We start from the raw sequence: 72,089 nt of genomic DNA, 5'->3' as shown, positions 1-72,089 counted from the left end.
TTAGTAGTGTTCTCCCACATTGATTTGGAGCTAAGCCACACAATTCATGAAGAAAGCATTTAGTCTATACCACAATGTATGGTAAGGTGATATGAGAGCAGATTGCTGTCAGCTCTTGGGTCCTGCTCCTGATAGACAACCAGAGGAAGGCACTGCTGATGTATAAAGATATACCAGTGGGCCCACTAGAAAGCTGACCAGTTGGAAAGCCCCTCATGGACTCCTTAGAGCCACTTAAATGAAAATTCCCAGAAGCTTGCTCTAGGACTATGCCCAGGGAAGCACCTTTAAGAACAAAGATCCACTGAGTATGGAACTGCCATATGATCTGGCAATCCCATTACTAGGTATATACTCAGAAGAACTGAAAGCAGGGGTATGAATACACATTTGCACACTGATATTTACAGTGGCACTATTCATGATTGCCAATAGATGGAAACAGCTCAAGTGTCCATCAACTGATGAGTGGATAAACAAACTGGTTTGTGCATACGATGGAATATTATGCAGTTGTAAGAAGGAATGAAGTCCTTATGCATGCAACAACATGGATGAACCTTCAGGACCTTATGTTGAATGAAATAAGCCAGACGCAAGAGTACAAATATTGTATGGTATCATTAATAGTAACTACTTATGATTGACAAATTCAGAGTTAGAATCTAGAGTAGGAGATAGAGAGTAGAGAATGGGCAGATGATGCTTCAGTGTACAGAATGCTTAATAAATTTGACAGGAAATGTTCAGAAATGGGCAGCACAATACTGTAAGTGTAATTAACAATGCTGAGTATGATTATCACTGAACAGGAAAGTCTAGGGTCATGTATGTCACTAGAAGGAAAGCTAGAGAATAAAACATGGAACTATACAACATAGCAAAACCTATTGTGGACAATGACTGTGGTTAATCTACAAATATAAGAAAGTTCTTACATGAACTAGACAAATGTACATCACTATAAGATACAATTAATGCAACTAAGACAATGGTTAAAAGTAACATTGTAATATTCTTTCATTAATTGAACAAAGGTATTATACCAAAGCTAAGTGTCTATAATAGGGGGGTATTAGGGGTATGGCATATTTTTTTGGAGCAATGAGAATGTTCTCAATTGATTGTGGTGGTGTGTGCATAACTATGTGCTTATACTAAGAGCCAACACATTGGCTCTTAGTACACTTTGGATGGATTGTATGTTGTGTGAATAAAACTGTTAAAAAAAGAACAAATCTCCATTAAATCACTATTTTTAAAAAATATTTTTCCGTTGTACTTCTTTATAAACACACAATGGGAGGGATAGCTTATTATCCATATTTAAACCCCCAACATAGAGCTTAATTCTTTCACTCAACAAATATTTATTGAGGGGCTACTGTGTGCCAGGTAGTATTCTAGGCACTGTGGTTACAGTAGGAAAACAGACAGATGAAAAATAAGCTCACTTTCTGAACTATAAAAACTGAGTAAAATACAGAATATATTAGAAGGTGACATGACTTTGTGAGAAAAAAAATCAAGGAAAGGGAATCCGAAGCATTGGCGGAAGGCTTTCAACTTTAATTAGAATTGTCAGGGAATGCCTCAGTGAGATGACCTTTGATTAAAGTCAAGAAGGAATTGAGAGAACCAGCTCTTCCGTTATTGGGGGGAAGAGGATTCTAGACAGAGGAAACAACCAGTGCAAAAGTCCTGGGGTAGAATATACCTGGTATGTGTCAGAGATGCAGCCAGTGAGGCTGGAACAGAGTAAGTAATTGGGAGAGAAGTAGGATATCAGGTCAGAGAGGTAATGGGTATGCAGATCATATAAGGGCTTTATGAGACTGTTACAATTACCTGGGTTTTACTTAAGGTGATATGGGGAGCATGGAAGGGAGGGTTTTGAAGGGAAGAATGACATGATCTGATTTATGAATTAAAAGGATCACTGACATCTGAATTGTGAATGTATGGAAAGATAGCAATGGTGGAAAAAGGGAGACCAGTTATGAGACTATTACAAGAATCAATGTAAGTGATTCAATGTGTGAACTAGGGAGATAGCTATAGACTTGGAGAGAAGATTAGGCTTTCTTCTCCTTGTCACCACCAAATTTTGTATCATTTCTGAAAGGCCCTGCTGAAGAAACAATGTAAACAGTTTTACAATAACCTTTATCTTCCAATACAAAAAGTTGTATCATCTCTTAAATGTTTGATCTCTTTATTCTCCATATTACAAAATTTATTAATCCTCCCTCAGATATCAGTTTCCTAATTGAAAAATACATCAATGGCCCACTTTCTAAACATTAATAGCAATTTTTTTAGCCAAAAGTAATTCAGGAAGGCCAAAAATTCAAAATATTTTGTGAAACTGCTATAGATAATGATGCATATTGTCAGCTCTCCTAGGGCTGTCTCTGAGTTAAGGTAAGGCTAAATGAAAGGAAGAGTAATTACTTTGCTGGCTCCCATTAAAATCCAGCACACTTGGATCTCTGTTATCTCATAAGTGAATTATGGGCCTTTGATTTTCATCACTCCAGGAACCTAAATGTAGGGCAATTTGCCAAATATTAGTTGTTCCGCTTTGCCAATGCTGCCAGAATGCAAAACACCAGAAATGGGTTGGCTTTTATAAAGGGGGTTTTTTGGTTACAAAGTTACAGTCTTAAGGCCATAAAGTGTTCAAGGTTACCTTCACTGAAAGATGGCCATTGGCATCCGGAAAACTTCTGTTAGCTCAGAAGGCACATGGCTGGTGTCTGGTTGCTCCCAGGTTGTGTTTCAAAATGGCATTCTCCAAAATGTTGCTTTTGGAGTGTTTTGTCCTCTCTTAGCTGCAGCTCCTCTTCAAAATGTCACTCTCAGTTGCTCTCCAAAATGTCACTCACAGCTGCTCTGTGTCTGGGTCTGTGTGGCTCTTTTTAAAGTACTCCAGTGATCCAATAAAGACCCACCCTGAATGGGTGGGGCAACACCTCCATGGAAAGTATCCAATCAAAGGTCTCGTGCACAGTTGATTGAGTCACATCTCCATGGAAACACTCAATCAAAAGGTTCCAGCCTAATCAACACTAATATATCTCCCCCACAAGATTGCATTAAAGAATATGGCTTTTTCTGGGGGACATAATATACACAAACAGGTACATTCCACCCCCTGAATCCCAGAAAACATGTTTTTTCCATATACAAAATACAAACATCCCATTACAATATCACAGAAACTTAAATCTTTTCAGTAACAATAAGAAAGTACAAGATCTCATCAAAATCAGTTACAGGCATGGTCTGTCCTAAGGCATAATTCCCCTTCTAGGTGTGGACCTGTGAAACTTAGAACAAGTTATCTGCTTCCAATATACAACAGAGGGACAGCCATAGGACAAACATTCCCATTGCCATAGGGAGAAACTGGAAGGAAAACAGGGTTCACGGGACCAAAACAATTCCTAAAACCTGCAGGGCATACCTCATTAGATTTCAAAGACTGAGAGTCATTTATAGAATGACTTTTTAGCCTCCTTGATTGAGAAAGCGGCAGCCCCACCCTTTCCAAAGGCTTATGCGGTGGCCTTTTTCTCTCCAAACACTAGGGTTAGTGCTCCAACACATCCACACACTGGAGAGACCATCTTCTTCTCACCCCCCCTCCTCAAACACTGGGGTGCCACCCAGACTCTGCCTCTCTGGGGCAAAGGCTCTCCCCTCTCCAAACAGTCAGGTGGTGACCAGGCTCTCCCCAATCCCCAGAGAAAGTGCTCCATCCTCTCTGGGGCCTGGGGTGGCAGCACTCTTCCTGAGCATTGAGGCGGAAGGCCCGTGTTCTGCCTCCAGGGCAAACTCACCTTTTCCACGTACATGGGCTGCTCCAGTCTCCCAGTCTGAGGCGTCTTGACTCAAGACCTTAATCTCCATGGCTCTGTCTTTGAAGAAATTTTTCCTGCATTAAAGAATATGGCTTTTTCTGGGGAACGTAATATATACAAAATGGTACATTAGTCTAATCCTAGATTGCACTTCAAGTCAATAAAATTCGGGAATCATTCAGGTGGTCTCTTAAAGAAACACTTTACTACAAGTTGCCCTGCTGGGCTATGTGGAGAGAAAAAAGAATACGGAAATGTTTCTTCTTAGATATTAGCTAGGTGATCCATGTTTGGGATAGCTAGAACAGAAGGCAGTCTATGATTCCATACTAGTGCGAAAAATACTTTAAAAGGTTAAAAAAAAGGCAACCGATGCCCACATGTGGCCTGAAAGCATAATGTATTTTCCCAAATAGTAATTTAAGAATCAAGAGCTTTCATATAAAAACTATGATCATTAGCTTTTCTGGAAATACTGGAAGAGCAAATTTCACAAGCAGTATTTCCACTTAAAAAATGGATAGAGACACCTGATGGGTCTCTGGAACAATGGATATCTCTGTGACACCTGAAAATCAGAGCTAGAGCTTGGCAGATATGAATGTCAGTATTAGCACATAGAGCAACTGTTAAAAAAAAAAAAAAAAGCTGGAGAAGAGCCCAGACTTCAATTAGTGATATGAATGAAGCAGATCTGGATAAGACTAGGGCAAACCAGGCCAAAGGGTAAAGGTTGAAACCAACTGTGTTTTAAAACTTCAACTTTCATGTGAGACCAAGGGAAGAGATGTCTATCTGGTGCAGGATCTATATTTTCTAAGCAGTATAACTCTACAGTCGGTTTGTTCCAACACCGCAATTACATGGAACTTTGAATAGGAAGTGAGATATGGCAGGTTAGTATAGGTTAGAGTGAAATAAGTGACACATCCCAAAGTAATTTGGGTGGAGAATAAAAATATATATTTGGGGTCCCCCTGAGGAGCTGGGGGAGGATGCAGAGATTTTGGACTTCCTCACCTGGACTGATGCTGATGTTGTCACAAACATTAGGACTGGTGGTTTGATGTGCTGAGCCCTCTATCATGGGACTTGCCCTTATGAAGCTCGTTACTGCAAAGGAGAGGCTAAACTTGCATGTAATTGTGCCTAAGAGTGTGCCCCTGAGTACCTCTTTGTTGTGCAGATGTGGCCCTCTCTCTCTAACTAAGCCTCCTTGGCAGGTGAACTCACTGCCCTCCCCCCATGTGGGTGTAAATCTCCCTGGCAATGCAGGATATGACTCCCGGGGATGAATCTGGACCCAGCATCGTGGGATTGAGAATGTCTTCTTGACCAAAAGGGGGATGCAAAATGAAACAAAATAAAGTTTCAGTGGCTGAGAGATTTCAAATGGAGTCGAGAGGTCACTCTGGTGGACATTCTTATGCACTATATAGATAACACCTCTTAGGTTTTAATGTATTAGGATAGCTGTAAGTAAATACCTGAAACTATCAAACTCCAACCCAGTAGTCTGCACTCCTGAAGATGATTGGGTAACAATGTAGCTTATAAGGGGTGACAGTGTGATTGTGAAAACCTTGTGGATCACACTCCCTTTATCCAGTGTATGGATTGATGAGAAGAAAAATGGGGACAAAAACTAAATGAAAAATAGAGTGGGATGGGGGGGATGATGTGGTGTTCTTTTTTACTTTTATTTTTATTCTTATTCTGATTTTTTCTGATGTAAGGAAAATGTTCAGAAATAGATTGGGGTGATGAATGCATGACTATATGATGGTACTGTGAACAGTTGATCGTACACCATGGATGATTGTATGGTATGTGAATATATCTCAATAAAACTGAATTTAATTTTAAAAAAATAAGCATTAGAAATAAAAAATAAAAATAAAAATAAATGGATAGAGACAAGTAATGGGTGCTTCAATTAAGCAGGGCACATTCTTTCTGGTTAGTCGGTCTCCATCATTGAGGCTAGATAGACAAAAAAGCACTCCTGTCTCAACTTCAGATTAGAGGCCAGTAGATCTTTGTGATTTTCCTGGCTTCTCTATTAAATATCATGACCTTGGGCAAGCCAGGTAAATGCTCTGAACTTCAGTTTCCCTGCTGAAAAAGAAGGAGCATGGACTCAAATCTCTCTCTTACCACTCTACCTTCCCAGAAAGTGCTGAAGAGTGCACTTCAATGGAGGAAAAGGATTACTCAACGAATGGTGACAGAGGACAGCTGTTTAGAAAACAAAAAGCCAACAAAGATCCACACTTCATAACATATGCCAATATAACTGTACATGGATAAGTGGGTAAAATGTAAAAAGTCACAACTAAAAACCAGAAGAGAATGTATACTTAAATGGTCTTATCTCCAAATCATAAAGAATTTTGCAGATTTAAAGACAATGGAAGAAATTGCAAAGGAAAACATCGGTAAACTTTCTACACAAGAAAGAAAAACCACTGCACTAAGAAATGTTAATGTCAAACTTAAAAAGCAATCACAAATGGAGAAAAACACAACAAACAGAACAAATGGTTTATGTCCTACCCCCAACTTCACCGCAGCTCCCTCTCACAGACATTGATAAAAGGGAAGGCAGGCTGTAAACTCTAAACTGCTCCACAACCAAATTGCAGGGTTCTTCCTGAAAGTCTGAGAGATTGCCAAATAACAGCCACCCTACCCTGTAAATTAAACAACTAGGAGGGCTAGGGAATGCAAGAGTCATTACCATAATTTTGAAGATGAGAAAACTGAGTTGCAGAGAAACTGATTTTGCAAAGCCATAACAGGTGGTAAGTGCTAAAACCAATCCTAGAACCCAACTGAGGCTCCGCCTTCATTTTATTCACCTGTGAAATGAGACCATCAGATTAGATTCCTGGTTCCAAAGAGCTCAAACCAGCAGCACCAGCATCCCAGGAGAAGTTGTTGGAAATGCAAATTCTCAGACCCCACCCCAGAACCATGGAATCCTGACCTCTGGGGGTGGTGCCCAGGAATCTGTGTTCTAAGAAGCCCGCCATGCACTCTCAAGTTTGGAGAACTGCTGGATTCCATGATTTCTAAGGTCCCTCCCAGACCTAAAGCAACATCATTAATATGGGACCATTAATCCCCAGGGCTGTTGGCACAAAACCGTGATATATTCTTGACCCAGGACCAATGTCTGAAAAAAATGGTATGAGCTTAGGTTAGTGGGAAGAAATGCCCGCCTTCCTCTCAATGGACTTTATACCTATTGTGTTTGCAAAAGCTACCTGTCTTAAGTCTATTCATGAAGTATACCAGTCACCAAAACCTAGGCTTTCTTCCTGGGGTCTGCACGAAGAAAGAGGATTGAAGCTCCCTCTCCCAAAGGCAAACTGGAGGCAGGTGGGAGGAAGGAGGGGCGATGCAGCAAGGACTTCTCAGTCACTTCTTCTAAGCAAAGAGCTTACAACTTGAGGCTGCCTGGTCCAGCTGGAGAAATTTGTTGGAGGTCATGACAGGGGCACTTGTTGACATTTCCAGCACCCAGATTTAAATGCAGGCTCAAGGCTGACGTGGACGTACCTGGTCCAGTGTTGTGCCCTGTGGTGGATGCAGCTGCTGGGACTTTCAGTCACAGAGAAGGTCTGAACTTCAGACACCATCACCTAACCCAGGTCACCAGGCAGTAGCTGCCCTCACCTCAGACGTTATCCATCGCCCTCAGCCCAGCAGCAGCTGTTCCTGCCACCTTTGTTTTTTGCTCTCACCTGTGCTGCCACTTCCCAGCCATAACTACTGAGGAGGTATTGGGGTTCTTCCAACCTGTCTGATGAAAGCTACCTAAAACCTGCTGCACTTGACCAACAAGCCCAACAAGAAGCAGTCAGTGTGAAGGATGGAGGGGCAGGAGGGGAAACTGGCTATGTGGAGGGGTGTGTTGAAGGGGGTGACTCTGTTGGAGGCATTAACATGATGCTAAGGAGACAGGGGATGCACACCAAGAGCATGGAGCTGGTGGGGAGGTGGCAGGAGATGGTGGCAGCAAGACAGACCACGGTGCTGAGAGACTGAACATCATCTTTCATGATTGGCACCCATGCTCTGCCCAGCTTCCTGTCTTAATTGTGGGGTCAAAGACACTTGAGCAACTTGTCCTCACATATAAAGGCATAGATGCTGGGAAAGCACAAAAACTTCCAGCCAGAACCCAGGAGGCTGAGGTTCAGGCAGCAGAAGCTGCAACAGAGGACACAGAGGAAGAAGCAACTATTAAGGGGAGGCATATTCCTTAAGCTGCTGGAGATTCCCCAGAAAGACGTGGTGATTCTGTTGGAGCATCTGCTGACTTCTTTCAGAACTTGCCTAATGCTGTTAAGCAGTGACTTAATGCCCTCAGGAAACTTCAGGTTGAATTGGTAAAAATAGAATCAGAATACCATAAGGCAATTCATGATACTAAAAGGAAATATGCTTGTCTATCAACCTCTGTTTGGTAAGAGACGCAAAATCATCAATGCAATTCGTGAGCCCACAGAAGATAAAAATAAATGCTACCCCAGTACTGAGGTGACAGTTGCTGAGGAAGTGAAAGAGAAGACAAAGCTTGAGGAGAAAAGTATAAAGTAAAGACTACCCTAAAGGAATCCCTCAATTTTTGGGTGAAAGTTTTTAAAAAATGCAGAGTTGCTCAGAAATGTGGTTCAGAAGCATGATGAACCAATTTTAGAGCAACTGAAAGATATCTGACTCAAGTTCTCAGATGCTGGTGAGCCTGAGTTTCACAGTAGAATTTTTATTTGAACCCAATGAATACTTCTCAAATGAGATATTGACTAAAACACACGTGATGACATCTGATCCAGATGACTCTGATCCCTTCTTCTTTCACAGGCCACAGGTGATAGGCTGTATTGGGTGCCAAATTAGGAAGAATGGCACTTGGAAATGCATTAAGCAACAGGAGAGAAAAAAAATGAAAGTTCTGGAACAGTGTACAGAACAACTTCCAATGAGTTACTCTTCAATTGCTTTAGTACTCCTGAAATGCCCAAGTTTGGAATGTTAAGTAGGGATGTTCAAGCAAAAGTTCTTGAAGATCTTTGATTAGGGTTCTTCTGTGAGCATTTAGTCCCAAGATCAGTATTATACTTGGCAGGACAAGGCAAATGGGAGGAAGATGACTTTGACAAAGGGAAGAACCAGGTGAGAAGAAGAGGAAGAAATACAATATTGAGCAAAATTGCTTTGCAGAGTGCCAACTGCTGTGAGCTGGGATATATGTATCATTGATTAATAGCATAAACAACAGAGTTGCTTAAAGCCTCATGGTTTTGGATTTTCTTGGTTATCTAAACAAGATGTTTAGATAACCATCTTAGATAAGTTCATGGTTTTGGATTTTCTTGTTATCTAAACAAGATGTTGCTTTTTCTGAGCTGTTCCACTTAGAATTTTTTTAAAGTTAATTTTATTGAGATTGTTCACATACCATACAATTATCCAAAGATACAAAGTGCACAATCAGTTGCCCATGGTACCATCATACAGCTGTGCATCCATCACCACAATTATTTTTTTTCAATTTTTAGAACATTTTCATTACTCCAGAAAAGAAATAAAGACAAAAAAAGAAATAAAGACAAAAAAGAAAACTCAAATCCTCCCATATCCCTAACCACTCCCCCTCCATTATTGACTCATAGTATTCATATAATACATTTGTTACTATTGATGAAAGAATGTTAAAATACTACTAACTGTAGTACATAGTTTACAATAGGTATATTTTTCCCTATATACCCTATTATTAACTTCTAGTTATAGTGTCATATGTTTGTTCTAGTTCATGAGAGATTTCTAATATTTGTACAGTTAATCATGGACATTGTCCACCACAACATTCACTGTTTTATACATTCCCATCTTTTAACGTCCAACTTTCTTCCTGGTGACATATGTGACTTTAAGCTTCCCCTTTCCACCACATCCACATACCATTCAGCAGTATTAGTTATTCTCACATTCTGCTCATAATAAGCAACCGCTCCCCATTCTTTAGCTTTGTTCTATATCCTGGTAACTTATATATTTCATGTCTATGAGTTTACATGTTATAATTAGTTCATATCAGTGAGACCATGCAATATTTGTCTTTATGTTTCTGACTTATTTCACTCAATGTGGTGCCCTCAAGGTTTCTTCGTCAGTCTGTTTTTTTCTAAGATGGCTTTGTTCACCCACCATACTTTCCATCTTAAGTAAATAATCGATGGTTACCTGTATAGCCATATATTTATGTCTTCACCACCATAACCACTATCTATATAAGGACATCTCCATTTCTTCCACAAAGAAGGAGGAAAAATCAAAGGTAGAGAGGCAAAAGAAAAAAAAAAAAAAACATGACAGCTAAAAAGCAACAAAAGGACAGATAGAGTTAACCTAAAGTAGAATAAAAGAGTCAGACAACATCACCAATGCCAAGAGTCCCACACCCCTCACTTATGACCCCCTGTTAAAGGCATTTAGCTTCGGTATATTGCCTTTTTTACATTAAAGGAAGCATAATACAATGTTTCTGTTAACTATAGTCTCTAGTTTGCATTGATTGTATTTTTCCCCCAAACCACCCCATTTTTAACATCTTGCAACATTGACATTCATTTGTTCTCCCTCATGTAAAAATATATTTGTACATTTTATCACAATTTTTGGGCACTCTAGGTTTCACTGAGTTATACAGTCCCAGTCTTTATCTTTCCTCTTTCTTTCTGGTGTCCCACATACTCCTAACCGTCCTCTTTCAACCATACTCACATTCACCTTTGTTCAGTGCACTTAACATTGCTGTGCTACCATCACCCAAAATTGTGTTCCAAACCTCTCAATCCTGTCTTTTCCTATTTGTCTGTAGTTCTCCCTTTAGTATTTCCTGTAGTACAGGTATCTTGTTCACAAACTCTCTGTTTGTCAGAGAATATTTTAAACTCTCCCTCATACCTGAAGGACAGTTTTACCAGATATAGGATTCTTGGTTGGTGGTTTTTCTCTTTCAGTATCTTAAATATATCATACTACTTCCTTCTTGCCTCCATGGTTTCTATTGAGAAATCTGCACATAGTCTTATCAAGCTTCCTTTGTATGTGATGGATTGCTTTTCTCTTCCTGCTTTCAGGATTCTCTCTTTGTCTTTCATGTTTGATAATCTGATAGTTAAGTGTCTTGGTGTAGGTCTATTCAGATTTATTCTGTTTGGGGTATGTTGCACCTCTTGGATCTGTAATTTTATGTCCTTCATAAAAGATGGGAAATTTTCATTGCTTATTTCTTCTATTATTGCTTCTGCCCCTTTTCCCTTCTCTTCTCCTTTGGGACACCCATGACACATACATTCATGTGCTTCATTTTGTCACTCAATTCCCTGAGATGTTTGTTCTAGTTTGCTAATGCTGCCAGAATGCAAAACACCAGAGACAGATTGGCTTTTATAAAAGGGGATTTGTTTGGTTACACAGTTACAGTCTTAAGGCCATAAAGTGTCCAAGGTAACACATCAGCAATCGGGTGCCTTCACTAGGAGGCTGGCCAATGGTGTCCGGAAAACCTCGGTTAGTTGGGAAGGCACATGGCTGATGTCTGCTCCAAAGTTCTGGTTTCAAAATGGCTTTCTCCCAGGACATTCCTCTCTAGACTGCAGTTCCTCAAAAATGTCACTCTTGGTTGCTCTTGGAGTGTTTTTCCTCTCCTAGCTTCTCTGGAGCAAAAGTCTGCTTTCAACAGCCATCCTCAAACTGTCTCTCATCTGCAGCTCCTATGCATTCTTCAAAGAGTCCCTCTTGGCTGTGGCAAGCTCACTCCTTCTATCTGAGCTTATATACTGCTCCAGTAATCAAGACCCACCCTGAATGGGTGGGGCCATGCCTCCATGGAAATTATCTCATCAGAGTTATCACCTACAGTTGGGTGGGTCACATCTCCATGGAAATACTCAAAGGATTCCAATCTAATCTGCACTAAAACATCTGCCCCACAAGATTGTATCAAAGTACATGGCTTTTTCTGGGGAACATAATACCTCCAAACTGGCACAATGTTGTTCATATTTTTCATTCTTTTCCATATCTGTTCTTTTGTTTGTAGGATTTCAGGTGTCCTGTTCTCCAGTTCCAGAGTGTTTTGTTCTGCCTCTTGAGATTTGCTGTTGTATGTCTCCATTGTGTTTTTCATCACTCTTGCTGTGCCTTTCATTTCCATAGATTCTGCCAGTTGTTTTTTCAAACTTTCGATTTCTACCTTATACTCACCAAGTGTTTACTTTATAGCCTTCATCTCTTTTGTTATATCTTCCCTGAACTCATTGATTTGGTTTTTGATTATATTTAGCATATTTCTTTGAAAAACTTTATAGATTGTTTCATTAAAGTGAAACAGTATCTCAGCTGTATCTTGATGGAAGTGTAAGTTTGTTCCTTTGACTGGGCCATATCTTTGTTTTCACTAGTATAGATTGTAGTTTTCTGTTGTCTAGGTATCTGGTTTCCTTGGTTACCCCAGTCAGATTTTCCCAGAGCAGAATGGGTTTGAGTCTCAGAATGGGTTTATATTCAGGGTGTATCTTAGAAGAATGACAGACTCTTCTGTGAGGTCTCCAGTCCTTGTGATTTTCCTAACCTGCCCAGCAGGTGGCGCCTGTCAACCTGTCACTCCCGACTGGTGTAAGGAGATGGTGGCCCATTCAGTGTCTGTTTTGGCTGTTTTCCCCCAGGCTCTGGGGTCTGGTTCTGAAGGGGAAGCTGGGCCCCACCTCCTTGCTCTTAGGGAAGATACACCCCCTAGGGATTTATCATCTGCATTTGAATAGTCTCACCGTGTTATTTCCACCCCTGTCTGTGTGAGAGTACAGCAAACTGAAAATGGCTGCAGCTCTCTCCTCTAAGCCCCTCAGGTTGAGAGAGAGAAAAAGGGACAGAAAGCCCCCTTTTAGAGCCAGTACATGGCTGCCCAGTTTCACTTGACAGCCAGAGGTAATAGCTGGTCTTCTGGGCTCCCCCTCTCAGGACAGATGCATCTTCTGGTTCTTTAAGATCATTTGTCACTAAAAGCCTCTGTATGCTTGTTGGGGGTTTGTAACTTGTATTCAGCAGTCCACATTTGTTAATTAAAACCTTAGTTGAAGTTAGGTTGAGCTATATTCACTTGATCAGAGAGTGCTGTTCTCTACCACAGTGAGGTTTTGCAGCTAAGCCTGCCATGGGGGAAGGGGGCTCCCGAGACAGTTCTGCAGTTTTTACTTACAGATTTTATGCTGAGATCTCAGGCATTCTTTCCAATCCAGGTTGGTGTATGATGTGTGGACAGTCACAGTTGTCTCCCAGCTGTTATTCCAAATTATTTACTAGTTGTTCCTGGTTCATTGGTTATTCCAAGGGAATAACTAAATTCCACTCCTCTCTATGCCACCATCTTGCCCCCTCTTCCTCCACTCAGAATTTAAAGGTGCAGTTGAATGTTCAAACCTGAATTTCTGTTTAATTGAGCAAAGTAGCTCTGAGGCAGATGCAATAATAGCCATATTAGGTAGTCATTTTAGAGTCCCATAGAAAAATGACGTAGGCTTACTCTCCTGGCAGCCAAAGAGAGCTCTCTCTTAGTGTCTGGTGAGTTTGGGGGATAAAATAAAGAATATGGACATGGAGCTGAAGATTTAACTAATGTCAGTGAACTTCAATGAAAATCTAGGGGAATGAACCAACTTTTTGATAAACATGCATATGTCTTCACTATTCTGCTTGTGAGTTCTTAATGGACGTGGTACTACCAAAAAAAAAAAAAAAAAAAAAAAAAAAAAAAAAAAAAAAAAAACACTGCATGGCAGGATAAGAAGGGAGAAGGCAAAAACTATAAGACCACATGTTCCACTACTCACAGCTGCCATCACTCTTGTCCTCACTTCCTCCCCCACTCTCATTGTTTTTCCTTCCTTCTACCCTATGGCAGTTTCACTGGGAAGGTGGGGGCTCTAAGAAAAAGGACAGGGAGAAGCTGATTTAATCACTCAAGTTAGCAGAAAGTCAATTGTTCTATGGCTTTGGTATTAGTCTTGCTTTGTGCTAAAATCTGATGAAGCAGAGGTTGCTAAGGGAAGGGACTAGAAGCCAGGCTTTATGGAGGAGTTCTCCATCTTAAGGCTGGAACCAGAGGGGGATGGGAGCTCTTCAATAGCACCAAACTTCCTTCATGGTGATGACTTAGCCATCTACCTGAGATTGAAAGTACAGGTTTGCCATTGGTAGAAGGTTGAATTTACACAGGGTCTTAAGTGCTTAAACAACAGGATATGTATGCTGGACGGTACATTTCTGGGCAACTGGAGAGAGTCTCAGTGGTGGGGGTAGGGGGCCAAACACTGATGGACTAACCATCTAGAAGAGAATGATAATCCCCAAGAAATGTTCTGCCTCATAGGGAGTCACTCATTGCTGCCCAACCTGGGGCAGGTTGGCATGGGGCATGGGCAAAGCAAGATCTCTGCCTAGTGTTCTGTGTGTCACTGTCGCTCAAGTTGCAGGCATTTGCTGAATGAAAGCTTTAACCACAGATAAACTGAGACCAGACATGAGAGAATCTGGGAGCAATCAGCATGGGGGAGACAAGACAGGACTAGTGAAAACAGAGAAAATGGACTTTTGGAGTTGGGGGTGTTCAGAATATGGGAGAAGGGCTGGGCTCCAACAGAAAGGGGCACATATGCAAATCAGGGAAGCTGGGGACCTGCACTGAAAAGCCAGTTTTTCTTGTTTCTTTCTTCCTCTTCTCTTGCTCTCCTACTCTTTATCTTTTGAATTTCAATAGCCCATCAGAGCTCCTATCTCAACCCAGCCTGCCTGCAAGGGCAGAATCAAAGTTGTCTCAGACTAACTTTTCAGTAGAAAAAGACAATAGCATAAAGAGCTTATCTTTAAATACTCTATAATGGTACAGACAAAATTGTTTTAGGGACTGAGGAAAAGCCTTTCTTTCTCTTTTTGAAATAATAATTCTAAGTACTCAGTTACAGAAAGCCTCAAGGATTTGTAATTGGCCACTGGACCCAGGCAAGAGCAGAGCTAAGATAACTCTGAGAGACAAAGCAATAAGTCTAGTGGGGGAGACAATTCCCTAAAGGGTATAATTTCCCCAAGAAAACTGTAGGGCAGCACCCAGCTCAGGTGGCCAGCCCTCCTTCAGAGAACTGAGGGCCCAGTGGCAGGAAAACCAAAACCAGCTTGAGTCAGCCATGCCCCTGACAGGGACAAGATCTGCAGAGAATTAAAGACACCCATGACACCTCTTTACACTGGTGGAGAGCTGCAGGTTGAAACCTGCTGGACAGCATAGGAAAGGCACAGATTCTAGAGGCTTCACAGGAAGGTCTGACAACCTGCAGATTCTTATTCTCTGGGAAACTCCATAGGCTCCTGTTCCAGTTTGCTAATGCTGCCATTTTTCAAAATACCAAACATGGATTGGCTTTTATAAGGGGGTTTATCTGGTTACAACATTACAGTCTTAAGGCCAGACATCAAAAATAGAGTACCTTCACTGAAGAAAGGCTGTTGGCATCCAGAAAACCTCTTGCTCCAGTTTGCTAATGCTGCCAGAATGCAAAACACCAGAAATGGATTGGCTTTCATAAAAGGGAGTTTATTTGGTTACACAGTTACAGTCTTTAAGGCCAAGGTAAGGCATTGACAATCGGGTACCTTCACTGGAGGATGGCCAATGGCGTCCAGAAAACCTCTGTTAGCTGGGAAGGCATGTGGCTGATGTCTGCTTGCTCCCAGATTGTGTTTCAAAATGGCAGTCTCCAAAATGTCTGCATCAGCTTCCAATGGCCATCTTCAAAAATGTCTGTCTCAGCAACAGCTCCTGTGCATTCCTCACAGTGTCCTTCTTGGCTGTAGCAAGCTTGCTCCTTCTGTCTGAGCCTATATAGTGCTCTAGTAAACTAATCAAGGCCCACGCTGGATGGGTGGGGACCACACCTCCATGGAAATTATCCAGAGTTATCACCCACAGTTGCCTGGGGTGCATTCCATGGAAACAACCTAATCCAAATGTTCCAACTTAATCAACACTAATATGTCTGCCCCTACAAGATTGCATCAAAGAACATGGCTTTTTCTGGTGGACATAATATATACAAACTGGTACACCTCTGTTAACTGGAAAGGCATGTGGCTGGCATCTGCTGCTCCCAGGTTGCATTTCAAAATGGTGTTCTCCAAAGCATCAGCTTTCAATGGCCGTCTTTGAAATGTCTGCCTTAGCTGCAGCTGCAAGCTCCTTCTGTCTGAGCTCTTTTATATGCCTCCAGTGACTTAATTCAGACCAACCATGAATGGGTGGGGTAACACCTCCATGGAAATTATCCAATCAAAGGTCTTATCCAAAGTTAATTGAGTCACATATCTATGGAAACACTCAACCAAAGGATTCCAACTGAGTCAACACTAATACATCTGCCACCACAAGATTGTATCAAATAACATGGCATTTTGGGGGACATAATACATCCAAACTGGCACATTCCACCCCCTGGACCCCAAAATGACATTATCTTTCCATATACAAAATACATTCATCCCATCACAATATCATTAAAACTTAAATCATTACAGTAACAATAGGTAAGTACAAGATCCCATAAAAATCAATCACAGGCATGGTCTTGGCCTAAAGCAAAATTCCCCTCTAGCTGTGGACAAGTGAAACATAGAACAAGTTATCTTCTGCCAACATACAAAAGAGGGACAGTCATAAGATAAAGGCTCCCATTGCCATAAGGAGAAACAATAAGGAAAACAGGGTTTAAGGGACCAAAACAGTTCCTAAAACCTGCAGGGCAAACTCCATTAGGTTTCAAATTCTGAGAGTCATTTATAGAATGACATTGTATTCTTGGGGATTGAGAGAGCAGGAGTCCATCCCTTTCCAAAGGCTTATGTGGCAGCACTTTTCTCTCTAAATGCTGGGGTGAGTACTCCAAAATATCCACATATCGGGGAGACCACCTTTTTCTTGGCCCCACACTCCTCAAGCATTGGGATGCCACCCAGAATCTACCTCTCCAGGGAAAAGGCTCTCCCCTCTCCAAACAGTGGGTTGGTGACCAGGCTCTCCCCAATGCCCAGAGAATGTGCTCCACCCTCTCTGAGGCCTGGGGTGGCAGTACTCTTCCTGGGCAGTGAGGTGGAAGGCCTGCACTCTGCCTCCAGGGCAAACTCACCCTTTCCACATGCATGGGCCACTCCGCTCTCCCAGTCTGAAATTTCTTAACTCCAGACCTCAACCTCCATGGCTCTGTCTTGGAATAAATTTTTCCTTTACTTTGTCCCTTTACCATTTCCTCAGGTCCAGGAAAGCAGTGGCTCTGTCTGTACAGATGTCACAAAAATTCTGTAGGCTTAGCATGCAGTTTGCGGGGTCAGAACCATCAGACAATAGGACTTTCCACAAATCCTTTCTGGATAACTCTGTCTCCAATCCTGGCTTGTACTGAAATGACTGGCTGGTTCCAGGTTTTGTTAAATCCTCATGTGGGGCTGTAGCTTCTGGGATCTCATTTTTTGGAAGCCCTGAATTTTCCAAACTTTCAGTTTCTGGTTTCTTCATACCCAAGAGGTCATTTCTCAGCTTCTCGCTGTCCTGTCACATTTTACTATAAGCTGTAAGGAGGAGCCAAGCTACATCTTCTACATGTAGTCTAGAGATTTCCTCAGCTAAGTAAGTATCCCAGCTCATCACTTTCAAATTCTGCCATCAATCTGACACTAGGACTCAATTTTGCCAAATTCTCTGCCACTTTAAAACAAGGATCGCCTTCCCTCCAGCTTTCGATGACACATTCAACATTTCTGTCCAAGGCCTCATCAGAAGTATATTTTTTAAATTAAGATTTATTCACATACCATACAATCATCCAAAGTGTATAATCCATTGATCACATTACGATCATACAGTTGTTCATTCATCACCCTGATCTATCTTTTTAACTTTTTCCTTCTACCAGAAAAAGTAAAAGCAAGAATAAAAAAAAAAAGAGTAACAACAGAATACTCAGATTGTCCCCCCCATTCTTCCTTTAGTTTTTTTGTTTGTGTTTTTTTGTTTTGTTTTGTTTTGTTTGTGCCCCCATTTTCCTACTCATCAATCTATACACTGGACAAAGAGGGGTATGATTGACATGGCTTTCCCAATCACATTGTCACCCCTCATACGCTACATTGTTATAAATCATCTTCAAGATTCAAGGGTTCTGGGTTGTAGTTTGATAGTTTCAGGTATTTACTGCTAGCTATTCCAATTCATTAAAACCTAAAAAGGGTTATCTGTATTTTGCATGAGAGTGCACACCAGAGTGACCTTTTGGCTCCTTTTGGAATCTCTCAGTCAATGAAACTTATTTCATTTCATTCAAATCCCCCTTTTGGTCAAGAAGATGTTCTCCATCCCACAATGCTGGGTCTAGATTCCTCCCTGGGAGTCATATTCCACATTGCCAGGGAGATTTCCACTCCTGGATTTCAGACCCCACGTAGGCAGGAGGGCAGTGATTTCTCCTGCTAAGTTGGCTTATCTAGAGAGAGTGGGCCACATCTAAGCAACAAAGAGGCATTCAGGAGGAGACTTTAGGCACAGTTATAAGCTGGCCTAGCATTTCCTTAGCAGTAACAGTCTCCCCAAGGGCAAGTCCCAGGATAGAGGGCTCAGCACATCAAACCACCAGTCCCCAATGTCTGTGAGCACATCAGCAATCATCAATGTGGGGAAGCCCAATACCCCTGCATTCTCCCCCAGCTCCTCAGGGGGCTTTGCATATCTTTTCATTGTTTTTTTTAATTAACTATTGAATATATCAAAAACATTTTTTAAAACATACAATAAAAAAACATTGCAAACAAACCGAAACAAGGGAATAAGAAAAAGACACTTAACCTAAATAACTACTTTACTTCCAACATGTTCCTACTCTACCCCAAGAAAATATACAGACTATAACCCAGCAAATGAATAAGAAAGACAACCTAAGATAGGAACATTTCTATGAACTTGTTCCTACCATACCCACCAGAAATTAACAATCCATAGTCATTCCTGGGCATTCCCAGAACATTAAATTTACCCACATAACTTACCTGTTCTTATTAGGTTATCATTCCCCCTTCACTAATTGCTCTCTATTGCTAGTTCCCTACATTCTACATTATAAACCATTTATTTTACATTTTTCAATGTTCACATTAGTGATAGCATATAATATTTCTCTTTTTGTGCCTGGATTATTTCACTAAGCATTATGTCTTCAAGGTTCATCCATGATGTCATATGTTTCACGACATTGTTCCTTCTTACTGCCGTGTAGTATTCCATCGTGTGTATATACCACATTTTATTTATCCACTCATCTGTTGAAGGATATTTGGGTTGTTTCCATCTCTTGGAAATTGTGAATAATGCTGCTATGAATATTGGCATGCAGATATCTGTTCGTGTCACTGCTTTCAGATCTTCCGGGTATATACTGAGAAGTGCAATTGCTGGATCGAAGGGGAACTCTACATCTAGTTTTCTAAGGAACTGTCAGAATGCCTTCCAGAGTGGCTGAATCATTATACAGTCCCACCAACAATGAATAAGAGTTCCAATTTCTCCACACCCTCTCCAGCATTTGTAGTTTCCTGTTTGTTTAATAACAGCCGTTCTAATTGGTGTGAGATGGTATCTCACTGTGGTCTTAATTTGCATCTATCTAAAAGCTAGTGAAGCTGAACGTCTGTTTCTTGGCCATTTGTATTTCCTCTTCAGAGAACTGTCTTTTCATATCTTTTGCCCATTTTATAATTGGGTTGTCTGTACTATTGTCATTGAGTTGTAGGATTTTTATATGCAAGATAGTCTTTTGTCTGATATATGTTTTCCAAAAATTTTTCCCATTGAGTTGGCTGCCTCTTTACCTTTTTGACAAATTCCTTTGAGGTACAGAAACTTCTAAGTTTGAGGAGATCCCATTTATCTATTTTTCCTTTTGTTGCTTGTGCTTTGAGTATGAGATCTAGGAAGTCACCACCTAATACAAAGTCCTGAAGATGTTTCCCTACATTATCTTCTAGGAGTTTTATTGTACTGACTATTATACTGAGGTCTTTGATCCACTTTGAGTTAATTTTTGTGTAGGGTTTGAGGTAGGGGTCCTCTTTCATTCTTTTGGATATGGATATCCAACTCTCCCAGCCCCATTTGCTGAAAAGACTGTTATGTCCCAGTTCAATGGCTTTGGGGACCTTATCAAAGATCGGTCAGCCATAGATCTGGGGGTCTATCTCTGAATTCTGAATTTGATTCCATTGATCAATATTCTATCTTTGTGCCAGTACCATGCTGTTTTGAATACAGTGGCTTTATAGTAAACTTCCATGTCAGGGAGTGTAAGTCCTTCCACTATGCTTTTCTTTTTTAGCATGCTTTTAGCAATTTGAGGCATCTTTGCTATCAATATATATTTGATAACCAGCTTTTCCAAGTCTGCAAAGTAGGTTTCTGGAATTTTCATTGGGATTGCATTGAATCTGTAGAAGAGTTTGGGTAGAATTGACATCTTAATGACATTTAGCTTTCCTATTATGAACATGGAATACTTTTTCCATTTTTTAAGGTCCCTTTCGATTTCTCTTACTAGAGTTATGTAGTTTTCTTTGTATAGGTCTTTTACATCTTTGGTTAAGTTTATTCCTAGGTACTTGGTTTTGTTAGTTGCTATTGAAAACGGTATCTTTTTCTTGAGTGTCTCTTCACTTCATTCATTTCTAGGACATAGAAACATTACTAACTTATGTGCATTAATCTTGTATCCCACTACATTGCTAAATTTATTAGCTCTAGTAGCTGTATCATCAATTTCTGAGGGTTTTCTAGATATAAGATCATATCATCTACAAATACTGCCAGTTTTACTTCTTCCTTTCCAATTTGGATGCCTTTTATTTCTTTGTCTTGTGGGATTGCCCTGGCTAGCACTTCTAGCACAATGTTGCATAACACTGGTGACAGCAGGCATCCTTGTCTCATTCCTGATCTTAGAGGGAAGGCTTTCAGCCTCTTGCCATTGAGTACTATGCTGGCTGTGGGTCTTTCATACATGCTCTTTATCATATTGAGGAAGTTTCCTTCAATTCCCACCTTTTGAAGTGTTTTTATCAAAATGGATGTTGGATTTTGTCAAATGCTTTTTTAAACATCTATTGAGATGATCATTTGATTTTTTCTCTTTGGATTTGTTAATGTGTTGTAATGCATTGATTGATTTTCTTATATTGAACCATCCTTGCATGCCTGGAATGAACCCTACTTGGTCATGGTGTATGATTTTTTTAATGTCTTTGGATTCGATTTGCAAGTATTTTGTTGAGGATTTTTGCATCTATATTCATTAGGGAGATTGGCCTGTAGTTTTTCTTTTTTGTAGCATCTTTGCCTGGTTTTGGTATTAGATTGATGTTAGCTTCATAAAATGTGTTAGGTAGTGTTCCATTTTCTTCAATGTTTTGAAAGAGTTTAAGTAAGATTGGTGTCAGTTCTTTTTGGAAAATTTCGTAGAATTTCCCAGTGAAGCCATCTAGCCCTGGGCATTTCTTTGTGGAAAGTTTTTTGATGACTGATTGGATCTCTTTGCTTGTGATTGGTTGTTTGAGGTCTTCTGTTTCTTCTCTGGTCAGTCTAGGTTGTTCATATGTTTCCAGAAAATTGTCCATTTCCTCTACATTATCCAGCTTGTTGGCATACAGTCGTTAACAGTATCCTCTTATGATGTTTTTAATTTCTTCAGGATCCACAGTAATGTCACCTTTCTCATTCATTATTTTGTTTACTTGGTCTTCTCTCTTTTTGATTTTGTCAGTCTAGCTAGGGGCTTGTCAATCTTGTTGATCTTCTCAAAGAACCAACTTTTGGTGTTATTTATATTCTCTATTATTTTTTTTTTTTTGCTTTTGTTGTTGTTGTTCTCTATGTCACTTATTTCTGCTTTAATCCTTGTTATTTCTTTTCTTCTACTTGGTTTAGGATTGGTTTGCTGATCATTTTCTAGCTTCTTCAATTGCTCCATTAGTTCTTTGATTTTAGCTCTTTCTTCCTTTTTGATGTAAACATTTAGCACTATAAATTTCCCCCTCAGTACCACTTTTGCTGTATCCCATAGGTTTTGATATGTTGTGTTCTCATTTTCATTCATCTCTGTATATTTAGCAATTTCTCTTGCTATTTCGTTTTTAACCCACTGCTTGTTTATGTGTATTGTTTAACCTCCAGGTATTTGTGAATTTTCTGAGTCTCTGATGGCTATTGACTTCTAATTGTGTTCCATTGTGGTCAGAGAATGTGCTTTGAATAATTTCAATCTTTTTAAATTTATTTAGCCTTGTTTTATGTCCCAGCATATGATCTATTCTGGAGAAAGTTCTGTGAGCACTAGAGAAGAATGTGTATCCTGGTGATTTGGGATGTAATGTTCTATACATATGTGTTTAATCAAATTCATTTATCAGATTGTTTATGCCTTCAGTTTCCTTATTTGTATTGTCTGGTTGATCTATCTATAGGAAAGAGTGATGTGTTGAAGTCTCCCACAATTATTGTGGAAACATCAATTGCTTCCTTTAGTTTTGCCAGTGTTTGTTTCGTGTATTTTGTGGCACCTTGATTGAGTGCATGAACATTTATGATTGTTATTTCTTCCTGTGGAATTGCCCCTTTTATTAGTATGTAGTGGCCTTCTTTGTCTCTCATAACATCCTTGCATTTACAGTCTATTTTATCTGAGATTAATATTGCTACTCCTGCTACCTTTTGGCTGTAGCTTGCATGGAATATTTTTCCATCCTTTCACTTTCAATTTCTTTGTGTCCCTGTTTCTAAGATGAGTTTTTTGTATGCAACATATTGATGGTTCATATTTTTTGATGCATTCTGCCAATCTATATCTTTTAAGTGGGGAGTTTAATCCATTTACATTCAATGTTATTACAGTGAAGGCATTTCTTGAATCAGGCATCCTATCCTTTGGTTTATGTTTGTCAGATATATTTTCCCTTCTCTCTCTAAATGTCCTTTAACATATCCATACTGAATCTCTTTAGTACTGAACCTTTCTCCATATATCTCTCTCTCCTTTCTTTGTTTCTCTGTAGGGAGGGCTCCCTTTAGTATCTCCAGTGGGGCATGTCTCTTCTTAGCAAATTCTCTCAGTATTTGTTTGTCTGTGAAAAACTTAAGCTCTCCCTCAAATTTGAAGGAGAGCTTTGCTGGATAAAGCATTATTGTTTGGCAATTTTTCTCTCTCATAATTTTAAATATGTCATGCCACTGCCTTCTTGCCTCCATGGTGGCCACTGAGTAGTCACTGCTTAGTCTTATGCTGTTCCCTTTGTAAGTGGTGAATTGCTTTTCTCTTGCTGCTTTCAGAATTTCCTCCTTCTCTTCAGTATTTGACAATCTGATCAGAATATGTCTTGGAGATGGTTTATTTGGGTTTTTTTTTCTATTTGGAGTTCTCTGGACATTTATGATTTGTATATTTATTTTGTTTAGAAAGTTTGGGAAGTTTCCCCAACAATTTCTTTGAATACTCTTCCTAGACCTTTACCCTTCTCTTCCCCTTCTGAAATACCAGTGACTCTTATATTTGGACATTTTATATTATCTATCGTATCCCTGAAGTGCATTTCAATTTTTTCCCCAGTCTTTCTTTTGTTCTTTCAGTTTCTCTTCCTCTTTTTTGAGGTTGCTGATTCACTGTTCAGCTTCCTCTACTCTTGTACTGTGAGTATCCAGAATCTTTTTAATTTGGTCAACAGTTTTTTTTTTTTTATTTCCATAAGATCATCTATTTTTTTTTATTTACTCTTGCAATTTCTTCTTTATGCTCTTCTAGGGTCTTCTTTATGTCCTTTATATCCTGTGCCATGCTCTCCTTGCTTGTCTTTAGTTCTTTGATTAATTGCTCCAAGTACTGTGTCTCCTCTGCTATTTTGATTTGGATGTTTGGGTTTGGGTTATCCATATTGTCTGTTTTTTTCATATGCTTTAAATTTTTCTGTTGTTTTTGGCCTCTTGACATTTGCTTAACTTGATAGGTTTCTTTTAGGATATGCAGGCTTATTCAAACACTTATCTCTAGTTTTTCAGATCTACAGCTTGGTGGCATACACTTTAACTAACCAGCATGTGGCATCCATGAGCCGCTGATTCCCCTCAAGCCAGTTCTCCCCAAATTTGTCTTTGTGGTGAGTGGGGGTCTGAATCTTGTAGGGGTCCAATTAGTGCACCAAGTTTGTGTGTGTATTTGTTGCTGCCCACACTGAATGTGGGGCATGTTTCTGAGTGGTTAGGGTGGGAGGGTGGCTTTTATAATCAAACCTCCCATGTGTTCCTGGAGATTTAAAGCTGTTGCAAGAGTCTAAACCTTCAATTCAGTCTCACCACATTTTGTCTCTGCCACTGACCCACAAGTCCTTGGTATTGGTGTATGGTCCCTGGGACTTCCAAGTGGGTCCCTCTTCCAAGCCATGCCCTCCTAGGGCCTCTGCTGAGGGAAGACTGTGCCACATCACATGTGAGTGCCATCCCCCAAGGGAAGTTCTGAGCTGCAGGGCCATGTGAGGACATTCCCAGCCTGCTGAAAGGATGGCTGTATGGGGAGTGTTAATTTCCCCCTTTTCACACACCTCTGCCTTCCTAGCTCTGGGACAATTAGCTGCAGGTGCACAAAAGGCTATCGTCCATGCCAGATATTGTGGCAGGTGTGCATCTTGCTTGTAACACTTCCCATCATGATGGGCTGTTTGGTGCAGCTCTGAGGTGTGGCACCAGTGCCTGGCAGGAGCATTCCCAGCTATCAGAAAGATGGCTTTATGGGGTATGGTTATTTTCCGTTTTTGCTAACCTCTGTCTTCCTAGCTCTGAGACAATTAGCAGCAGGTGCATGAAAGGCTATTGTCCATGCCAGATACTGAGGCATGCCCACAGGTTGTGGAGATGCAGTTCCCACCATGCTTCACTGTGTGATTCTCACTGCCATATCTGTAGCAGCTTTTGGGTTTTTAAAACTAGTCCAACTCCAAATGCCAACCCCTGGTTTCCCCAGACTGCAGACTCCTGGTTTCACCAAGTGCATGGCCCCTGTGGATTTAGCAGACCTTGTCCAGCTGGTGCATCACTGGAACTGGTGTTCAGGGTCACTTTCTGTCTTTTATCTAGTCTTTTTCATGGGGATGGTTTTTTTTTTCTCTGTCTCTCCTAACTGCCATCTTCTGGATGCCCTCAGAAGTATCTTTAGAGTCCATATTTCTGCCAGTAGTCTCTTCAAAACAATTTAGGCCTTTTCTATCAGACTCCTCAAAATTCTTCCAGAATCTTCCCCATATCCATTTAAAAAGCCATTCCAACATGTTTGGTATTTGCAAACTCAGTACCACCCAACTTCTCTGGTACCCAAATCTGTTCCAGTTTGCTAATGCTGCCATTTTGCAAAATACCAGTAATGGATTGTCTTTTAAAAGGGGAGCTTATTTAGTTACAAAGTTACAGTCTTAAAGCCATAAATTGTCCAAGATAAGGCATCAACAATAGAGTACCTTCACTGAAGGAAGGCCATTGGCATCTGGAAAACTTATATTAGCTGGGAAGACATGTGGCTGGCATCTGCTTGCTCCCAGGTTGTTTTTCACATTGGTGATCCCCAAAGCATCAGCTTTCAATGGCCATCTTCAAAATGTCTGTCTTAGCTGCAGCTGCAAGCTCATTCTGTCTGAATTCTTCATATGGCTCCAGTGATTTAATTCAGACCCACTATGAATGGGTGGGGAAACATCTCCATGGAAATTATCCAATCAAACATCTCCACAAAGTTGACTGAGTCACGTTTCCATGAAAATAATCAAAGGATTCAAATGTAAACAACACTAATATGTTTGCTGCCACAAGATTGCATCAAAGAACATGTCATTTTGGGGGATATAATACATCCAAATGGGCACAGCTCCTCCTGAGACTTTGGCCTGTCTTCACTGGGAAAATCTGATTGGGGTCAGTCATATCTGAGGAGACTCTTTTACAATAAGTTTACATAGAGGTAGAGAAAGAACCAGAAATACAAGAGGTGAAAAACTCTGATCCACTAAACAGAAGTTACGGTAGAGGTCTACAATGAGGTGAACTGAATGCCAAAGAACAGATAAAGAACAAAGCCAACCAACAAGAAAACCCTTGGGAAAAGAGTGAAATTGAACTCCAGAATAAATTAATCAAGAAAACCAGATGCCTAGACAGCTTAAGATAACAAGCCACACTAGGAAACATGAAAATATAGACTAATCAAAGGAGCAAACTAATGCTTCAACTAAGATACAGGAATTGAAACAACTAATTAATAACCAAACAGATCTCCTAAATCAATTAAAAAATCAAATCAATGAGCTGAGGGAAGATATGGAAAAAAAGATGAAAGATGTAAAGAAGATTTTGGGCAAACATAAGGAGGAACTCAAAAATATGAAAAAGCAAATGGCAGAACTTACAGGAATGAAAGGCATAACAGAGGAGAAGAAAAACACAATGGAGACTTACAGCAACAGATTTGAAGAGGCAGAAGAAAGGAAAAGTGAACTAGAAGACAAAACATCTGAAAATTTACAAATAAAGAAACAGGGAAAAACTTGACAAATATGAGCAGGTTCTTAGAGAACTGAAGGACAATATGAAGCATACAAATATACATGTTATGGGTGCCATAGAAGGAGAACAGAAGGGAAAAGGGACAGAAATAATAATTGAAGAAATAATCACTGAAAATTTCCCAACTCTTATGAAAAATATAAAATTACAGATTCAAGATGTGCAGCATACTCCAAACAGAACAGTTCCAAATAGACCTAATCCAAGAAACATACTGATCAGACTGTTCAATATCAAAGACAAAGAGAGAATTCTGAAAGCAGCAAGAGAAAAGCAATCCATCACATACAGGGAAAGCTTGATAAGACTATGCAAAGATTTCTCCACAGAAACCATGGAGTCAAGACAGCAGAGGTATGATATATTTAAGATACTGAAAGAGAAAAACTGCCAACCAAGGATTCCATACCTGGCAAAACTGTCTTTCAAAAATGAGGGAGAGATCAAAATATTTTCAGACAGACAGACACTGAAGGAGTTCATGAATAAGACACCTGCACTTCAAGAAATACTAAAGGGAGTGCTAAAGGCTGATAGGAAAGACAGGAGAGAGAGGTATGGAAAAGAGTGTAGAAATTAAGACTATCAGGAAGGGTAAAAGGAGACAGAGAAAAAGTAAGATATGATGCATAAAATCCAGAAGACAAAATGATAGAAGAAAGCACTGCACTTACAGTAATAACATTAAATGGCAATGGATTAAATTCCCCAATAAAAAGACAGAGACTAGCAGAATGGATTAAAAGACAGGACCCATTTGTATGCTGTCTACAAGAAACTCACCTTAGACACAGGGACAAAAGTGGGCTGAGATTGAAAGGTTGGAAAAAGATATGTCATGCAAACAACCAGTAGCTATATTAATTTCAGACAAACTAGACTTCAATGTAAAACAACTAACAGAAATAAAGTACACTATATTTTAATAAAAGGGACAATTCACCAAGAAAACACAACAATCATAAATATTTATGCACTGAGTCAGAGTGTCCAAAAAGACATGCAGCAAACACTCAACACTGAAGGGAGAAGTAGACACTTCTACAATAATAGAGACTTCAATACACTGCTCCTACCAATGGATGGAACATCTTGGCAGAGTATCAATAAGGAAACAGAGATGTTGAATTGTACAATAAATGCTCTAGACTTGACAGACATTTATAGAACACTACACCCCACAACAGCAGGATACACATTTTTCTCAAGTGCTCATGGATCATTCTCTAGGACAGACCACATGTTGGGTCATAAAGCAAGTTTCAACAAATTTAAAAGAATTGATATGATACAAAACACCTTTTTAGACCATAATGGAATGAATTTGGAAATCAATAACAGGCAGAAGGTCAGAAAACTCACAAATATATGGAGGCTAAATAACATACTCTTAGACAACCAGTGCATAAAGGAAGAAATTACAAGAGAAATCACTAAGTATCTCGGGGCAAATGAAAATGAAAACACAACATATCAAAACTCATGAGGTGCAGCAAAGGTGGTGCTGTGAGGAAAATGTATTGCCCTAAATGCCTATATTAATAGAGAAGAAAGAGAAAATATTCAGGAATTAAAAAAGAAAGAACAGCAAACTAACCCCAAAGCAAACAGAAGGAAAGAAATAACAAAGGTTAGAGCAGAAATTAATGAAATTTAGAAGAGAAAAAAAAAGAAAGAATCAACAAAACCAGAACTTGGTTCTTTGAGAAAATCAATAAAATCTATGGACCCTTAGCTAGGCTAACAAAAAAAAAAGAGGGTGGATGATAATAAACACAATCAGAAATGGAAAAGGGGACATAACTACTGATCACACAGAAATAAAGGAAATAATGAGAGGATACTTTGAGCAACTATATGTGAGAAATTTGACAACCTAGATGAAATGGACAACTTCCCAGAAAAGCATGAGCAACAAATATTGAGTCAAGAAGAAATAGATGACCTCACTAAACCAATCACAAGTAAAGAGATTGAGTCAGTCATCAGAAAGCTGCCAAAGAAGAAAAGCCCAGGACCAGATGGCTTCACATGTGTATTCCACCAAATATTCAAGAAAGAATTAGTACCAATCCTGCGCAATATCTTCAAAAAATTGAAGAGTAGTGTAAGCTACCTAACTCATTCTATGAAGCCATCACCCTAATACCAAAGTCACACCAAGACACTACAAAAAAAGAAAATTATAGACCAATCTCTTTAATGAATATAGATGCAAAAATTCTCAACAAAATACTTGGAAATCAAATCCAGCAGCACATTGAAAGAATTATACCCCATGATCAAGTGATATTTATTCCAGGTATGCAAGGCTGGTTCAACATAAGAAAATCAATTAATGTAATACACCACATTGATAAATCAAAACAGAAGAATCACATGATCATCTCGATCAATACAGAAAAGTCATTTGAAAAAATTCAACATCCTTTCTTGATGAAAACACTTCAAAGGATAGGAAGAGGAAACTTTCTCAGTATGATAAATATGAAAAACCAACAGTTAATATCATACTCAATGGGGAAAGATTGAAAGCTTTTCCTCTAAGATCAGGAACAAGACAGGGATGCCTACTGTCACCATTGTTATTCAACACTGTGCTTGAAGTTCTAGCTAGAGCAATTAGACAAAAAAATAAAAAATAAAAAGCATCCAAATGGGAGAGGAAGAAGTTAAACTTTCCCTGTTTGCAAATGATTCTCTACATAGAAAATCCAGAAAATCTACAGCAAAGCTACTATAACTAATCAATGAATACAGCAAAGTGGAAGACTACAAGATCAACAAGCGAAAATCTCTAGTGTTCCAATACACAAGCAATGTGCAAGAAGAGGAGGATATCAAGAGAAAAATTCCATTTACAATAGCAACAGAAAGAATCAAGTATTTAGGAATAAACTTAACCAAGGTCACAAAAGAACTATACAGAGAACACAACAAGAAACTGCTAAAAGAAATCCAACATGACCTAAAATAATGGAAGAACATACCATGTTCATGGATTGGAAGACTAAATAGAGTTAAGATGTCAATTTTACCTGAACTGATTTATGGATTCAATGCAATGCCAATTAAAATCCAATCGACTTACTTTGCAGAAACAGAAAAGCCAATAACCAAATTTATTTGGAAGGGCAAGGTGCCCGAATAGCCAAAAAGATCTTGAGAAAGAGGAAGGAAGTGGGAGGTCTCTCACTGCCTGACTTTGAAGCATGCTACAAAGAAACAGCAGTCAAAACAGCATGGTACTGGCATAAAGATAAATCTACTGACCAATGGAATTGAATTGAGTGTTCAGAAATAGACCCTCTCATCTATGGACATTTGGTCTTTGATAAGATAGTCAAGCCAAAGCAGCTGGGACAGAGCAGACTCTTTAATAAATGGTGTTTGGAGAACTGGATATTTATACCCAAAAAAATGAAAGAGGACTCCTCTCTGACACCTTATACAAAAATTAACTCAAAATGGATTAAGGATCTAAACATTAGTGCTAAGATCATAAGACTTTTAGAAGAAAATGTAGAAAAATATCTTAAGGATCTAATGATAGGAGGTGGCTTCCTTGACCTTAAACCCAAAGCACAAGCAATCAAAGAAGAAATAAATAAATGGCATCTCCTCAAAATTAAACACTTTTGCACATCAAAGGACTTTGTCAGCAAAATCCAAAGGCAGCCTACACAATGGGAGACAATATTTGGAAACCACATATCAGATAAGGGTTTAATATCCAGAATATATAAAGAGCTCCTACAACTCACCAAGATAAAGATAAACAACCCAATTAAAAAATGGGCAAGAGACATGGATAGACACTTTTCTGAAGAAGATATACAATGGCTCAAAAACATATGAAAAGATGCTCAATTTCAATGGCTATCAGGGAAATGCAGATCAAAACCATAATGAGATATCTCACACCTACCAGAATGGCCAGTATCCAAAAAACAGAAAATTACAAGTGCTGGAGAGGATGTGCAGAAAGAGGCACACTTATTCACTGTTGATGGGAATGTAGAATGGTGCAGCCACTCTGGAAGGCAATGTGGCAGTTCCTCAGGGAGCTAAGTATAGAATTGCCATATGATCCAGCAATTCCACTACTAGGTATATACTCAGGAATTGAAAGCTAAGACAAGAATGGGCATTTGTAATATGCTGGCATTATTTACGATTGCCAAGAGATAGAATCAACTCAGATTTTCACCAGTGGATGAGTGGAGAAACAAACTGTGGTATATATATATAATGAAATATTACACAGCTATAAGACAGAACAAAGTCACGGATCATATAATAATGTGGATGAACCTTGAGGATGTTATGTTGAATGAAGCTACCCAGAAACAAAAGGATAAATACTGTATGGTCAAACTTTATGAACTAACACTGATGAGCAAACTTTGAAATTCAGAAGCTGAGAACACAGGTTATCAGGAGATATAAAGAAGGTAGCGACTGGACATTTGATTCTCAAGGAATATAGAGTGCTCAACAGGATTGATTGTGTAGATCCAGAAAAGGAGAGTACAGTGCTGTGTGATGGTATTGTAGGTTCACTGACCAAGGATGTTTGTGAGTAGGCTTGAGGGAGGAGTGCTGGGGGTAAGTGTGATACAAGAGGGAAGGATGGACAATAGAGACTGGGACTGTGTAGCCTGGTGAAACCTAGAGTGGTCAGTGATGGTGACAAAATACACAAATGTAAAAATGTTTTTACATGTGGGAGACAAATGAATGGTAACCTTGTGGGATGTTGAAAAGGGGATTATATTGGGGGAAAGAATATAACCACAACAACTGGAGTCTGGGGTTAACAGTAACATTGTAGTATGCTCCCATTAAATATGACAGGGGCAATATACCAAAGCTGAATGTCTAGGAGGGAAGGGTGTAGGGGTAGGGTACGGGAATCTTGGTAGTGAAGTTGTTGTTTGACCTCATTGCTGTATTTTACTTTTACTTTTAATTTTAACCTTTTTATTATTCTTTTGTTTCAATTATTTTTTTGAGTAATGAACATGTGTAAATACTAATTGTGGTGACAAATGCACAACCATATGCTGATACTATAAACAATTGATTGTACACTGTGGATGATTGTATGGTTTTTTAATATATCCCTATAAAATTGCAGGGATTGTATGGTATTTGAATATATCCCTATAAAAGTGGAGAGAACTTGGTGAGAGAGATGTACGTATTCACTATTGGTGGTAAAGTAGAATTGTGTAACCTATCTGGAGGGCAGTAAGCTAGTTCCACAGGAAGCTAGGTATTTTGGGGCCATAAGTTCCTGCAACCGCATTATGGGGTATGTACTTGGAAGATCTGCGAGTAGGCACACAAATGGACATTTGCACACTTGCGTTTATGGCAGCCACATTCATGATTTGCAATGGATGAAGGTGGCCTAAAGGTACATTGACTGATGAACCAAATGGTGAACTTTGGTGTGTGCATACAATAGAATATTGAGTGGCTACAAGAAGGAATGAAGCTGTGAGACACCCAACTAGGTAAATGGATCTTGAGTACAGCATTTGGAGTGAAGCACACCAGAAATGAGAGGATAAACGTTATAATGCCCCTCTAATATGGACGAACTATAATATGTAAATTCTGAGAACTGAATCCTAGGGCACAGCTTATCAGGGGAATGCTTATTGCAATGGTCCCTAGATTGTAAGCTCATACAGCAGTCACATCTTTTCCTGAATTATAATGGTTATTTCTAAATCATGAGATGCTGAGCTCCTTGTGTATAACCTGGTTGGTCTCTGGAACTTTGGGTATCTGTGTCACACATGAGATCCAAAGCTAGAACTTGGCAGCTATGAATGTCAGTATTACCCCATACAGCAACTGTTGAAAGAGCTGAAAAAAGAATTCAGACTTTAATTAGAGATGTGAACGAAGAGGATCTGGTTTTGACTAAGGCAAATCAGGCCCAAGGGTAAAGGATGATACTGACTTTATAATTACAACTTGTGCAAAACCGAGGTAGGAGATGTTTATCTGGTGCAGGATCTATATTTTCTGTAGCACGCTAGATAATTTAACTTGTATGATCAGTTTGTTTGAACACCATAGGTGCAGGGAGCAGTGACTGGGAAGTGGGATTTGGTGAGTTTGTACAGGCTGGTGTGAAATCCTGATACATCCCAGAGTGATATGGGCAGAGAGTATAAATGTATTTGTGGGGCCCTCCAAGGAACTGGGGAGAAACACCAAGATGTTGGACTTCCCTACCTGGGCTTTTGCTTACTTTCCCGCAAACATTAGGGACTGCACATTTAGTGGGCCGAGCCCTCAATCTGGGGGCTTTCCATGTGGGGCTAGTTGCTACAAGGGAGAGGCTAAGCCCACTTATAATTGTGCCTAGGAGTCTCCCCCTGAAAGCCTCTTTGTTGCTCAGATGTGGTCCCCCCTCTCTAAGGCCACTCAGCAGGTGAACTCACTACCCTCCCCCCTACATGGCACATGACACCCAGGGGTGTAAATACCCCTGGCAACACAAGAAATGACTCCTGGAGATGAGCCTGGAACAAGCACTGTGGGATTGAGAGGATCTTCTTGACCAAAAGGGGGAAGAGAGATGAAACAAAATAAGGTTCCAGTGGCTGAGATATTTCAAATGGAGTCGAGAGGCCACTCTGGAGGGTATTCTTACATGCTATATAGATGTCACTTTTTAGTTTTTAGTGTGTTGGAATGGCTAGAGGGAAATACCTGAAGATTTCAAATTGCAACAGTGACCTTGATTCTTGAAGATGACTGTATAAGTATGTAGCTTGCACAGCTTGAAAACCTTGTGGCTTGTACTCCCTTTATCCAGTGTATGGACAGATGAGTGGGAAAATGGGGACAAAAATTTGATGAAGAATAGGGTGGGATGGAGGGAACGGAAAGATTTAGGTGTTCTTTTTTTGCTTTTATTTTTATTTTGGTATAAGGAAAAGGATCAAAAATTGATTCTGGTGATGAACGCACAATTGTATGATGGTGCTGTGAATAATTGTACACTGTGGATGACTGTAGGGTGTGTGAATATATCTCAAACTATATTTTTAAAAAAAGTAAATGAACAATGGGGGAGGAGGGGAATGGGATGTTTTGGATGTTGTTTTTTATTTTAATTTTTATTTTATTTTTTGGATTAATGAAAATGTTCAAAGTTTGATTGTGGTGATGAAAGCATAACAATATGATGATACTGTGAATAACTGATTGTACACTTTGAATGATTGTATGTTATATGATTATATCTCAATAAAATTGCATTAAAAACATTAAAAATATTTAAAAAGTAGAGGAGGCAACTGGTGAGAAATTGACTGAGTGTAAACTAGAGTTTCAGCACATATGTCGAACACCAACACTGTATGCAGCTGGGAATGCCCAGCTTCCAGAGGGCTTGGCCACCCCCACCCCCCAAGAAGAGCACGGAAACATGGGGGATAGAGACCACGGACAGTTCTGCCATTTTTGGATTTTGCATGTCAAACAGGCTGCAGGTATAAACGAGCGTCCCAAGGGGACATGGCATTGGTACATAGAAGGAAACCAATAAACTTGGTATGTGAATAAATGCAACATTTAAGGAATAAAGTTGATCAGTTTGAATAGGAGTTGGAGAGGATGGAAGGGCACTGAGCCAGGCAAATGGAGAAGGAATGGTGGCAGAAAGAGGAATATGTGTGTGTTTCAGAGGCAGAAGACTTAAAGGGCCAACTCCTTAGTGTGGTAATCATGCCCCCAATCTGCTTTCCAAGCCCTTCCACTCTGCCCCACACCCCAGCAATTCCATTCTGGGACATGTGCACATACACACGCCCATCTCTGCCACTGTCCTTTACCTGCAGTGACCTCCCTCCTGCCCTTCCCTTCGCTGCCAGTTAAACTCCTAGTGAACCTTCAGAACCCAGAAAAATGCCTCCTCTTGAGCACTTTCTTGGGAATGAACCCAGCTGCCTCCTCCCCTCTGCCTAGTTGACCATCTTCTCTCCTGTGCTCCCATAGTACTTTGCTCATCCCTGTTCTAGCATTTGACAGCTTGTGTCATCTTCGTCCACGTGTCTGTCTCCCCCCTGGACTGTGAAGTAAGGCAAGCCAAGCATCTTAGGCAGCTGTGAGCCCCCAGACCCCAGCACAACTCCAGGCACATGGTAGGTGCTCAACAAATGCCTGGTGAATAATTGAATCATTAGGGTCTGGGGTGTTTGTTCTGCAGCTTCAAGTGGACAGCACGATTTTCATTACCTGGGAAAGCACTTGTGATTTTTGTTTTGTTTTGTTTGTAACAAGCTACCTCCTCTAAAGTGAATAGTGATGGTTCTGTTAAAAGCTGCAAAGCAAATAACAGATGGACATAGACAAAAAGGAGGTCAAGAAATCAGAAATACTGTTTTCCTAGAAAACCCATCTACCTGGGAGGATTTGCTTTTGGTAAAGAAGAGTAGAGACAGCCCTGGTCATAAGCATGCAGCAGGCATAAGGGGTCCCCTACTAGGTACCTTCCTCACCACAGGACTTCCATCTTCCCCTACATCTGGTCTTTCCTTCCTTCCCCCACCCCAAGAATCAGCCTTTTCTTATAGTCAATGACTGTCTGAGACTATGAGCACATTTTAATAGGGGCAGTGTGGAGACACTGTCCTCCTGCCTTTACTGCCCTATTCAGAGGATACTGCTCATTTCTTAAGTCTAAGGTCTCCACCTTCTGGGAAGCCTTTCCCAAAAAAAGTCCACAAACTCTGGGCCTTCCTCAGTGAGTCAATATATGACAGTGTTAAGATGGAGATATTTCATATCCAGGCCTTTCTCCAAATTGGAATGCCTTCTCATAGAAACAGTGGCACCTGCTTCTCAGTCTCCAGAAATACATCACATGAGGCAACACATATAGGTGTGCAGAAGATTTTTCCTGATTGATCAAGAGTGGGTGAGGCAGGTTAATCTGAGACTTTCAGAGAAACTGAAGACATGTCCATTTTCTTTGTGGCTGGTTAAATATCCTTCAGTTGTCAAGTTGCCCCTGTTTCTAGATAAAAGAGAAGTAGTATTGTCAAAACTTCAGATTAGAAGCCAGGAGATCTTCATATTAGTCCTGGCTTCTCCATTAACTAGCATGACCTTGGGCAAGCCAGTTAGCTGCTCTGAGCCTCAGTTTCCCTGACTAAAAAAGAATGTGCTTGCATTAAAATCTCTCTCCTACTTATCCTACCTTCCCAGAAAGTGATGAAGAATGCACAGCCAAACGTCAACAGAGGAAAGGATTACTCAACATTGTGACAGAGGTTAGCTATTTAGAAAGCAAAAGGCCAAGTATGTGCCAACATATTCCACATGCATAAGCGTGTACAATGTAAAAATCCACAACTAAAAACCAGAATAGAATATATACTTGAATGGCCTTATCTCCAAATAATAAAGAATTTTGCAAACTTAAAGACAATGGAAGAAATTGTAAAGGAAAACATTGGTAAACTTTCTACACAAAAAAGAAAAACCACTGCACTTAGAAGTATTAACAAACTTAAAAAGCAATCACAAATGGAGAAAAACACAACAAAAAGAACAAATGGTTTATGTCCTACCCCCAACTTCACCACAGCTCCCTCTCACAGACATTGATAAAAGGGAAGGCAGGCTGTAAACTCTAAACTGCTCCACAACCAAATTGCAGGGTTTGTCCTGAAAGTCTGAGAGATTACCAAATAACAGCCACCCTACCCTGTAAATTAAACAACTAGGAGGACTAGGGAATGCAAGAGTCATTACCATAATTTTGAAGATGAGAAAACTGAGTTGCAGAGAAACTGATTTTGCAAAGCCATAACAGGTGGTAAGTGCTAAAACCAATCCTAGAACCCAACTGAGGCTCCGCCTTCATTTTATTCACCTGTGAAATGAGACCATCAGATTAGATTCCTGGTTCCAAAGAGCTCAAACCAGCAGCACCAGCATCCCAGGAGAAGTTGTTGGAAATGCAAATTCTCAGACCTCACCCCAGAACCATGGAATCCTGACCTCTGGGGGTGGTGCCCAGGAATCTGTGTTCTAAGAAGCCCGCCATGCACTCTCAAGTTTGGAGAACTGCTGGATTCCATGATTTCTAAGGTCCTACCCAGACCTAAAGCAACATCATTAATATGGGACCATTAATCCCCAGGGCTGTTGGCACAAAACCGTGATATATTCTTGATCCAGGACCAATGTTTGAAAAAAATGGTATGAGCTTGGGTTAGTGGGAAGAAATGCCCCCCTTCCTTTCGATGGACTTTATACCTATTGTGTTTCCAAAAGCTACATGAGATATACTGGTCATCAACACCTAGGCTTTCTTCCTGGGGTCTGTGCGGAGAGAGGATTAAAGATCCCTCTCCAAAAGGCAAACTGGAGGCAGGTGGGAGAGAGGAGGGGCGATGAAGCAAGGACCTCTCAGTCACTTCTTCTAAGCAAAGAGCTTACAACTTGAGGCTGCCTGGTCCAGCTGGAGAAATTTGTTGGAGGTCATGACAGGGGCTCTTGTTGACATTTCCAGCACCCAGATTTAAATGCAGGCTCAAGGCTGATGTGGACGTGCCTGGTCCAGTGTTGTGCCCTGCGGCAGATGCAGCTGCTGGGACTTTCAGTCACAGAGAAGGTTTGAACTTCAGACACCATCACCTAACCCAGGTCACCAGGCAGTAGCCGCCCTCACCTCAGACGTTATCCATCGCCCTCAGCCCAGCAGCAGCTGTTCCTGCCACCTTTGTTTTTTGCTCTCACCTGTGCTGCCACTTCCCAGCCATAACTACTGAGGAGGTATTGGGGTTCTTCCAACCTGTCTGATGAAAGCTACCTAAAACCTGCTGCACTTGACCAACAAGCCCAACAAGAAGCAGTCAGTGTGAAGGATGGAGGGGCAGGAGGGAAAACTGGCTATGTGGAGGGGTGTGTTGAAGGGGGTGACTCTGTCGGAGGCATTAACTTGATGCTAAGGAGACAGGGGATGCACACCAAGAGCATGGAGCTGGTGGGGAGGTGGCAGGAGATGGTGGCAGCAAGACAGACCACGGTGCTGAGAGACTGAACATTATCTTTCATGTTCCACACCCATGCTCTGCCCAGCTTCCTGTCTTAATTGCAGGGTCAAAGACACTTGAGCAACTTGTCCTCACATATAAAGGCACTGACACAGGAAATGCACAAAATCTCTAGCCCGAACCCAGGAGACTAAGGCTCAGGCAGCAGAAACTACAACAAAGGATACAGAGGAAGAAGCAACTGTTGAGAGGAGACATATTCCTCAAGCTACTGGAGATTCCCCAGAAAGATATGGTGAAAGAACATACATGGCCCACCCAGAATATGCTCAGTATTGCCAGCATTTTAAGGCCCTCAAAGATGTTCAGCTTGACATTGCTCAAATTAAAGCCAAATTTCATAGAGAAGTTCATGATATCAAAAGGAACTATGCTTGCCTCTATCAGCCTCTCTTTGATAAGAAATACAAAATCATCAATGCAATTTATGAGCCTACATACAGTGAATACAAATGGAAACCAGGTGTTGATGAGGTACTTTCTGAAGAAACCAAGAAGGCACAGCTTGAGGAGACTGTCTGAAGATAAAAGCTACCCTAATGGAATTCCTCTATTTTGGTTAACAGTCTTTAAGAATACCGATATGCTTGGAAACATAATTCAGAAACATGATGAGCCAATTTTAGAGCGCTTGAAAGATGTCAGACTCAAGTTCTCAGATGCTGATGAGCCTATGAGTTTTACAGTAGAATTTGTCTTTGAACCTAATGAATATTTCTCACATGAGGTGTTGAGTAAAACATATATATTCAGGTCAGGCCCAGAAGATTCTGATACTTATTTTCTCAGGGTCTTGATGATGCACAGGGTGTCAAATACATTGGAAGAATGGGAACCGTCAAACAACAGAACTTCCAGAACAGTGTACAGAACAACTTCCAATGAATCTTTCTTCAATTACTTTTGTACTCCTGAAATTCCTGAGTTTGGAATGTTAAGTGCAGTTGCTAGAGGTAAAACTGATGAACATTTTCAATTGGGGTATCTTTTCCATGACCACATCATCCTAAAATCAGTGTTATACTTCACTGAAGAAGCATTTGATAACTAGCAATGACTCAAATTTCCCAAGTGCTCGTTAGAAAGGAAGAAGTGGATGAGGAAGATGATGATGCAGAAATGGATAGAGAACACTAAAAGAAATACTGTGAAAGTTGCTGTGAGCTGGGGGTGAATGTGTCAATGAATAATAGTGCAAACATAACTAAGTTGCTTACAGCCTCATGCTCTTAGATTTTCTTGTTGCCTAAATAAGAAACTTTGTAAGGATTTTAAAACCAGTGCTGTCTTATTAGCATTTGAAAGGTCCCCACTTTTGTGCCAGACAGAATTCACTGCATCCTATATACTTCTGTAGTTTTCTTTCTTGAAGCACTTTTGTCATCGCTATAAGACAACAGCTGTAAAGTATCAGAATACCTAACAGAGACCAAGAGCGGTTTAGAACAGCTTCCTGAAAAACCAACTGAAGTAGTCTTCAAGCCTCTTTGTATGGCCTGTGCAATAGAAATGAAGTCTCTTGTACTAACTAGTAAATTATGTACTTTTAACCTAAGTGTGTATGCTAGTAAATGGTTGAGGGGTTCCAGTAGGACCATATTTGGTAACTATTAGCTTGTTTAAGGATTTTATATTGACTCTTTAAAAGAAACTTAATTACAGTGAAGTGGTTAATTGCTAGAGTATTAAAGTCTTGTTTTCATCTTATACTCTGTCAAGAAATACATTTAAACTGTTAACAGAGTCTTTGTATCAACCTACCTTCTAGGAATTGTATATTTTCACCCTTTGGGAAGCCTTTTTCAAACTCAAATTTTATTGTAGCCTAAGGTATCAAGGGATAAAAGAACATTCTAATGTAGCAGTTTCAAATTAGAAATGAAAACTCTCAAGCCCTACCCTTTTTCTACTTATACTGCATGGGGATTTATAACGAGCCCTCCAGGTGATTCTAATGTATGCTCAAATTTAAGAAAGACTGATTTAAATAAGGAGAGCAGGAAAACTATGGAGTGGTCTATATAGTATGACTTAATGATTCCCCAAGAACCCACCCAAATTCTTCCCCACCATATATTTGTTGGATGGTGGTATTCCACACAATGAACTATTTCTTTTGGTTAAGGCATTGTGTTGATGTAACAAGTAATTCAAAAACAGCATCTGCACATGTTAGACATTTTGTATCAATAATTCTTAGTATCTATCTACTGGGTTTAGAAAAAGACTAATGAATAGAGAGAAGAAAGGAAGGTGGTGCTAAAAGGCTGCAGATTTTGCTAATAAATCAGTTTTGCTGAAAATCACCTTAGCAAAAAAGAAAATTCTTTTCTTTCCCCATGATGGAACAAATGATGACTTTTATCTTCCCTCTTGATCTCTATCAGCTATCTTAAACAAACATATAACCTAGATACTGTGTGTTCCTTGCAAACACATCAACAACATGCAATAAGCACACCATCTTCCCCAAGTTCCTCCTATAAACTTTGGAGCAACTCCTTCTTCCCCTAGCAACTTTCATCTCATGTTATTCGAAGCTATACCTAATGAAGAAACATGTTCCAAGTAAGAATAAAGCTCATGGTCTCAAGGAAGATCCACCATTTTCAAGAATAATCAGGAATCCTACCTAGGAGATAAATTAATGTAAGTTCCTCAGAGGCTCTTCAATAGTCTTAAGGGAAAGATGGTTTATGTATAGATAGGCTAAAATCAGTGGTTCCCAAACATTGCTGCACATTGCAATCACCTGGGGATCTTAAAAAAAAAATCCCTGGCTTGCACCACCAGACATTCTGATTTAACTAGCATGTGATGCAATCTGGGTACCAAGATTTTTAAAGTCTCCCCAAGTGATTCTAATCTGCAGCAAAATTTGGGAACCACTAGATTAAATCTTCAAGGTTATGGCTTTTTTTCTCTGTATTTTGAGTTTTACCTGCTTTGTTCTCGGTAGTCACAGGCAGTTAGAGTGTGTGTATGTACCATTTGAAACTTTTTGGTAGGGGTATAGTTTTTCATTCTTTGCAATATGTTTAGCCTTACATTAACTTTTTACTACTATTTATCTTCATTATCAATGTTAATGATCCTGCCCCAAACTAGATACACCTATGAGCAAATTATCCATCCAAGACCAGACATTTTACAAGCCACAATAGCTCTCCCATGACCTGAGAAAACCATTTTGAATTTTCCTTCTAGTTCTCTGCTCCTCCTTGAGGGCATAAGAATCACAGAAAATATCTGGAATGGGATAGGCTGCAATGATAACCTCTCTTTAATCAATAATTCTAAGGAGTTGTTCCTCCTCAAAGCCTTTGGCTACCAGGAATATTCAATTAGTCTCTGATAAAAGTAAGTCAGACTGCAACCTTAGGCTTTTATCCCCTCATTAGTGTTAACTTCTTTTCTGGTTTATAGAACTGCAGCTGCAGGTAGAGTTGTGAATGAATAAATCTTTTTATGTAATACAATCACCGTGTACTGATTCAAGGTATATAATCCTGGAATTTTTGAGTGAAGAGGGATTTTAGAGGTCATTTAAACGATCAACCCCCTCCTTTTACAGATTATGAAACCAAGGCCCAGGGAGAGAAGTGAATTTTCTCATTGAGACATTCTGCAACTTTTAGGAAGATACAGGATTAGAACTCAGGCAGGTGTGATGGAAGTAGAGAGAGCAAAATGAACCATAGTACCAAATGAGGCTGAAGACTCAGACAGGGGGGACAAGATCATGCAGGACCTTGTAGGTCACAATATGGAGTTAGGTCCTTATCCCAAAATCCATAGGAAGTCTTTGAAAGCTTTTAAGCAGGAGAGGGGATATTATATGATTAATGTTATGAAATATCACTCTGTCATGTCACTGTTCTGCTGAAAATCTTTGATAGGTTTTCCATTACACATAGGGAGAGAAACCCAAGTCCTTATCATGAGCTGCAAAGCTCTGACCCTGGGCTACTTCTCTACTTTCCCTCTTGTTGGCTCTGCTCTAAACACACAAGCTGTCAAGTTTATTCCCACTTGAGGGCCATTGGACTTGCTGTTCATTCCACCTGGAATGCTCTTTCCCCAAATACTTGCATGGCTCACTCCCTCTCTTTGTTCAAGTCTCTGCTCAAATGTCATCTCCTTAGAGAAGCCTTCCCTGACAAGTCCATCTAAAATAGCACCTCCTGGCACTAGTCCTTTGTCTGTTTAGTTTCTCTTCACTGCATTATCACTACTTAATATTTTATTAATTTATTGCATTTCTCTCCCAATAGAATGTAAGCTCTATGAGAGCAGAATCTTTGCTTTGTTCACTGCTATATTGCCAATCTTTAGAACAGAGCCTGGTGCATAATGGGTATTTGATAAATATATGTTGATTGACTAGATAAATAAATTAAATGGCTGCAATGTGAAGAATAGATTGGAAGGGACCAAAGTGAATGTAAGGGGACCAGTTAGGAGACCATTAGAGGATTCCAAATTAAAACTGATAATAGCTTGGACTGGGATGGTAATGGGAGGGGTGGTGAGAATGAATAGCTTAGAAAAATATTTGGGCTGATAAAATTAATAGGACCTAATAACTGAAACTATGGTACTGTAACTCATAACAACTTTGGAAATTTCCTGTATAACTATTGTTAAATCATACTTTGGAAGATATTTTTTTGTACATATGTTCTATTTCACAATAAGGAAATAACTGAAACTATGTAACTATAACCCATAATATTCTTTGAAATTTGCTAACTACTTTTTAAATTTCCCTTGGAAAGTTATCACTTCTATGTATATATGTTATATTCTACAATAAAAAAATACCATCAAAGAGAAAAAAAAATAGGACAGTGATGCATTGGATGCAGCAAGGTGGAAAAAGGGCAAAAGTGTCAAGGATGACTCCCATGTTAATTGGTAGAGTCTGCTTGTACAGTATTTCCCAACAAATTTCCAACAAGCAAAATATTTCACATCACCTTTAAGGAGTCTAAAATGGCATTTCCATATAATGGAATCTGTGCCGGTTTGAATGTATTATGTCCCCCAGAAAAAGCCATATTCTTTGATGCAATCTTGTGGGGCAGACATAATAGTGGGGATTAAGTTGGAATGTTTGGATTAGGTTGTTTGCATGGAGATGCACCCCACCCAACTGTAGAGGATAACTGATGGGATATTTCCATGGAGGCGTGGCCCCACCCATTCAGGGTGGGCCTTGATCAGTGGAGCCATATAAACGTGCTGACTCAAAGAGAAGGAACTCAGTGCAGCTGTGAGTGACGTTTTGAAGAGGAGCAAGCTTGCTAGAGAGGAACGTGCTGGGAGAAAGCCATTTTGAAACCAGAACTTTGGAGCAGACGCCAGCCATGTGCCTTCCCAGCTAACAGAGGTTTTCCGGACGCCATCGGCCATCCTCCAGTGAAGGTACCTGATTACTGATGTGTTACCTTGGACACTTTATGGCCTTAAGACTGTAACTGTGTAGCCAAATAAACCCCCTTTTTATAAAAGCCAATCCATCTCTGGTGTTTTGCATTCCGCAGCATTAGCAAACTAGAACAGAATCATAGCCACAGAGATTACTACAGAGCCACAATCAGAAAGACAGGGCTTGGCCTTATTCTAATAGAGAAGACTGCATAAACTATCCGTGTTATCCAAAAGCAGGCCCATATTCCCCCTCCTTCTCCTGCCACCACACACGTTGGCTAATTGTACACATTTGTAGTAAAGTGAAGTATGTCCCTGGGGCAAAAGAAGATCAACCAGGCAACACAAGGATGGCATCTTCATCTCACATTTGACCAACACAGAATCATCTACTAAAACCACATTATCCATTTGAAACAATAAAACAACTACAAACGTAGGGACACTCTACAAGATACCTTAGCATTACTCCAAAATGGTCAAGGTCGTCAAAAAGAAGCAAAGTCTGAGAAACTGTCACAGTCAAGAGGAGCCTAAGGAGGCATGAGAAGTAAGTGTAGTGTAGGATACTGGGTGAGATCCTGGATGATAAAAAGGACATTAGGAAAAACTGAAGAAATCTGAATAAATGATGGACTTTAGTTAATAGTAATATATCAATATTGATTATTTAATTTTGACAAATGCATCATACCAATGTAAGATGTTAAAAATAGTGGAAATGGTGTGCAGGGGTGGTATTTAGGAACTCTCTGCACAGTGTTTGCAATTTTTCTGTAAAAATAAACCTATTCCAAAATATTTTTTTTATAGTCTAATGTATTTTAATAGCAAACTTACAGGAACAGCACAGAAGACAGACAACATTAAAAACATGAACTTGCATGTAGGACAACTCAGTTAGAAAAGTATAGTGAATGGATGGTATCTACTGTATGATAAAAATGCTACAAAAACCATTTAGTTGCCATCAATAAGAAACTTACTTGTTTTAAAAAAATCCAAATGCATATCCAGAAAAATTTAACAGGTTTATTTATAATTGTTATAAAGTGGAACTGTTGAAACTTGTTCACTGAAACATTTTGACTTACATTAATGCTTTATGTCCCCACATTTATATTAAAAATTCACACACAAATGAAAATGGAAAAACTGCCAATACCTGATTTCTGTCCCCTATTTTTCCATTCACAGTCATATACTTAGGTACCTGTTGACCCCATGGAAAAAAAATATCTAACGTTCAGAACTACCAATAACAGGAAGAAGAAGAAAAAAATTTTTTCTTTTTAAGAATGAAATGTTTCCCATCAAAGTGGATTCTTAAGCACGTTCTCCACATATGCGGTGTGCTAGCTGAATGTCTTTTGGCATAACTGTTACACGTTTGGCATGGATAGCACACAGGTTGGTGTCTTCAAAAAGGCTAACCAGATAGGCCTCACTTGCCTCCTGCAAAGCACTAATTGCTGCACTCTGGAAGCGCAGATCTGTTTTGAAGTCCTGAGCAATTTCTCGCACCAGATGCTGGAAGGGAAGTTTGCAAATCAGAAGTTCAGTGGACTTCTGATAACGTCTAATTTCATGGAGTGCCACAGTACCAGGCCTGTAATGATGAGGTTTCTTCATCCCTCCAGTAGAGGGCACACTCTTGCAAGTGGCTTTCATAGCCAGTTGCTTCCTGGGTGCTTTACCACTGGTTGATTTGTGGGCAGTCTGCTTTGTATGAGCCACGGTATATAGACCTCCTTACTTATCCCCCTTCTCCTTTGGCTGGAGCTCGGCAAGCTAGAGGCAGCACTGGCATTAGAGAGCGATGGCGATGTGGTGGCAGCTGTGAACATAGTTCCCAAAATATTTTTTAAAACTACACATAAGCACACACACACATACACATACACCTGCACATACTATGCATAATCTCATTCAATTACTTTACTCCCCATGTGTAAATAGACCAGATCTCTCTTTCTCTTAAGTGATTTCTTAAAGGTACTGGGTTTTTTAAGGGGGGGGAAATGCATTTTATTTTGAGAGAAAAATGTCTGGGGAGAGTTGGATATATTGCAAGTTTAGTGGTTTCCTAGTATCACGATATGCAGAAATTTTCAAAGGAAGGATGAAAATCAAGTAGTACTTGTGGGGGAACAAAATGCAGTAACTGTAAGGCCAAGAGTTCTACAATGAACAGTTTCAGCAGTGTCATGTCTCATTCATAATATGGATAGATTTCTACATATGCCAGTTCCAGTTGAATATCCATGACAATTGGATCCTTCCAAGTTCATATTGGCCTCTGCCTTCTATTCAAATGTATCTGTGCAGGTTTGGATATATTATTTCCCCCCAAAAGCCATGTTTTAATCCAATCTTGTGGGATATTTGGATTAGGTTGTTTCCATGGAGATGTGACTTACCCAACTGTAGGTGATACTTTTGATTAGATTATTTCCATGGAGGTGTGGGTCTTAATTAGCTTACTGGAATTCTTTAAAGGGAGCTCACACACAGAGATGCTACAAGATGCTAAGCTAAGGATACACAGGAGCTAAGAGAGGATGACACACCCCAAGAGCAGCTGAGAGGGACATTTTGTAGAGAAGTTAACAGATGGCATTGACGCTGACACTTGGAGATGCTTGGAGACAGTTGGAGATGCTAGCCCAGAGTTTGCTACAGAGAAGCTAAAAGAGACCCAGAGACATTTTGGAGAAAGCCATTTTGAAATGCAACCTAGGAGCAAAGGAACAACAGATGCCAGCCACATGACTTCCCAGCTGACAAAGGTTTTCCGGACACCATTGGCCGTTCTTCAGTTAATGAATTCTCTTGTTGATGACTTACTCTGGACATGTTTATGGCTGTAGAATCATAAATTTGTAGGCAAATAAACTCCCTTTATAAAATCCAATCCATTTCTGGTATTTTGCATAACAGCAGCATTAACAAACTGAAAAAGTATTCATTATACAGCATCTTATTATGATGAAGCTAATCTGGATTCCAATTTGTTCTGAAGTGACCATAGATTCTTTTTCATTCTTTATTTTAATTTTCTGGTCTCATCAAGCACTGAAAACTTTTTGATTCTTCACATTATTAAAAAGAACTTTACATTTTGTAAGTTAATATTTGTATTAAGTGATTATAAATGTTCTTATAAGACATAAATGTCTCTGTTTGGTGTAGCTGCATGATGGCTTTTAGAGTGGATTCCACCCTACTCTGATATCTCCTATCTAAGCCTGTCAGATTGCAGAGCTCCATTTATCTGTATAGATATTCTAGGGCTTTCTACTGTCAGTATTGCCTTGCCTCGTTTTCAATTAACAAAGACTAAACTTATATAGTCAATATAACTTCCTATAATATTCCTGATTCATTTATTCTGTTAGTCATTCATTCTACAACCACAAGATGTAGTGTGGGGTAATATGAGAATCTGGAAGTGAGTTGGACATGGATATTACAATTACCACAACATTCTTCTTTCCAGCTCCTGTACTTTTCCACTCTCTCTTTGCCTAACAATAGTTTCAAGAATTATCTTAAATATTTCTAGGTCTCTTTTACCATTCCTTAGGGCACAGTTTGTCTCCTCTTGGTCTATTCAGTTTTTAATAAGAGTCATGCTTACCAACCACATTGTATGTGACAAGCAATGTGCTCTGTGCTATACATGATATTTTAATGCAATTTTATTGAGATATACTCCCACAGAATATAATCCATTCAAGTACACAATCAATGGCACATAGTATCATCATATAGTTTTGCATCCATCACCACAATCAATTTTTGAGCATTTTCATTACTCCAAAATAAATTAAATAAATAAATAAATAAATAAGAACACCCGAACCACCCCATACCCCTTATCCCCCTATTATTTGTATATTTTTTGTTATTATTTTATTACTTATCTGCTCATACACTGGTTAAAGGGAGTGTCAGTCACCAGGTTTTCACTATCACATGGTCACAAGACAAAAGCTATATAGTTATAAAATTATCAAGATTCAAGTCTACCAGATTGTCACTGAACAGATTTATGTATTTCCTTCTAGCTATTCTAATACACCAGAAACTAAAATGGAATATCTATATAAGAATAATCTCCAGATTGATCTCTCTACTCTATATGAAATCTCTCAGCCACTGAAACTTTATTTTGTTTCATTTCTTTTCACCTTTTTGGTCAAGAAGTTATTATCAATCCCATGATGCCAAGGGAAGGCTTATCCATAGGAATCCCCTCCCTCATTGTCAGGGACACTTATACACCTGGGAGTCATGTCCCATATAAGAGGGAGGGTAGTGAATTTATTTTGCAGAGTTGGCTGAGAGAGAGAGAGGCCACATCTGAGCAACAAAAGAGGTTCTCTGAGGGTGACACTTAGGTATAATTATAAGTAGGCTTAGCTTCTTCTTTGCAAAAAGAAAGTTTCATAAGGGCAAGCCCCAAGATCAAGGGCTTGACTTATTAAATTGGGATTCCCTAATGCTTGTGGGAATATCAAGAATTCTCCAGGTGAGGAAGTTTAATATTTCCACATTTTTCCCCAGTCCCTCAAGGGGACTTTGCAAATACATTTTTACTCTCAGCCAAAATTACTCTGGGAGTGCATCTAGGTATCACATTAACCTGTACGGAATAACAAGATCTCATTCCCCATTCTAGGTTCCATGCAACCATATTGTTTAAATAAGCTGACCATATAGGTTCTATTACAGAGCATGCTACCAAGAATATAAATTTTGTACTAAATAAACATCTCTTAAATAACAGTCAAAACTCAGGAATAGATGTGACATGACTGCTGTAAGAGCTTAGACTCTATTAACCTTTACAACAAGCGTCATTAAACACTTGCACTCATGCATTGTCAATTGCCCAATCTCTGTCCACATTCTATCCACTGCTATCTATGCTCTCAAATTCAATTCTCAGCAATTGTTCACTATAGTAAATTATATCAGTGAGGACTTACAGTATTTGTCCTTTTGTTGCTGGCTTATTTCACTCAAAATAATGTCCGCAAGATTGATGCACATAGCTGCATGCCTCATGACTTCATTCCTTCTTGCAGCTGTTCAATATTCCATTGTATAATTTGCCCTTCTGTTCACATATTGATGTACCCTTAAGCCTCCTCCATTCATTGCAAATCATAAATATTCCTGCTATAAGCACCAGTGTGTAAATGTTTATTCATGTCCCTGCTTTGAGTTCTTCCTAGCATATACCAAATAATGGGGTTGCAGGATCATATGGCAACCCTATACTTAGCCTCCTGTGGAACCACCACACTGCCCTCCAGAGGGGCTGCACCATTCTACTTCCCTACCAACAGTGAATAGGTATATCTCTTTCTCCACATCTTTTCCAGCACTTGTATCTTTCTGTTTATTTTTTAAAAACTTTCATTTGCACACCATGCAATCCATCCTGAGTGAACAATCAATAGCTCCTGGTATAATCACATAATTAGACTTTAACCACCACAATCTATATGAGAACATTTTCATTTCTTCTGCAAAAAAAAAGAAGAGGAAGAAAAAAAGAAAAAGGATACAAGAATAAAGAATTAAAATAAAATGAAATAAAAAAGCAGAAACAACAAAACCAAGAAATCCATACCCTTCCCTTATATCCCCCTTTGTTGACATTAGCTTTGGTGAATTGCTTTTCTTACAATTAATGGCAAAATATTAAAATGTTATTAATTATAGACCCTAGTTTTCACTGATTCTATTTTTCCACAATACTACACCATTTTCAACACCTTGTAATGCTGACATTTACTTGTTCTCTCTCACATAAAAACTTTCCTATATTTCTACATTTAATCACCATCTTTGTCCACTCTAGTTTTGCTACATTAAACAGTCCCAGTTTTATCCTCTATCTTTCCTTCTGGTGTCATATATGACCATAGCCTTCCTCTTTCAACCATACTCACACTCAGCTTTGTTCATTATACTTACAATATTCTGCTACTGTCACATAGTATTGTGCTATCCACTTCTGGATCTTTAAAATCAATCCTTTTGAACATTCTATACTCCTTCAGCATCAAATGCCCAGCATCTACTCTCTTTCTACCTCTGTTAACCTGTGTTCTTAATTTGAACTTTCAGAGTTTGCTCATTATAGTTAGTTCATATTAGTGAGACCATACAGTTTTTACCCTTTTGTTTCTGGCTAACTTCACTCAACATAATGATATTTTAATGCAATTTTATTGAGATATACTCAGACAAAATATAATCCATTCAAATACACAACCAACGGCACATAGTATCATCATATTGTTGTGCATCCTTTTAACTTTCCTGAGAAATCCATTGATGTGCAAAAGTATTCAATTTTGAGGAGATCTCATTTATCTATTTCTTCTTTCATTGCTCACACTTTAGGTGTAAGGTCTAGAAAACTTCCTCCTATCACAAGATCTTAAAGATATTTCCCTACATTTTCTCCTAAAAGTTTTATGGTCTTACCTATAATGTTTAGGTCTTTGATACATTTTCAGTTAATTTTTGTATAAGGTATGAGAAAGGGGTCATCTTTCATTCTTCTGAATGTAGATATCCAGTTCTCCAAGCACCATTTTTAAAAAATTCAGTTTTATTGAGATATATTCACATACCATACAGTCATCTATGGTGTACAATAAACTGTTCACAGTACCATCATATAGTTGTGCAATCATCACCCCAATACATCTTTGAACATTTTCCTTACACCATAAAAAATAAAAATAAGAATAAGAAATAAAAGTAAAAAAGAACACCTAAATCATCCCCCCATACCACCTTAATTTTCATTTAGTTTTTTACCCATTTTTCCACTCATCCATCCATACACTGGATAAAGGGAGTGTGATCCACAAGGTTTTCAATATCACACTGTCACCCCTTGTATGCTACATAGTTATACAATCATCTTCAAGAGTCAAGGCTACTGGGTTGCAGTTTGATAGTTTCAGGTATTTACTTCTGGCTATTCCAATACACTAAAACCTAAAAAGGGATATCTATATAGTGCATAAGAATGCCCACAAGAGTGAACTCTCAACTCCATTTGAAATCTCTCAGCCACCAACACTTTATTTTGTTTCATTTCACTTCCCCCCTTTAGTCAAAAAGATGTTCTCAATCTCACAATGCCATGTCCAGGTTCATCCCCACTAGTCATATCCTGCATTGCCAGGGAGATTTAAACCCATGGGAGTCAGGTCCCACATAGGGGGGAGGGCAGTGAGTTCACCTGCCAAATTGGCTTAGCTAGAGACACTCACACACACACACACTCTCACACACACACACACACACACACACACACACACACACACGTGAGCAACAAAGAGGTACTCAGAGGGAGACTCTCAATCACAATTATAAGCAGGTTTAGCCTCTACTTTGCAGTAATGAGCTTCATAGGGCAAGCCCCAAGATAGAGGGTTCAGCATACCAAACCATCAGTCCTCAATATTTGTGAGAACATCAGCAATAACGCAGGTGAGGAATTCCAACATTTCCGCATTTTCCCCCAGCTCCTCAGGGGGGCCTGCATATATATTTTTATTCTCTGCCCAAATTACTTTGAGATGTGTCACTACTTCACACTAACGTGTACAAACTTCCCAGTTATCACTTCCTACTCAAAGTTCCATGTAATTATGGTGTTTAAACTGACCATACAAGTTAAATTGTGCAGAAAATATAGAACCTGCACCAAAGAAACATCTCTTCCTTTGGTCTCACACAGAATTTGAGGTTTTAAAACACAATCAGTATAGTCCTTTACACTTTGGCCTGATATGCCTTAGTCATAACCAGATCTGCTTCATTCATATCACTAACTGAAGGCGAGACTCCTTTTTAGCTTTTTTAACAGTTGCTATATGTGCTAAAATGGACATTCATATCTGCCAAGTTCTAGCTTTGAGTTTCAGGTGTCACACAGATACCCAAAGTTCCAGGGATTGATCAGGTTATACACAAGGGGAGCAGCATCTTGGAATCTGCAGATAGCCATTACAATTTAGGAATAGATGTGATGGCTGTAAAAGCTTACAGTCTAGGGACTGTTACAATAAGCCTTCCCCTGATAAGCTGTGCTTTAAAGTTCAGTTCTGAGTTTACACATTGTAGTTAGTCCATATTGGTGAGGCATTATAGTGTTTGCCTTTGTTTCTGGTGTAGTTCACTCAAAATGCTGTTTGCAGGTTCCATTCCCCTCATTGCCTCTCTCACAGCTTCACTCCTTGCGGTTGCTCAATATTCCATTGCATGCATACACCACAGTTCACCATCCTGTCCCTCAGTTGATGTACCCTTAGGCCACCTCCACCCATTGCAAATCATGAACTGTCTCCATAAACACCAGTGTGCAAATGTCCATTCATGTCCCTGCTCTCAGATCTTCCAAGTATATGCCCCCTAATGAGGTTGCAGGACCTCATGGCACCCACATACTTAGCTTCTTGTGGAACCACCACACTGTCCTCCAGATAGGCTTCACCATTCTGCTTCCTCACCAACAGTAAATAGGTACATCCCTCTCTCCATGTTTTCTCCAGCACTTTTATCCCTATTTATACTTTTTACTACAATTTTATAGAGATATATTCACATATCACACAATTATCCATGATGATATCATGATATCATAATACAGTTGTGCATTTGTCACCACAGTCAGCACTTGAACATATTGATTACTCTGAAAAAACATTTTTTAAAGAGTGATAAAAAATATAATAAAAAAATGAAATATCATACAACACAATATAATAGTAAGGTCAGACAATACCACCACTACCAAGAATCCCATATCCCTCCCTTGTTGGCCAGACTCGTTTCTCCAAGCACCATTTCTTGAAGATGCTGTTTTGTCCCAGTGGAGTTGACTTGACCACCGTATCAAAGATCAATTGTCCATAGATGAGGGGTCTGTTTCTGAACACTGAATTCAATTCCATTGGCCAGTATCATGCTGTTTTGACCACTGTAGCTTTGTAAATATGCTTTGAAGTCAGGTAATGTGAGACCTCCCACTTCATTTTTCTTTCTCAAGGTATTTTTAGCTATTCTGGGGAACTGTCCTTCCAAATAAATTTGATTATTGGTTTTTCCATTTCTGCAAATTAAGTTGTTTGGATTTTAATTCATATTGCATTGAATCTATAAATAAATTTGGGTAGAATTAACATCATATCTATATTTAGTCTTCTAATCCATGTACATGCTATGTCCTTCCATTTATTTAGGTCTTCCTTGATTTCTTTTAGGAATTTTTTTGTAGTTATCTTTGTATAGGTCTTTTATGTCCTTGGTTAAATTTATTCCTAAATATTTGATTCTTTTGATTGCTATTGTAGATGGAATGTTTTTCTTGTTTTCCTCCTCAGATTGCTCCTTAGTAGTGTAAAAAAAAAACAATACTGATTTTTGCATATTGATCTTGACTCCTGCTACTTTGTTGTACCCATTTACTAGCTCTAATAGCTTTACTGTAGAATTTTGGGGATTTTCTACATGTAGGAGCATGTCATCTTTGTCTAGCTTTGGTGTTAGGGTGATGTTGGCTTCACAGAATGAATTAGGTAGCTTTGTGTCCTCTTCAATGTTTTTGAGGTGTTTGAGCAAGATTGGTACTAATTCTTTCTTGAATGCTTACTGGAATTCACATATGAAGCCATCTGGTCTTTGACTTTTCTTTTTTGGTAGTTTTTTGATGACTGATTCCATCTCTTTACTTCTATTTGGTTTACTGAGGTCTTCTATTTCTTCTCAAATCAATGTTAGTTGTTCATGCTTTTCTAGGAAGTTGTGCATGTTATCTAAGTTCATAGTATGTTCTCACTATCTCTTTTACTTCTGTGGGGTCAATAGTTATATCCCCCTCCCATTTCTGATTTTATTTATTTGCATCCTCTCTCTTTTTTTCTTTTTCAGCCTGGCTAAGGTCCACTGATTTTATTGATTTTCTCAAAGAACCAACTTCAGATTTTCTTGATTCTCTCTGTTGTTTTCATGCTCTCAATTTCATTTATTTCTGCTCTAAATTTTGTGCTTTCCTTCTGTTTGCTTTGGGAATAGTTTGCTGCTCTTTTTCAAGTTCCTCCAGGTGAGCAGTTAAGTCCTTGATTTTATTTTTTCTTCCTTTCTTATATATGCATTTAGGGTGACAAATGTCACTTTTAGATGTGATGGTTTTTATAAACATTTGATCTTTTCAGACACAGTGCTTTAAAATCCTGGGACTATCAAGGCAAAAACTGTGAGACCTCTTTCCACTTGTAGGAGATGGAAATCAGAAAGAATAATGAATATAAAATAATCCCTACTTATCCATCAAGAATTACTGGAATACTGAGCAATGTTTATGATTTGAGGTTATTCCTTTGTTGCTCAAATATGGTCTTTCTCTAAGCTGAACTCTGTCAATAAATTCATCACCCTGCCCCCAACATGGGACAGGACCCCCCAGGTGAATGGGCCTCCCTGATGATGTGGGACATGGAATCTGGAAAGGAGCCTGACCCTCATTGAGTGCTTAAGAATGCCTTTTTGAACAAAATGGAGAAATGAAAGGCAACAAAATAAGGTTTCAGTGGCTAAGTTATTTCAAATAATGTCAAGAGGATGTCCTGGAGGTTATTCCTCTGCAAGCTTCAGCTAGATAGACCAAATGGCCACAGTATGATAAGCCTAAGTCAACAGTAGTCCCCAAAACCCTAAAGAATACCCAGGTCCCTATCTGAGACTTTATAAAATTTTCACTCGCTATGTTTATTCTTCATAAACTTAAGTCCTCCAGAGAGCTCCTATGCCAACTATGTCCCAAAACCCATGTCACAGAATAATATCTCTACTGAGGAATCTGATGAGGACACTGACCTCTCTATGCTGCTCTCATGTCTGTTCTGATAGTGAAGAACCAGTGATTCCTTCTGATATAGAAGCATATTTAACAGAGCATTTATCCCAAAACACTCAAGTACAATTTTCAAATTATAAAAGGTGGAAAGGCCTTACTATAATAACTGGGACAAATGATTCATATCCTTCAAGTCCTGTATTAAAAGATTGTACTGAAAGAGAAGCTAAACAGTTAAAAGCTGTGAATATTTTCAGAAAAGCAGAAAGCCCTTCTCAACTTTCTTAGATATAGATAACATGTAAACATTTTTCTTCTGTGTAAAACAGAAAACAGGATAGGGCTATAGCTGTTACTTCAATCATAAGTCACAAGTAATATAACAAGGCTGAATATAGTTTTAATCAAATGTATGCTTACCAACATGATGTAATGACTAAACTAATTATAGAATTAAATAAGAAAACTATATTAATAAATTAGAGATAAGTAATATCAATCTCTTCTAATTTCTAGTTTTATATAAGTATAAAGCATGATATATTGCTCATACAGAAGTCATAGCATATGTAGCAATATTTTCAGTAGAGTTTTGCAGACATTCAAGGTTAAGTCTCTGGTAACACTGTGGATACCCTCCTTTGATCTTGATTCACTCATGGTTCTCCACCCATGGTTCACCACCTGTGGTTCACCACACATCATTCACCACCTGTCATCCACCACTTGAAGTTCAAATATAAAAATAGGATATGATTTGATTGAATGTATTCTAAATCAAAAATGCTATAAATACTCTGTAATTCAGACAAGGGGGAGCTCTCTGATCTCATGTCCAGCTGCATCTGCAGGAGCAGGGGCTCCCAGGCTTGGTAATGTATCTATTTATTTTTACATTGTAAACTTGTTCTTTTTACATTAAGTGCTCCTTCAGTAAAAAATGTGTTGAATTTGAATTCTTGCCTTGAGTGCTCCTTACTTTTAAACTATTGTCTGTTTCTTATATTCTATATTGAGTTGGAGGTTACTTAAATGAAGCTCAAACTGACTGAATCATGACCTGATAATGCTCAGGCCTTTCCCAAGGGAGATCATAGGTTTGAGGTGTAAAGAGTCAAACCCATGACACCCAGAGGCAGCAGCCTCTTCAAGAACATCAAACAGTTGCATCCCCTTTTCCCATAGTGTAAACACCCCTTTTCAACATGAACAAGTTAGGGTGGTCACTGCCTAGAACATCCCTGAAGATTGGAAAAGTGATTAAACTAGAGGAAGGGACAGGAATAGACAAGATAGAATTTAACAAAGGATTATGAATACTGAGTCTCTATATAATTTTCTTTTTCTTAGTTGCTAGGGTATTAGAATAGCTATGTGGAAAGAATTGAAATGGTGGAACTGTAACCATAACATTCTTTAAAATTTGCTCTATAGCAACTGGTTAAATTGTAATTTGAAAGTTATCACCTTTTTGTATATATGTTATATTTCACAATAAGGAAATAACTGAAGCTATGGTACTGTAACCCATAACGTTCTTGGAAATTTCCTACATTACTACTTGTTAAATCATACTTTGAAAGTTATCACCTTTTTGAATATGTGGTATATTTCACAATAAGGAAATAACTGAAACTGTGGACCTGTAACCCATAACATTCTTTGAAGTTTGCTCTCTAACTACTTGTTATATTGCACTTGGAAAGTTATCACTTCTATATAAATATGTTATATTCCACAATAAAAAAAAAACTAAGGAAATCCAAATAAAGGGTGGACTTTAGTTGATTTAAAAAGATTTGGGGTTATATATGGTTTTGCCTTGTGTGCTGGTTTGGATGTATTATGTCCCCCAAAATGCCATGTTCTTTGATGCAATCTTGTGGGGGCAGATGTATTAGTGTTGATTAGATTGGAATCCTTTGATTGTTCCCATGGAGATGTGACTCAATCAACTGTGAATGAAACATTTGATTGGATAATTTCCATGGAGGTGTTACCCCACCCATTCATGGTGGGTTTTAATTGGATGATTGGAGTCATATAAAGGAGTTCACAGACAGAAGATCCTCAGAGCAACTGAGAGTGATATTTGAAGAGAAGCTAAGAGAGGACAAATGGCCTGAGCAACATTTTGAGGAACACACAGGAATTGAGAGAGGAGATGGAACTCAACCCAGGATCAGCAGACACCAGCCACGTGCCTTCCCAGCTAACAGAGGTTTTCCAGATGCCAATGGCCTTTCTCCAGTAAAGGTACCCTATTGTTGATGCCTTATCTTGGACACTTTATGGCCTCAAGAATGTAACTTTGTAACCAAATAAACCCCCTTCATAAAAGCCAATCCATTTCTGGTATTTTGCATTCCAGCAGCTTTAGCAAACTGGAACACCTTGTTTTGGGGAGATGGTTTGTATATTATTGTTTCTCCAGTATTTGTTCACTATCACCTCATCTCTCCTCTAGGAAATAGACATCTCAAAAAAGTATAGAGGTTTTTATGATCAGTTGGGATGTACATAAGTAAGTAATTGAGAAGAGCAATTACACTAAATTATTCCCTCATTTTTCTATACACCCCACAACTTCACATACACACACATACACATATGTATACATATATAGACGCATACAATTTACTGGAGGATAAGGGTGATGCAGCAAGGGGAGATGATTAAAAAGTTAAAGGAAAAGCCCAAGGCAGCACTAATAAGCGAAGCACAAAATTTCAGACCTAGACTAAACCCTAGAGATTATCTGGTTCCAAACTCTCATTGTGCAGTTGGGGGAACTAAGACCCATAGACATTAACTGATTAACCTGGAAACATAATACTTAAATGCTCTTTCAATGCACTATGAAGTCTCATTTGATTCCTACTCATTAGTTTTGTCTACACATATATTGAATAAATTATTTACAAAACAGTAAAAAGTGCATATAAATAGCTTGAGTTCTGTTTATTAATTAAACAAATTAGGAGTAACATTATGCATAGTAGAAGGTTCCATAAAACAACCTGATTATTAACAGCTGTGGTGTTTAGTTCTTTTAATAAAACCTGACCTCACCATAAGAATAAGAATCTGATCCATGAATTTAAAAAAAAGGTAGAGTCAAGAAATACATGTTCCAGAGTTTTCTGGGTAAGATGTCTGAGTAGGGAGCTTCAAGACTCAGTAGGTCCTCCAGGGCAGCTAGCAAACAGCCAGGAATTGTTGAAAACAACAGAACTCCATACACCATCCAGGGAAGAGCAGAAGGAAGAGAAAATAGCCTGCATTGAAGAGCTGTGAGTAAAACTCTCCATGCTGTGGAGCCTGGTGCCCAACACCCACTCTTGTGGCAGGCCACCCTGGGATACAGTTCCTGACTGGAAATAAAAGTCCTCTTCCCCAAGAAGAGGAGTGTGAGTGGGGGGGGGCATGGCTGAACACCACCCATGACTTTTGAATTTAAAGTCACAGTGCCTTCTTAGAGCTGTGGGGAAGTTTGCTGAATCCTGTACTTGGGAAAATGTACACCCTCAGGCCTCATAACTCATTGATTATGAACTTGTTTGTGAACTCCTGGGCTCACTACCAATCTGTACATATGTGGCTCTGACTCAAAGGGGCATACTAAAGATTTTCAGAACTAAACTCCAAGGTAGACCATAGCCCAAGTCCCAGACTGGTCACTTGGTGGGATAAATATAAATAGCAGTGCAAAAGCTTTGAAAATGGAACTAAATTGAAAGCAAAACCCACAGAGGTCTGGTTGGAACTTGTAACCCAGACCCAGCTGAGTAGATTGCCAGCTAAAACAAAAACATCAACATTTTCCATGGGATTTAAATAAGACCCAAAGACTCAAAGCATTCCAGTGTCAAAGATAGAATTCAAAAGTGCTTGGCATTTGAAGAATTAATAAAATATCAATGTGCATGAAAAAAAGACAATTAAAAGATGCCAATGCAAAGATGTCCGGAGGTTGGAATTATCAAAAACCTGAAAGGAGGGGGTGACATCATCAAAATGGCAGTGTAAGATGTGCTGGTAAATGCTCCTCTTTAGAAATTGCAAAATAAAAGGGCAGAATCAATTTTCTGAAAATTCTGGAAGACAATCAAGAGTAGAGAACAACTCAGTGAACTTTGAATCAGAAAAATAGAAAAAACACTAAATACAGTAGGACATTGATGGGACAAATTTACCAGTTCACCCCTCCCCCACCCCCATGGTTGGAATTGCACTGCAGTTTGTGTGACTCATGACCTGGGCTCTACTACCCAGGTGCATTCTGGTACCAGTCTCTGGGACCTAATCAACCTATGGTGGTGGTTTGGTGGCCTGCATGCATTCAAATATTGATCCCTGAGGCCTAATTCACCTGTGGTGGGAGTTTGCTGACCCATGTGCATTCCCAGTCTTGGTCCTTCATGCCTGATTACTGGTGCACCTAAATGAAAACATTGGATGTCTTTGCACAGCAAATCCAACTGGATCCTTGGAAGACAGACTCAGGGCCCAGGTCTGTGTCCCCTAACATAGAAGTTAGCAGGGACAGAAAAGCTGAGCAGAAAAGGGAGATGAGCCATGAAGCCACAGGATAAGGAGCTGGGGAGATAATCCCTTTCTTGGAAAAACAGGCTCAGTGAGACCTAAGATGAACCAAACTGTTAACAACAGGCTGTCCCAAAGGTTCAGAATAAACTGGACCAAGCACTGAAGAAGAGCCTTAATACACAACCAATCTACACTAAAACCTTTGGTAAGAAGGACAATCTGATTTCCAGAGTGAACACATAAAAATAATCAAATGCCAAGACTTCACAAAAGATCACAAATCATACAAAAGAAACAGTGAGAGATGGCCTATTCAAAGGAATAAATTCTTCCAGAATTTGGTAATGGATGGTGGTGACGGTAGCACAACATTGTGAATGCAATTAACAGCACTGAAATATATATTTCAATATGATTAAAAGGGAAAATGTTAGATTGTATATGTGGTAACAGAATAAAATTTTTTTAAATATACATGGAGCTACACTATACAAACAATGAACCCAAAGTGAAACCATGGACTTAATAGTACAATTATAAAAATGTGCTATAATCAATTGTAACAAATGTTCTACACCAATACAAGGAGTTGATGGTTGGGTGGTGCATGGGAATAGTGCATTTTATGCATGATTGTTCTGTAAACCCACAGCTACTGTAATAAATAAAAAAAATCTAGATGCATAGTCATTAGAACAACTATTCAAAGATGTTAAGTCAACTCCCCTAAATAAGTCCACTGAGTTAAAGAAAAACATGGACATAGAACTAAAGGAAATCAAGAAAATTATGCAGGAACAAAAGGAGGAATTAGAAATTTTAAAAGGAACCAAACAGAAATTTGCTGGATGAAAAACACAATAATCGAGATTAAAACATACTAGACGCATTCAACAGCAGATTTGAAAATACAGAAGAAAGAATCAGTGAACAAGAAGACAGGATATTTTAAATCATATAGTTGGAAGAGCAGATACAGAAAATAATGAAAGCGTGAACAGAGCCTAAGAGAACTGTGAGACAATAAGAAACATACCAAAACATTCATTATGGGAGTCCCAGTAGAAGAGAATATGCATGACATATTCTAACTGCTCAATAAATGTTGGCAATGGCAATATTCATGATCTCATCTTTACTATATGTGCCAGTTTGTATATATATGTCCCCCAGAAAAAGCCATATTCTTTAATGCATTCTTGTGGGGGCAGATGTATTAGTGTGGATTGGGTTGGAACCTATTGGTTCAGTGCCCATGGAGATGTGACCCACCCAACTGTAGGGGATAACTCTGACTGGATAATTTCCATGGAGGATGTGGCCCTACCCATTCAGCATGGGCCTTGTTGAGTTTACTGGAGCAGTATATAAGCTCAGACAGTAGGAGCTCATAGCTAGCTGGAGCTGAGACAGACACTTTGAAGATGGCGGTTGGAAGCTGATGCAGACATTTTGGAGAATGTCATTTTGAAACACCACCTGGGAGCAAGCAGACACCAGCCATGTGCCTTCCCAGCTAACAGAGGCTTTCTGAATGCCAATGGCCTTTCTCCAGTGAAGGCACCCTTTGTTGATGGACACTTTATGGCCTTAAGACTGTAACTGTGTAACTAACTAAACCCCCTTTTATAAAAGCCAATCCATTTCTGGTGTTTTGCATTCTGACAGCATTAGCAAACTGGAACACTATACTACTCAAAACATTTTTTTTAATTCAGTCTTTCTGTGCTTTCAAAGATATTCTGCGCATTTAATAAGCAAACACTGGTATTTGCTTATCCTCTCCACCCCCTTTTTTAAGAAAAAGATTAATTTTAGTAACAAATATACAATTTAACATTTCCCCTTGTAACCACATTCACATATATAATTCACTGGTGCTAATCACATTCACAATTTTTTTTCTACCGTTGCCATCATTCATTACCAAAACTTTTCCATTACCCCAAACCCTTTGGCCTTGTTTTTAACTTGTATTTATAATGGAGGTCAATAGCCTAACATTCCATTCCTTGGTATGCAATCCAGAGAAGGTTGGAGGCATTTTCTAGAACTGTTGTTGCAGCCCCAAAATGTGTTGCATTTCTCTTTCATATTTGCCACATTCAACCCAGTACTCCATCTCTATTCCTATATCTCTGGTCCCAACTGATTAAAGAATATTGAAATGAAGTTGGTATTCATTTTCTAAAAGTATTGAGGAATTATACATTAAGGTTTATCCTCTTCAAGACGGAATGAGAAGGGAGGCGGGGCAAGATGGCAGATTGGTGAGCTGTATGTTTTAGTTACTCCTCCAGGAAAGTGGGTAGAAAGCCAGGAACTGTGTGGACTGGACACCACAGAGCAGTTTGACTTTGGGCATACTTCATACAACACTCATGAACACATCGAACTGCTGAGATCAGCAAAACCTGTAAGTTTTTGCAGCCAGGGGACCCACGCCCCTCCCCACCAGGCTCAGCCCTGTGGGAGGAGGGGCTGTCAGCGCTGGGAAGGAGAAGGGAGAACTGCAGTGGCAGCTCTTATTGGAAACTCATTCTACTGATCCAAACTCCAACCATAGATAGACTGAGACCAGACACCAGAGAATCTGAGAGCAGCCAGCCCAACAGAGAGGAGACAAGCGTAGCAAAAAACAGCAAGAAAAACTCCAAAATAAAAGCAGAGGATTTTTGGAGTTCTGGTGAACATAGGGGAAGGGCAGAGGTCAGGCTCTGGGGCTCATATGCAAATCCTGAAGAAAAACTGATCTCTCTGCCCCCTGGATCTTTCCTTAATGGCCCTAATTGCTTTGTCTCTTAGCATTTCAATAACCCATTAGATCTGCCAGGAGGGCCTTTTTTAATATCTTTTTTTCTTTTTCTAAAACAATTACTCTAAGAAACCCAATACAGAAAGCCTCAAAGATTTGCAATTTGGGCAGGTCAAGACAAGAGCAGAACTAAGAGAGCTCTGAGACAAAAGGCAATAATCCAGTGGCTGAGAAAATTGACTAAACACCACAACTTCCCAAGAAAAGAGGGGTGTCCACTCACAGCCATCATCCTGGTGGACAGGAAACACTCCTGCCCATCACCGGCCCCATAGCTCAGAGCTGCCCCAGGCAACCCAGTGTGACGGAAGTGCTTCAAATAACATGCACACACCACAAAACTGGGCATGGACATTAGTCTTCCCTGCACCCTCAGCTGGTTGTCCCAGAGTTGGGAAGGTGGAGCAGTGTGAAGTAACAAAGCCCCATTCAGACATCATTTCAGCAGACTAGGAGCCTCCCTACACAGCCCAGCAGCCCAGAACTGCCCTGGGGGGATGGCACTCACCTGTGACATAGCACAGTCATCCCTCAACAGAGGACCAGGGGGTGCAAGGCCTGGAAGAGGGACCCACTTGCAAGTCTCAGGACCCATACACCAATACCAAGGACTTGTGGGTCAGCGGCAGAGACAAACTGTGGCAGGACTGAACTGAAGGATTAGACTATTGCAGCAGCTTAAGAACTTCAGGAACACCAGGGATATTTGATTGTTAGAGCCACCTCCCCTCCCTGACCACCCAGAAACACGCCCCATATACAGGGCGGGCAACACCAAGTACACATGCAAGCTTGGTACACCAATTGGACCCCACAAGACTCACTCCCCCACACACCACAAAGGCAAAGCAGGGGAGAACTGGCTTGTGGAGAACAGGTGGCTCGTGGACACCATCTGCTGGTTAGATAGAGAAAGTGTACTCCACGAAGCTGTAGAACTGATAAAATAGAGATAAGGATTTCAATTGGTCTACAAATCCTAAAAGAACCCTATCAAGTTCAGCAAATGCCAAGAGGCCAAAAACAACAGAAAATTATAAAGCATATGAAAAAAACAGACATATGGATAACCCAAGCCCAAGCACCCAAATCAAAAGATAAGAAGAGGCACAGTCCCTAGACCAACTAATCAAAGAACTAAAGATGAACAAATGAGATGATAGTATGGGATACAAAGGATATCAAGGAGACCCTAGAAGAGCATAAAGAAGACATTGCAAGACTAAATAAAAAAATAGATGATCTTATGGAAATTAAAGAAACTGTTGACCAAATTAAAAAGATTCTGGGTACTCATAGTACAAGACTAGAGGAAGTTGAACAATGAATAAGTGACCTGGAAGATGACAGAATGGAAAATGAAAGCACAAAAGAAAGAATGGGGAAAAAAATCAAAAAAATCAAAATGGGCCTCAGGGATATGATAGATAATATAAAACATCCAAATATAAGACTCATTAGTGTTCCAGAAGGGGAAGAAAAGGGTAAAGGTCTAGGAAGAGTATTCAAACAAATTGTTGGGGAAAACTTCCCAAATCTTCTAAACACCATAAATACACAAATCATAAGTGCCCAGTGAAGTCCAAATAGAATAAATCCAAATAAACCCACTCGGGCATATATTCTGATCACACTGTCAAACACAGAAGAGAAGGAGCAAGTTCTGAAAGCAGCAAGAGAAAAGCAATTCACCACATACAAAGGAAACAGCATAAGACTAAGTAGTGACTACTCAGCAGCCACCATGGAGGCAAGAAGGCAGTGGCATGATATATTTAAAATTCTGACTGATAAAAATTTCCAACCAAGAATAGTTTATCTAGCAAAGCTCTCCTTCAAATCTGAGGGAGAGCTTAAATTTTTCACAGACAAACAAATGCTGAGAGAATTTGCTAACAAGAGACCTGCCCTACTGGAGATACTAAAGGGAGCCCTACAGACAGAGAAACAAAGAAAGGAGAGAGAGACTTGGAGAAAGGTTCAGTACTAAAGAGATTCGGTATGGGTACATTAAAGGATATTAATAGAGAGAGGGGAAAAATATATATGACAAACATAAACCAAAGGATAAAATGGCTGTTTCAAGAAATGCCTTCATGGTTATAACGTTGAATGTAACTGGATTAAACTCCCCAATTAAAAGATATAGATTCACAGAATGGATTAAAAAAAATGAACCATCAATATGTTGCATACAAGAGACTCATCGTAGACACAGGGACACAAAGAAATTGTAAGTGAAAGGATGGAAAAAAATATTTCATGCAAGCTACAGCCAAAAGAAAGCACGTGTAGCAATATTAATCTCAGATAAAATAGACTTTAAATGCAGGGATGTTTTGAGAGACAAAGAAGGCCACTACATACTAATAAAAGGGGCAATTCAACAAGAAGAAATAACAATCATAAATGTTTATGCACCCAATCAAGGTGCCACAAAATACATGAGAGAAACACTGGCAAAACTAAAGGAAGCAATTGATGTTTCCACAATAATTGTGGGAGACTTCAACACATCACTCTCTCCTATAGATAGATCAACCAGACAGAAGACCAATAAGGAAATTGAAAACCTAAACAATCTGATAAATGAATTAGATTTAACAGACATATATAGAACATTACATCCCAAATCACCAGGATACACATACTTCTCTAGTGCTCACAGAGCTTTTTCCAGAATAGATCATACGCTAGGACATAAAACAAGGCTCAATAAATTTAAAAAGATTGAAATTATTCAAAGCACATTCTCTGACCATGATGGAATACAATTAGAAGTCGATAACCATCAGAGACTTAGAAAATTCACAAATACCTGGAGGTTAAACAACACACTCGTAAACAATCAGTGGGTTAAAGAAGAAATAGCAAGAGAAATTGCTAAATATACAGAGACGAATGAAAATGAGAACACAACATACCAAAACCTATGGGATGCAGCAAAAGAAGTACTGAGGGGGAAATTTTTAGCACTAAACGCATATATTAAAAAGGAAGAAAGAGCCAAAATCGAAGAACTAATGGATCAACTGAAGAAGCTGGAAATGAACAGCAAACCAATCCTAAACCAAGTGGAAGAAAAGAAATCACAAGGATTAAAGCAGAAATAAATGACATAGAGAACAAAAAAAACAATAGAGAGGATAAATATCACCAAGAGTTGGTTCTTTGAGAAGATCAACAAGATTGACAAGCCCCTAGCTAGACTGACAAAATCAAAAAGAGAGAAGACCCATATAAACAAAATAATGAATGAAAAAGGTGACATAACTGCAGATCCCAAAGAAATTAAAAAAATTATAAGAGGATACTATGAACAACTGTATGGCAACAAACTAGATAATGTAGAGGAAATGGACAATTTCCTGGAAACATATGAACAACCTAGACTGACCAGAGAAGAAATAGAAGACCTCAACCAACCCATCACAAGCAAAGAGATCCAATCAGTCATCAAAAATCTTCCCACAAATAAATGCCCAGGGCCAGATGGCTTCACAGGGGAATTCTACCAAACTTTCCAGAAAGAACTGACACCAATCTTACTTAAACTCTTTCAAAACATTGAAGAAAATGGAACACTACCTAACTCATTCTATGAAGCTAACATCAATCTAATACCAAAACCAGGCAAAGATGCTTCAAAAAAGGAAAACTACCGGCCAATCTCCCTAATGAATATAGATGCAAAAATCCTCAACAAAATACTTGCAAATCGAATCCAAAGACACATTAAAAAAATCATACACCATGACCAAGTGAGGTTCATTCCAGGCATGCAAGGATGGTTCAACATAAGAAAATCAATCAATGTATTACAACACATTAACAGATCAAAAGGGAAAAGTCAAATGATCATCTCAATAGATGCTGAAAAAGCATTTGACAAAATCCAACATCCATTTTTGATAAAAACACTTCAAAAGGTAGGAATTGAAGGAAACTTCCTCAATATGATAAAGAGCATATATGAAAAACCCACAGCCAGCATAGTACTCAATGGTGAGAGACTGAAAGCCTTCCCTCTAAGATCAGGAACAAGACAAGGATGCCCACTATCACCACTGTTATTCAACATTGTGCTGGAAGTGCTAGCCAGGGCAATCTGGCAAGACAAAGAAATGAAAGGCATCCAAATTGGAAAAGAAGAAGTAAAACTGTCATTGTTTGCAGGTGATATGATCTTATATCTGGAAAACCCTGAGAAATCGATGATACAGCTACTAGAGCTAATAACCAAATTTAGCAAAGTAGCGGGATACAAGGTTAATGCACATAAGTCAGTAATGTTTCTATATGCTAGAAATGAACAAACTGAAGAGACACTCAAGAAAAAGATACCATTTTCAATAGCAACTAAAAAAATCAAGTACCCAGGAATAAACTTAACCAAAGATGTAAAAGACCTATACAAAAAAAACTACATAACTCTACTAAAAGAAATAGAAGGGGACCTTAAAAGATGGAAAAATATTCCATGTTCATGGATAGGAAGGCTAAATGTTATTAAGATGTCAATTCTACCCAAACTCATCTACAGATTCAATGCAATCCCAATCAAAATTCCAACAACCTACTTTGCAGAGTTGGAAAAGCTAGTTATCAAATTTATTTGGAAAGGGAAGATGCCTTGAATTGCTAAAGACAGTCTAAAAAAGAAAAACGAAGTGGGAGGACTTACACTCCCTGACTTTGAAGCTTATTATAAATCCACAGTATTCAAAACAGCATGTTACTGGCACAAAGATAGACATATAGATCAATGGAATCTAATTGAGAATTCAGAGATAGACCCCCAGATCTATGGCTGACTGATCTTTGATAAGGCCCCCAAAGTCACTGAACTGGGTCATAATGGTCTTTTCAACAAATGGGGTTGGGAGAGTTGGATATCCATATCCAAAAGAATGAAAGAGGACCCCTACCTCACACCCTACACAAAAATTAACTCAAAATGGACCAAAGATCTCAATATAAAAGAAAGTACCATAAAACTCCTAGAAGATAATGTAGGAAAACATCTTCAAGACCTTGTATTAGGCGGCCACTTCCTAGACTGTACACCCAAAGCACAAGCAACAAAAGAAAAAATAGATAAATGGGAACTCCTCAAACTTAGAAGTTTCTGTACCTCAAAGGAATTTGTCAAAAAGGTAAAGAGACAGCCAACACAATGGGAAAAAGTTTTTGGAAACCATGTATGTGACAAAAGACTGATATCTTGCATATATAAAGAAATCCTACAACTCAATGACAATAGTACAGACAGCCCAATTATAAAATGGGCAAAAGATATGAAAAGACAGTTCTCTGAAGAGGAAATACAAATGGCCAAGAAACACATGAAAAAATGTTCAGCTTCACTAGCTATTAGAGAGATGCAAATTAAGACCAAAATGAGATACCATCTCACACCAATTAGAATGGCTGCCATTAAACAAACAGGAAACTACAAATGCTGGAGGGGATGTGGAGAAATTGGAACTCTTATTCATTGTTGGTGGGACTGTATAATGGTTCAGCCACTCTGGAAGACAGTCTGGCAGTTCCTTAGAAAACTAGATATAGTTACCATTCGATCCAGCGATTGCACTTCTCGGTATATACCCGGAAGATCGGAAAGCAGTGACACGAACAGATATCTACATGCCAATGTTCATAGCAGCATTATTCACAATTGCCAAGAGATGGAAACAACCCAAATGTCCTTCAACAGATGAGTGGATAAACAAAATGTGGTATATACACACAATGGAATACTACACGGCAGTAAGAAGGAACGATCTCGTGAAACATATGACAACATGGATGAACCTTGAAGACATAATGCTGAGCAAAATAAGCCAGGCACAAAAAGAGAAATATTATATGCTACCACTAATGTGAACTTTGAAAAATGGAAAACAAATGGCTTATAATGTAGAATGTAGGGGAGCTAGCGATAGAGAGCAATTAAGGAAGGGGGAATGATAATCCAATAAGAACAGATAAGCTATCGTGGGTAAATTTAATGTTCTGGGAATGCCCAGGAATGACTATGGTCTCTTAATTTCTGATGGGTATAGTAGGAACAAGTTCACAGAAATGTTGCTATATTAGGTAACTTTCTTGGTGTAGAGTAGGAACATGTTGGATGTAAAGTAATTATCTTAGGTTAGTTGTCTTTTTCTTACTCCCTTCTTATGGTCTCTGAAATGTTCTTTTATTGTATTTTTTTAATTGTTTTTTTTTATTTTTTTATTTTTCATACAGTTGATTTAAAAAAAAAAGTTAAAAAAAAACAAGGAAAAAAATATGTAGAGCTCCCTTGAGGAGCCTGTGGAGAATGCAGGGGTATTGGCCTACCCCACCTCGATGGTTGCTAACATGACCACAGACATAGGGGACTGGTGGGTTGATGGGTTGAGCCCTCTACCACAGGATTTACCCTTGGGAAGACTGTTACTGCAAAGGAGAGGCTAGGCCTCCCTATAATTGTGCCTAAGAGCCTCCTCCCGAACGCCTCTTTGTTGCTCAGATGTGGCCCTCTCTCTCTACCTAAGCCAACTTGAAAGGTGAAATCACTGCCCTCCCCCCTACGTGGGATCAGACACCCAAGGGAGTGAATCTCCCTGCCAACATGGAATATGACTCCTGGGGAGGACTATAGACCCAGCATCATGGGATGGAGAACATCTTTTTGAACAAAAGGGGGATGTGAAAGGAAATGAAATAAGCTTCAGTGGCAGAGATTCCAAAAGGAGCCGAGAGGTCACTCTGGTGGGCACTCTTACGCACAATTTAGACAGCCCTTTTTAGGTTCTAAAGAATTGGGGTAGCTGGTGGTAGATACCTGAAACTATCAAACTACAACCAAGAACCCATGAATCTCGAAGACAATTGTATAAAAATTTAGCTTATGAGGGTTGAGAATGGGATTGGGAAAGCCATAAGGACCACACTCCCCTTTGTCTAGTTTATGGATGGATGAGTAGAAAAATAGGGGAAGGAAACAAACAGACAAAGGTACCCAGTGTTCTTTTTTACCTTAGTTGCTCTTTTTCACTTTAATCATTATTCTTGTTATTTTTGTGTGTGTGCTAATGAAGGTGTCAGGGATTGATTTAGGTGATGAATGTACAACTATGTAATGGTACTGTGAACAATCGAATGTACGATTTGTTTTGTATGACTGCGTGGTATGTGAATATATCTCAATAAAATGAAGATTTAAAAAAAAAGACTGAATGAATTCTTGATGAATGTGTGCATTAGCATATTTATAGGTGTGGTAGGGGACAATCCTAGTGTCGCCTGCTGCTTTTCCCTGGAACTCACAAATATATCCTATGCATAAAATCAGATGACTGGACCTGGCAAGATAAAACACTCCCCTAGTAGATAGCAGGTACTTTTCTTCCCCTATTGTTCCAAACATATGTAAATATTCACTGTAAACAGTCTGACTAAGGTGGGCAGGTTTTATGACATTTGCCTCCTGCTGGGGAAGGAGCAAGATCCCTACATTATGACACACATGCTCCATGGTAGAACATCTATTCCCCTGTGGTGGCTGCAGATTGAGACCCACTAGCTATGGGGAACGGATGCTTACTGGTGAAGCTGATCTTGTTGGGTTTCTTCTCTATGTGAATAAAACATTCTTCTGCCCTGTACTGAGTCCTACTTCTGTTGACAACCCTGAAACCTGCAAACTGTGGAGTGGGGTTGTTCCAAGGTCTCAGTTCCTGGTAGTAGGCATTGTTATGCTCTTGCCATCTTCCACCTGGTGAGACTCTACACCTGGAGGTGATAATAGGTGTTTCTCTTTCTTTTTAAATTATTTTTTATTGTAGAATATAGCATATATACATAGAAGTGATAGCTTTCCAAGTGCAATTTAACAAGTAGTTATCAAATTTCAAAGAATATTATGGGTTACAGTTCCAAATTTTCAGTTATTTCCTTAATGTGAAATATACCATATATACAAAAAGGTAATATTTTCAAAGTATGATTTAACAAGTTATATAGGAAATTTCCAAATTTGCTATAAGTTATACTACCATAGTTTCAGTTATTTCCCTATTGTGAAATATAACATATATACAAAAGTGATAGCTTTCAAATTACAATATAACAAGTAGGAATAGAACAAATTTCAAAGAATGCTATGTATTGCAGTTCCACCATTTCAATTCTTACCTTCTAACTATTCTAATACCCGAGCAAATAAGAAAAAGAAAATTATATAAAGATTCAGTATTCATAATCCTTTGTTGAATTCCATCTTGTCTATTGCTACCCCTTCCTCTAGTTTAATCACTTTGTGATCTTCAGGGATGTCTAGGCAATGACCACCCTAACTTGTTCATGTTGAAAAGGGGTGCTGACAAAATTGGAAATGGGGACACATCTAGTTGATGTTCTTGAAGAGGCTATTGCCTCTGGGTTTTGGGACTTAACTGGCATAGGAGCTCTCTGGGGGATTTAAGTTTCTGAAGAATAAACTTAGTGAGGAAAACTTTTATAGAGTCTCAAAGAGGGATCCAGGTATTCTTTAAGATTTTTGGGACTACAGAATACCTATGTGAAGCTTGCATAAGAATAACCTCCAGGACAGCCTCTTGACTCTGTTTGAATTCTCTCAGCCACTGCAACCTTATTTTTTTGCCTTTATTTTCTGCCTTTTGGTCAAAAAGACATTCCCAATCCCTCAATGTCAGGGTCAGATCATTCCCAGAATCTGTGTCCCACATCCCCAGGAAGACTCATTCATCTTGGGGAATTCTGTCCCACATTGGGGGGAGGGTGATGAATTTATTTGCAGAGTTAGGTTTAGAGAGAGAAAGTCCACATTTGAGCAACAAAAGAGGTTCTCTGGAGGTGACTCCTCAGCATAATTATAGGTGGGATTAGCCTCCCTTTTACAACCATAAATTTCACCTGAACAGACCTCAAGATTGAAGGCTTGACTTATAAAGTAGGGAGTTCCTAAGTTTAGATAGCATATGTTATGTCCATGATAATCCATCCATATCTCACCCTATCATCACTTAGTTGTATAATCCTCATCACTCTCCATTTAAAACAATTCTCATGACCCAACACACTTCATAGCTCTTTCAGCCCTTAGTTATTTGTCCCTAATATTTGTGTTGTATTAGTATGGTGTTCCTATTAATTATAGACCCTAGTATGCAATAGGTAGATTTTTCCCGTATTCCATTCTTTGTCAACTCCCTGTACTAGTGTCATATCTTAAAAGTATATCATGTGAGCACCTATCTATATTTGTAGTGCTGATCTGTGGATACATGTTTTAAACAACCTCTTTCAATCCTATTTGCCTTCAATATAGCTCTGATACTTATAATCACATTAATAATCATCACCCCTATCCATTACCATACCTTTGAATTCACCATCATTAACATATCTGAACATATTAGATTATCATTCCCCCTCACTAGTTACTGTCTATCACTAGGTCTCCAATATTCTATATTAAAAGACACTAATTTTACTTTGTTCAGAGAGTTCATAGAAGTGGTGACACACATTTCTCTTCCTGTGTCTGACTTATTTCACTCAGAATTATATCTTCAAGATTCATCCATGTTTTCATATGTTTTAGGACCTTGTTCCTTCTTACTGCTGCATAGTATTCCACCATATGTGTATATCACATTTTGTTTATCCACTCATCTGTTGAAGGATACTTGGATTGTTTCCATCTCTTGGTAACTGTGAACAATGTTGCTATGAAAATCGGTGTACAAATGTCTGTTCCTGTCAGTGCTTTCAAACCTTCTGGATATATACTGAGAAGTGGAATTGCCAAATTATAGGGTAATTCAATACCTAGTTTTCTGAGAAATCACCAAACTGTTTTCCAGAATGGCTGTACTATTATACATTCTCACCAGCAATTAATAAGAGTTCCAATCTCTCCACATCCTCTCCAACATTAATTGTTTCTTGTTTGTTTAATGGCAGACATTCTTATTGGTGTGAGATGGTATCTCATTGTGGTTTTGATTTACATTTCCCTAATAGCTAGCAAAGATGAACATTTTTTCATGTGTTTTTTAGCCATTTGTTTTCCTTTCTGGAAAAATACATTTTCATATCATTTGCCTATTTTATAATTGGGCTGTTTAACTACTGTTCTTGAGTTATAGGATTTCTTATACATGCAGGATATCAGTCTCTTATCAGATATATGGTTTCCAAATATTATATTCCATTGAGTTTGCTGCCTCTTCACCTTTTTGACAAGGGTTTTTGAGACACAGAAGCTTTTGATTTTGAGGAGTTCCCATTTATCTAATTTTCCTTTTGTTTCTTGTGCTTTGGGTGTAAGGTCTAAGAAGCTACCACCTAATACTAGGTCTTGAAGATGTTTCCCTACATTATCTTCTACAAGTTTTATGGTACTATCTCTTATATTGAGGTCTTTGATCTTCTTTGAGTTAATTTTTGTATAGGGTGTGAGGTAGGGGTCCTCTTTCATTCTTTTGGTTATGGCTATCCAGTTCTCCCAGTCCCATTTATTGAAGAGACTGTTCCATCCCAGTTCAGTGGATTTGGGGACCTTATCAAAAATCAGTCAACCATATATCTGGGAGTCTATTTCTGAACTCTCAATTCAATTCCATTGATCAATATGTCTATATGCCAATACCATGCTGTTTTGACCACTGTA

The 72,089-nt window shown here is 39.1% G+C and overlaps 1 protein-coding gene across 1 annotated transcript; it reads right to left on the bottom strand.

The window, feature by feature from the left end:
• Window positions 1-44,468: 44,468 nt before the first annotated feature.
• LOC119522380 (histone H3.3C-like) lies at window positions 44,469-47,773 on the bottom strand. The gene is made up of 2 exons (XM_037820893.1): window positions 47,761-47,773; window positions 44,469-44,893 (listed from the first exon to the last, which is right to left on the bottom strand). The coding sequence occupies exons 1-2, from the start codon at window positions 47,771-47,773 to the stop codon at window positions 44,469-44,471; spliced, it is 438 nt and encodes a 145-aa protein (XP_037676821.1).
• Window positions 47,774-72,089: the final 24,316 nt, after the last annotated feature.

This window comes from Choloepus didactylus, chromosome X (assembly GCF_015220235.1).
Source record: "Choloepus didactylus isolate mChoDid1 chromosome X, mChoDid1.pri, whole genome shotgun sequence".
In the NCBI taxonomy this organism is placed as follows: domain Eukaryota; kingdom Metazoa; phylum Chordata; class Mammalia; order Pilosa; family Megalonychidae; genus Choloepus; species Choloepus didactylus.
Note: the sequence above shows the minus strand (reverse complement) of the source record. Positions and strands in the feature narration are given on the sequence as shown.